Consider the following 72089-nt stretch of genomic DNA (forward strand, 5'->3'; position numbering starts at 1 on the left):
CGACAGAGAGAGAAAGCCTTTACCTAGAGCTGGTGCCCTGAGTTTGGACTTCTTAGCCTCCTAAACTGTGAGACAATAAATGTCTGTTTGTTAAAGCCACCCATTCATAGTATTCCTGTTATAGGAGCACCAGGTAGCTAAGACAGCCTTGACTACGTTACCTTAGAGTTAATCTCTGCACGCTAGGATGTGTAGAGTGCTTTAGCGTTTAGAATGCTGTTCCCTGTGCGCCTTCTTATGGAGTCCCCACTCAGTGCTGCCCGGTAGTCAGCCTTGGCTCCATTTTCCAGTGACATTAAAGCTCAGAATGTGTTGCATGCTAAATATCAGATGCAGAGGTGGCAGTGGACTTGAAAGCGGGTCTTCCGACCCTGCCCTGACCCTGCCCCATTTTCACAGCAAACCTGCAGTCAGGGGGCTGATTATTTCCCACTGAGGGGCGTTTTTTTACAGATAGACCCAACCCACTTGCCCACTGCATGGTGGGGCCAGAACGTGTCTGGAAGCGGCCACTGAGCACCGCTACACCCCTAATGGGATCATCGCTTCTTCTGGTGCAGCTGTGGCCGAACGTGTCCTCAGGGGCAGCCCTAGAGAAATGAAGGTACAAAACAAACACATGAACCCACTGCAATTGAGTGGATCCCGACTCATAGTGACCCTATGAGACCGTAGAGAAATGGCTGCTCGTAAATGCCCCAGTGCTGATTCTATCATATGCCACTGTATCACCTAGGAATCCTGTGTTGTTTCAGTGGACCATCATCCCTCTCCTGCTCACCCATCTCTCCATCTCCTTGTGTTTCTTAGAAATGCATGTGAAGCAGGTGTCACAGCAATGGAAACAGAACACGCAGCCAGACCCAAACCTGTTAAAACAGGCTAAGTAGGTTTAAACAGCCCTAACAAAAGCAATGGGATTTTTGTACAGTTGTCTCTGCCCTAGAGCGTATCTAGACTTCCTCTTTGGAGTGATCCACTTGAATGAAAGTTCTTAAAATGGTACCCAGAGGTTAAGCTGGCACTGACATCAAGATGTGAGAGCTCCCGGGAAGAAAGCGACATGCCTGCTCTGAGTGTCCCTCTGACCCTGGATTTGAAAATGAGCCACATTCCCAATAAATGTAGCCCAGCAAATTCTCTGAATGAATAGTGCTGAGAGCAGGAGCTGGCGTGAGCCAGAGCTTCTGAGAGAGCTTTGCCCACTGCTTCTGCATCCGAGGCCCCTTTCCCTGGAATGACAAGCAAGAGGCAAGTATTGGTGCCCGTGCCCTTGGACAGCCTTGCACCTCCCTGCTGTTTGGGTTCTTTTATCACAGAGAGTTGCCTGTGTTCAACAGTGCCTGAGTGTCCCATCCAGATCCTAAGCACAGTTTGGAAGATTCAGCTGAGGTCTCGGTATTACAGTGGACATCTGGGCCAGTGGTCCTAGGTGAGGGGCAATGGGCTGCTTCTGGCCTCTCCAATGCCGTGGTCAGGGGCCCACTCCTATTTGAGAAAATCCTTTATTTCTCTCAGCACTTACACCAGGACCTATAGTATTATAGGCATTCTAATTGAGACTTGGCAGCCCAAGTGCAGATCTGGGAGTGCAGGCCAGTGGGCACTTAGTGCATCTCTGAGGTAGAACATCTGTCCTCTTCCAGCAGGCCCTGCCAGTGCTGCTACCTCAGCAACCCCACTGGCTGCTGCGTGCAGTGCGCTGCCATCACTCCCAGAAGGAGCCACTTGTGAGATCTTAATGACAGCAATGAACTGCCGAAGCAATGGCTGTGGTTCAGGGAAAGATGGAGGAACCGTCCAGGAAGACGCCTGCACTGCACTGAGGCCGTGCTCAAGAGCCGAGCCAACCAGAGACAGCTGGGCAAGGCCCAGGTGGCACGGGCGAGATGGGGAGAACGGAGAAAGCCTGCAGGGAAAGGACATGGGGACCACCTTTCATAAGTTCACAGGCAAGAGAGCTCAGCCACGTTCTCTGGTGTTTGCTAACCAAAGAATCCTGTTGCCACGGAACAATGAGGAGGGCTGGTTACCAGTCTAGTAGTAAGGGCACAGCCAGTTCATATGAATGCTAAATCGCCAGAAAGTCCTTTAAGTATAAATATTTCAAGTGATTCAGCTTGAGTTCATTTGTTTTCAGGATCTTGAGACCCTTTTATTTACTGAGCAGTGTTAACTGTGCACATGTGTCTGTGTACACCCACCTGGCAAAATAGCAGGGAAAGGTAGTTGTTATGGATTGAACTGTGTCCTCCCAAAATATGTGTTGTAAATCCTGACCTCCATGCCTGTGGTTATAATCCCATTTGGGAACAGGTTTTCTTTGTTATGTTAATGGATGGTATTAGTGTGGGGTGTGTCTTCAGTCAATCTCTTTTGAGATATAAAAGAGATTAAACAAGCAACCTAAAGCAGAGAAAGATGCCAAGCCAAAGATTGCCCAGAAGCAGAAGCTCAAAGAGACAAGGACTGTTCTCAAGCTAGCAGAGAGAAACAAAGTCTTCCTCTAGGGCCAGCACCCTGAATCTGGACGTTAGCCTCCTAAGCTGTGAGAAAATAAATCTCTGTTTGCTAAAGTTATCCACTTGTGGTATTTCCATTATAAAAGCACTAGACAATTAAGATAGGATTAGGTGCTGAGAAGTTGGGATGCTGCTCTAACAAATACCTAAAATGTGGAAGTGGTTTTGGAATTGGGTAAAGGGTGAAGGCTGGAAGTGTTTTAAGGTGCCTAATAGGAAAAGCCTAGATTGCATTGACAAGACTCTTGGTAGAATTACGGACGTCAAGGGAAATTCTGGTGAGGGTTCAGAAGGAAGAGAGTAGAGCTGCAGAGAAAGTCTGTATCGTCTAGAGAATCCATATGGTGCCAGCAAGAGAATATTGCTAGAAATGTGGACATTAAACGTGCTTCTAGTGAGGCTTTAAGAGAAAATGATGAGCATGTGACTGGACAGTGGAGGAAGGGCGATGCTTTTTATGCAGTGGTGAGAACTTTTCTGAATTATGTTCAAATGTTTGGTAGAAGGTAGAACTTGTAAGTGATGAACTTGAATATGGCTGAGGAGATTTCTAAGCAAGATGGTAAAGGGGCTGTGTGGTTTCTCTTTGCTGCTTATGATAAAATGCGAGAGGAAAGAGACAGACTTAAAATAAACCATGCAAAATGAAAACAAAACTTAAATATTTGGAAAATTCTGTTGTACAAACAAAGGGCACATGTCCTAGAATGTTCACCAAGGACATGGCTACACAATCTTTTGTTAAAGAGATTAAGCCTGTGACTGATGGATCTAACCAGCTACCACGGCAGAAAACCCATCTGGCTAGACTGAAGGAGACAGAGAAAGAATGAAAGGAAAGAATGCTGTCTGCCCCTTGGAATTCTATAGGCAGGAAACAGGCAAAAGGAGCTACATCTGTTGTCCTCCAAGAAAAGAAAAGGACAATCTCTGGAGCAGCTCAGAGACCAGGAGAACTTTTGAAAGGAGCACGCAAAGCAGGGCTTTCTCAGTTTCAAAGGGTGTGAGCATGGTTTCCTGGATCTCAAAGGGTGGGGCCACAGCCTCCTAGGTTTTGAAGAGTTGGGTTTTTGCCAATTCAGTTCTGAGAGTGGGGCTGCCGTTAAGGTGTGCAGGGGGATGGGGCTGCTGCCCAAAAATGAGACGGTGGGGCTTCCATGACCAAGGGGAAGAATAATGGGGCCTGCTCGGGTCAAGGGAGTGGGGTTGCCACTCAGATGGACTAGGAGAATGGGACAACCAAAAGTTGAGGGAGCAGAGTTGCCATCCCAGTGGGCCTGGAAGGTGAAGCTGAAGCCCAGGGCTTAGGGGCCTCCACCTAGAATCCAGAGGGCGTGGCCAACACCCAGAGTCTGGAGGGCAGGGCCTAGATGGTCTGAAAACAGAGGATTATTTTCAAGCCTTGAGAGCTAATGTAATGTATTCACCTGGGTTTTGGACTTGCTTGGTTGTTCCTTTTTTGCCTCCAATTTCTTCCATTTGTAATGGAATGTCTACCTTGTGCCTGTTCCACCATCGTACTCAGGAAACATGACTTGTAGTCTAGATTTCACAGGTTCGCAGATGAAGAGGGATTTTGCCCCAGGATGGAATACACTTAAAGTCTCATTCATATTTGATTTGGGTGATTCAGAAGATGAGATTTTTTACTTGGACTGGATTTAAGACTTTTGGGATGATGTGATTGGGTGAATGTGTTTTGCATATGGCAAGGACATGATTTTGGGGGAGGCAAAGGGTGAAGTGTTGTCCCCCAAAAATATGTGTTGTAAATCCTAACCTCTATGCCTGTGGTTATAATCCCATTTGGGAATGGGTTTTGTTATGTTAATGAGACAGGATTAGGGTAGGGTATGTCTTAAATCAGTCTGTTTTGAGATATTAAAAGAGATTAAACAAGCAAATGAAAGAAGCAGAGATGGGGGAAGAGAGATGCCAAGCCACATGAAGATTGTGCAGGAGCAGGTTAGAAGAGACAAGGACCTTCCTCCAGAGCCAGCAGAGAGAGAAAGCCTTCCCCTAGAGCCAACACCCCGAATTTGGACTTCTAGCTTCTGAAACTGTGAGAAAATAAATTTCTGTTTTTTAAAGCCACCCACTTGTGGTATTTCTGTTATAGCAGCTGTAGGTAACTAAGACAATGGTTGTTGTTAGTTGCTGTCATGCCTTATACATAAGGCCACCATGGTGGCCTTATGTATAACTGAACACAGTATTGCCTGGTCCTGTGCCATCTTTATGGTAGTATGTTTGAGTCCATTGTGTGGCCATTGTGTCTGTCCATCTTGCTGAGGCTTTACCCTGTTTTCACTGACCCTTTTACTTTACCAAACATGGTGTCCTTTTCTAGCGATTGGTCTTTTCTGATGATGTGTCCAAGGTGAGTCAAACTCTTGCTGTTTTCACTTCTAAGAAGCATTCTGGCTGTATTTCTTCTAAGGCCGACTTGTTCATTATTTTGGCAGTTCACGGTATATTCGGTATTCTTCACCAACACCACAGTCAGAATGCATCAGTTCTTCTGTCTTCCTTTTTCACTATCCAACTTTCATACGCATATGAGGCAATTGAAGAAACCATGGTATGGGTCAGAATCACCTTAGTCATCAGAGTTACATCTTTACTTTTTAAAGCCTCAAAGTGGTCTTTTGCAGCAGATTTGCCCAGTGCAGTACCTTATTTGATGCCTTGACTGCTGCTTTCGTGGACGGAAACCCTGGTGGTGTAGTGGTTAAGTGCTATGGCTGCTAACCAAAGGGTTGGCAGCTCGAAACCACCAGGTGCTCCTTGGAAACTCTGTGGGGCAGTTCTACTCTGTCTTATAGGGTCGCTATGAGTCGTAATCGACTCGACGGCACTGGGTTTTTTTTGGCTTTCGTGGACGTTGATTATTGATCCAAGTATGCACGAAATTCTTTTTTTAATACAAACACATGCCATTTGTTTATTTATTTAAATTAATTTTTGTTGTGCATTAAGTGAAAGTTTACAAATCAGGTCTGTCTCGCATACAAAAATTTACGTTCACCTTGCCATACACTCCTAATTGCTCTCCCTCCAATGAGAGAGCACAGTTCTTCCCTCCACTCTCTCTCCTCGTGTCCATTTGGGTAGCTTCTGGCCCCCTCTGCCCTCTCATCCCCCCTCCAGACAGGAGATGCCAACATAGCCTCATGTGTCCACTTAATCCAAGAAGCTCGTTCTTCACCAATATCATTTTCCATCCCCTAAAAAAAAAAAAAAAAATTTTTTTTTTTTTTTATTCCAGTCCAATCCCTGTTTGAAGAGTTGGCTTTGGGAATGGTTCCTATCCTGGGTTAACAGAAGGTCTGGGACCACGGCCTCTGGGGTCCCTCCAGTCCCAGTTTGACCATTAAGTCTGGTCTTTTTACGAGAACTAGGGGTCTGCATCCCACTACTCTCCTGCTCCCTCAGGGTTTCTCTGTTGAGTTTCCTGTCAGGGCAGTCATCGGTTGTGGCTGGGCACCATCTAGCTCTTCTGGTCTCAGGCTGACGTAGTCTCTGGTTTATGTGGTCCTTTCTGTCTCTTGGGCTCATAATTACCTTGTGTCTTTGGTGTTCTTCATTCTTCCTTGCTCCGGGTGGGTTGAGACCAATTGATGCATCTTAGATGGCCGCCTGCTAACGTTTAAGACCCCAGACGCCACTCTCCAAAGTGGGATGCAGAATGTTTTCTTAATAGATTTTATTATGCCAGTTGACTTAGATGTCCCCTGATACCATGGTCCCCAGACCCCTGCCCCTGCTACACTGGCCTTTGAAGCGTTCAGTTTATTCAGGAAACTTCTTTGCTTTTGGTTTAGTCCAGTTGTGTTGACCTCTCCTGTATTGTGTATCGCCTTTCCCTTCGCCTAAAATAAAACTTACCGACTATCTAATTAGTGAATACCTTTTTTGTAGGGTAGCGCAATTCATCTGTATGCATCCTGTCCCTAATGGAATCAGCTTTGCTCTTCCCCGAAGCATGGTGGGGATGAATTCAGGATGGACTCGGACTAAGGTACAAGGCCAGGAGTGGCATTACTGGGCCAGCGACCAAGGCTGAAGAATGCCTTAGCAACAACAACGAAAACATCTGGGCCTGGATGTGAAGTCCCTGGGAACACTGACTGTCCAAGGATGTGGGAGAAAAACAATGAGCCTTGGTCCCAGCTGGAATGGTATATAAGCTTGGGTCCCTTGCTAGGTAGTTATGGAAAATACTCCAGCTGGCTGTCACTGGAGAACAGCTGCTTGCCTGTGTCAATAAGTTTCCCTGAACGTATGAATCTGGAAAGGGGTATGTGTGAGTTCTTTGGATTATCTGCCAGGACGCACAGTGAGGGTCTTTCCTTGCTGGGGCTGTCCTCCAGCAATCAAAGAATATTTTCTTCTCTGTTTAAACTGTTTCTCCAGTTCTTGTAATAGTGGTCTTATACAATATTTGTCCTTTTACAGTTGACTAATTTCACTCAGCATAATGTCTTCCAGATTTCTCCATGTTATGAAATGTGTCATGGATTCATCATTCTTTATCGTGCATGAAATTCTTGACAACGATGTTACACGTGTCTGAAACCTTGAGCAAACATAAGCTAGGCTGGTCGGGCGAAACTTCTCAAAAGAGATGGGTTGATGATGAGTGGTTGTTGGCGTAGAAGGGTAGAAATGAGTGGGATGTGAGAAGCATGGGTAGGCTGACCAGGGCAGAAGGTGCTGGTGCAGAGTACCTGGCATAGGTCTGAGAAGAGAGCTGGCAGACTCAGAGGTCAGGAGTCTACAGGTGCCCCAGAAATGCGGGGCAGGTCAGGTGATATTGGGAGTCAGCACGGTGCTCAGTGGCTTGAGGGAAGGGGCCTAATGGGATTTCTCTTCTGCTCAGTGCTGCCATTTGAACTCTTTGGCTGACACTACCAGTTGATGACTCAGTGCTTCAAACCCTGAATACCTCGATGGAGCTACTCATCTCTCCCGTCCTGCTCTCCATGGAAACCAAACGAAAGCAAACTTCTCCCAATACCTTTTTTTATGGGATCTCAGTTCTCCCGGCACCCAGGCTGGGGAATGTGGGGTCATCTTTCCTGCTGCCTTACCCCAGGTAGCCTTCATTTCTCCGTGCTTATTTCTCACTGTTTCCACCATCTGGCTCCCGCCTAAAGTGTTTCTCTCCCAAGTGGAATGAGAGACCCATCTACCATCTGCCCTGTGCATTACAGCCTGTGTTTCCATATAAAACCCCTCCCAGGCCACGTCATTCTTTCCCCAAGAACCTCAGTAGATCCTCCGCCTGGCCTTCAAAGGAAGGTGCAGTGGCTGAGGTGCTGGACCTCAAATGTCACCCGGAGTGGACACTGGTGGCTGCATACCCAACCGCATGCCTTTCTGGCTCTTTCTTAACAGAACATTGTTTTTTTTTTTATGTTTTCGCCCTTTGCCACCCAACCTGTGTGGTACCCACCCAGATCCAGTGTCAAGGATGGCCTTGACTGATGAAGAGTAACCCTGCCCCTCTGGTATCCGACAACTCAGCAATGGTTATGTGACCTAAGACAGGCCAAAGAGGGCTTGCTGGGGACTTTGGGGAAAGGTTTTAAACGCTCTTCTGGAAAACCTTAAAAGTGACCTTCTCTCTATGTGGATTTTTTGGGTTTTTTTTTGGTAACAGCTTTATTAAGGTATATTTTACATACCATAAAATCCACTGGTTTTATGGGTATAATTCAGTGATTTTTAGTAAACTGACAGGGTTGTGGAACCGTCATCGTCATCTAATTTTGGAACATTTCTATCACCCCAAACAGAAGCCTGGTGCCCATCCTAAGTCGCTCGTTGCTTTCACCCCCAGACCCTGGCTATTGCTAACCTGCTCTGTAGATTTGCCTGCTATGGACATTTCATATAAATGGATCATATAATTTGAGGTCTTCTGTGTCATGCTTCCTTCACTTAGCATCTAACGTTTTTGAGGTTCATTCATGTTACAGCACCTATCAGTACTTCACTCCTTTATATCATCGACGTTCCATCGTATGGATATACCGCATTTTGTTTATCCATTCATCTGATGATAGACATTTGGATCATTTCCACTTTTTGGCTCTTGGGAATAGTGCTGTTATGAACATGTGCATACAGGTCTTTCTGTGGACACTTGTTTTCTTTTGCGTCTCCAGTTGAATTATTGGGCCATATAGTAATTTTTTTTTCTAGTAAATCTATGTTTAAGACTTTAAGAAACTGCCAAGCTGTTTTCCAAAGCGGCTGCACCATTTTACGCTGGCAGCAGCCCCGTCTGAGAGCTCCAGTTTCTCCAGATGCTTCCCAACACTTACTGTGGTTTGTTCTTTTGATTGTAGCCGTTCTGATGGGGTTTTAATTTGCATTTCCCTGATGGCTGTTGATGCTTAGCTTCTTTTCATGTGCGTATTGGCCATTCACATATCTTCTTTAGTGAAATGTCTATTCAGATCTTTTGCCAATTTTTTAATTGGGTTATTTGTCTTATAATTAAGTTGTAAGAGCTCTTTCTATATTATGGATACAAGTCCGTTATCTGATATATGATTTAAAGATCTTTGCTCCCATTCCGGGCTTGTCTTTTTACTTTCTTAATGGTCTTTTGAAGCATAAATGCTTCATTTAGGTCCATGAGCTATCCGTTCTGAGTTAGTTTTTCTGTGCAGTGTGAGATGGTCTAGATTTATCATTTTGCATGTGGTTATCCAATTGTCCCAGCCTCATTTCTTGTAAAGACTATTCTTTCCCCATTGAATTACCCTGGCACTTTTGTTAGAAATTCATTGGTTTATTTCTGGACTCTCCATTCTATTCTGTTGGTCTGTATGTCTGTCCTTATGTCAGTATCACACTGTCTTACTTAGTGTAGCTTTGTAGGAGGGTCTTGAAATTGGGAATTGTGAATTCTCCAACTGTGTTCTTTTTCAAGATTGTTTTGTCTGTTTTGGGTCCTTTGCATTTTTACATGAATTTTGGGATCAGCCTCTCAATTTCTGAAAAGAAGACAACGATATTTTGGTAGGGATTGCATTTGATCTACAGATCAGTTTGGGGAGTATTGCCATCTTAACAGTACTGAGTTTTCCAATCTATGAACATGAACTTTTTCTATGTTTATTTAAATCTTCTTTACTTTCTTTCAGCAATATTTTGTAGTTTTCAATGTACAACTCTTACACTTCTTTCGTTAAATTTATTTCCATGTGTTTTATTCTTTTTGATGCTATTATGAATAGAATTATTTTCTTAATTTTAGTTTTGGATTTTTCTTTGCTGGTATATAGAAATATAATTGATTTTTGGAGTAGTTTTCGAAGTTTTTTTTTTAATGGATTCCTTAGGATTTTCTACATATAAGATTATGTTGTCTGTGAGTAAAGATAGCTTGGCTTTTTCCTTTTTTTCTTTCTGCAGGCCTTTTACTTCTTTTTCTTGCCTGATTGTATTGGCTAGAACATCCTTGCCTTTCTCTCAGTCTTAAGGGGAAATATCCAATCTTTCATTGTTACGTGTGACGATAGCTATAGGTCTTTTGTAAATGCTCTTTATCAGGGTGAGGAAGTTCCTTTCCCTTGTTAATTTGTTGAAATTTTTTTTTTTTAAATCATGAATGGATGTACTTTCTTTGGGTTTTGTGCGTGGATGTGAGCCATTTCACCACCAAAAGATGGGGAGGGTAGAACAGAGAGCTAAGGGGACAATGTCAGAGGCCCTGGATCAAGTCAGCTTTGAGACCTACACTACTGTTCAGCTTCCAGTTGTGCGAGCCAGTAGATGTCCTTATTGCTGAAGGCTTGTTGAGTCGTTTTTTTGCTACATTTGGCGGAAAGTGCCCTCACTGATATGCCACCTCCTCTAAGCAACCCTCCCTGGCCCACCATTCTGATGTGCTCCTTCTTGTCAGATTTTCCATAGCTCTTCATAGTTCAATCACTGCACATTTCTTTGACTTCCCTGTCTGACTCTTTGTGTTTTGCTTCCCCTGCCAGGTCCTTTGGGCAGAGACCTTGCTGTATCCACATTTGCCACGCTCACAGTGCTTGGCAAACCATCATACTTGCAAAGAGTAGACTTTCAGGTTTTTAATGGATTAATACAAAAAATACTTGAGTAATTACTATGAAAACTAGATTATGTCCTTTAATTCTTTCTCTAGGAAGACCCAGAGAGAAGACTCTGAGACAAGACCGTTTACTTTTTTTTTTTAGCCCTGTGTTTATTTGTTCAGTGAAGCTAGAGAAGTCAATTGGTTGAAGTGAGGTGGGGGCCCAGAACCTTCCTTCTTTTGGAAGGCTCCTCTCCCATCCCCCAGCACTGCTCTGTGGCACAAGTTTGAGACTCATTGACCCTGTTTTACAGATGAGAAACTCACAGCGGTCAGCAACACCACCAGATGTGTCTGGCCCCACAACGCTAGTTGGAGCAGGACTGGGACTACAACCCACATCTCCCAAATCGCAGACCAGTGCTCATTTGTGTCTGAAAATGGCCCTCTGGTTGTTCTAACTCCATCAGAAACTCATGCTACCCCTGATGTGATTCTTTGACCTGGCATACATCTCTAGCACCTGATGGTGAGTCGTGAAGGCCTCAGAGACGGTCTTGTATGATCTTTAATTTCATTGTTAATGACACTGAAAACAAGAAGGTAGATGTAACTTTTTTTTGGAGGTTGTGTTCTTGGGGAGAATCTTAGCCTTGGTCAGTGAATTGGGTACTCCGTGGCTTAGGGAAATCAGATCCACCTATGAGTAAAGAAGAACTTGGGAAAGGGCAGTCTCCCTTTGAAGACATAAAGGAACCATTTAGCTGTGTCCTTTTGACACTGAAGGGATTTCTGGAGAGCATGAGCCTGTACCCAGTGCTGTGTCCTGCTAACGAACTCCATCTCTACTTAAGCTTTGGAGTGGGATTATCTTTCTGGACCCCACATTTCAGTAACCTGGAAGAATTAATGGATCTCCAGAAACTGAGAAGAAAGAAACATTTGGGGGAGAAAATTTGTCACTGCCTGTAACTGTAGTGATTCTACAGCTAATGTCACCATTTCTCCTAAGGTAGGTGATGTTCCCTAGACACCTCCTCCCCTCAGTCTTCCCTGAGAGTTTCCAGGTCTGGGCCTTCAGGGAGAGCTTGGAACACATTCACTCTGAGAGGAGCAGCTGATCCCGGCCCTGGAGGTTAAGTGTGAATGGAAAACAACTGACAAAGGGGAAGCCAAGTTGAATGGAGGCAAGAAACCTTTGCAGCATCTGGGCCACAATAGGTGCTAACAGTAATGTTTATTGAAAGGGTGTGAGAGTGTCCACGTAGACTGCAGCCTCCTCAAGGAGGGAGCCTATATCCTCCTCTTGCCTAATCCTTTGCAATACCAAGAAGCATAGAATACATGTACTAGGCTCTCAAAGGCTCACTGAATTTTGAACTGACTTGAGTAATCACTGACTGTTTTAATTATCTCTTGCTACATAACAAGCCACCCAGAATTTTGTGGCCTAAAACAAACTATATCATTATCTCTCATGACAACTTGGTTGACTGGGCTCAGCTGTAAGGTTCTTCTGCTGGTCTTGCTTGGAGTCTCTTGCGTAGATGCAGTCAGATCGCAGCTGAGGCTGGGATCATCTGGAGGCTTGACAGGGACACTAGCATGGCTGGACCTCTCTTGCTCTTCTTGTGGTCTTGGGAATCTCATTTCCATGCGTCTTCCCTTGCAGACTCTCCAGCAGAGTAGCTGGATCTCTTTACATGGCGGCTCAGGGCTTCAAGAAGAAGGGCTCCAGGAGAATCCCATTGTGCAAATGTTTTTCAAGCCTCTGCTTATATCACTTCTGCTAATATCCCATTGGCCAAAGGAACTCATGTGGCCAAGCCCAGAGCCCATGTTGGAGGAGACTGTTCAATGGCAAGAATCCTGGGAGGCAGGGTTCATTGGGGGGGCTGCCATGGGACAGTCTACCAGAGAGGCAGGGCGGTGGGGCTTTCCAGGCCACGAGGTGAGACTATTTTACACATCTGCCCTGTGGCTCTCGTTTAAGGTAAATGGGTGCAGGGAGTGGCCGAAGATAAGGCTGGAAAGGGAGGTACAGCCAGATGGAGAAGGCCTTTGAATGCCATGTGGTGAAGTTCGGATGTTGTCCTATGGATTGATGACAGGAAGCCAGCAGAGGTCCCTGGGCAGGGGCATGTAGCCCATGATGTGTGGTTAAGTTGGCTCGGGAGGATGTGGATGGCAGGAGACTTCTGGGGACCAGAGAGTGAGCTGGTAAAGATGGGAGTAAGCAAGGAGAGGAGTCCCTGGGTGGCGCAGATGATTAAGCACTTGACCAATAGCTGCAGGGTTGATGTTTCAAACCTGCCCAGGGGCACTTTGGAAGACAGGCCTGGGAATTTGCTTCCAAAAGGTCACAGCCTTGACAACCCAATGGGGCAGTTCTACTCCGCGCTCTTGGGGTTGCCATGAGTCGGAATCAATTGGATGGCAACTAAGGACAACAGTAACAATCAAGGGAAGTAATGACAGGTGTCCAGAGTAGGGCAGTTATGGGGAACAGGGAGGAGGGGGTGGTTCAAAGAATATTTTGGAGAAAGAGCCCATAGGCCATGCAGCTGGTTGGCTGGAGGGGCACGGGGAGGAGGAGCGTGCTTCCCGGAGGGCTTCCACATGGCGTTGGGGTTTGGGGGACGCGTCTGCTGGCTCCCCTGACCCCACACATTGATGGGCTCAGGTTCTTCTCAGACATAAATGTATTTCAGGGAGGGACCACAGGCATGATGTAACTTAGATCTTGAAAATGAGAAGACATGTCCCAGGTACTTAAAGCTTGAAAGCTTAGTGCAGAAAATATACAAACATCCCTAAAACTGGCCTGGGAATTGGAAGAGGGAAAATGGAAACAACTTTTTCTTTTTTAATAGCAGCACAGCATGCCAGGTGAATGTCAGGTCTCGGGGGACCACCAGGCATAACTGGGGTGGTGAAGATCAGCTGTATTCCTCTTTTTTTCTGGAAGGGGTGCCCCAGAGACAAGCAGCACAGGGTTTGAAATATACAAGTATGTGGCCAGGTGGGAGAGTCCCTGGGCCCAGAGGCCAAGGGTGGCCAGAAGGACAGGGCTGGCTCCTCAGGGCTAGCAGAGACTCTGAGGCCTTTCTTTGGCTCCTGCTTCACTGATGAGGTGAGCTGGAGTTTCTGATTTCAGAGCCTGTGCCCCAGGGAGCCTCTGATTTCACCCTTTGTTTCCCTGCCCCCCAAAGGTGGCTTGCCTGGCTCACGGGTCAGGAGGCGTGGGCTTTAAGCCGCTCATTGCTCACGCTCTCTGGAAGGGTCTTGGGAAAGTGACAGAAGGCATAGCCGTCACGGCTGATGAACAAGCGAGCTCGCTCATTCTTTGTGAGTGCTGTTACTGTTAGCGTAGCAATTACTTGCAGCAGGCAGCCACAGCAAGGCCCCTGAAAGGTTTCACGGGTGTGATATAACCCAGACCTTCGAGTTCCTGAGGTGGGTTGGTTTACACACTTGGAACGTGAACGTCAGGGGGAAGACATTTCCGACAACCTTTATGTCGAAGGCTGAACTGGGAAAAAATAAGGTATATTACAAGAAGGCACTGTCCATGGAGGGCCCGTGGGCTCCTCAGCTGTGTGCCCGCGGGTAATAATGAGGAATGAGTCGGAACCTTCTCGTCCAGTAAACACCGTGCTCACAGGGTCTTCACCCAAATCGGATTTTCTAGAAATAGCCACTTGTCATTTGATCACTTGTGCTTCCGAGACCGAGTTACTACCGATGCTGTAATTTGACAGACATTTTCTAAGCTTTGGAAACTTTCATTCATGAGTCTAAAAATCACTGTTAAGCATGGTATTTTGGGTTGAATAGTGTCCCCCCCAAAAAGCTATGTTGATGTCCTGGCCCCTGTCCCTGTGGGTGTGACCCTGTTTGGAAATAGGAGTTTTCCCTCGCTATGTTAATGAAGCCATACCAGAGTGGGACAGGTCCAAAACCTAGTCACTTCTGAACTGTGACATATTTAAAGAGCATAAAAGACACAAGAGGAAGACAGATGCCAAGGGATGCTGAGGAGCACCAGGCACTGCTGGGCCTACTGATGAGGAGGGACCCTTCCCTAGGATGATGCCCTGATCTGGACTTCAGCCTCCAAAACTGTGAGACAATAAATTCCTGGTCTTTAAAGCCACCCACTTGTGGTGTTTTTTTTTTTTTTTTTTTTTATTATGGCAGCACTAGGTAACTAAGACACCTGGATAATTTTAACCAATACTAAGTTATTTTAATGTCGATTTATTGAGTGCCTACTCTGTGCATCGCATGGGTGGCCCATTGCTTTGTCACACAGCCCTAGGAGGTAGGCGATAGTATTATCCCATTTTACAGATGAGGAAAATGAGACACAGAGGTTAAGGAATTTACCCACGGTGACACAGTAAGGAGGGAGCTGGCATTGAACCAGGAAATCCAGATACAGAGCTCTGGGAATCTTCCAGAAGGCTCTCTCTCCCATTCCCTTGCCCTCTTTATCTAAACTCATAGTTGGTTTGATTTCTGGAATTAAAAAGTTAAAAGTGGAAAAAAAAAAAAAAAGCCTCCTTTGAGGAAATGAAACCACAGTGTGCTGCCCTGTGTCCCTGCTCTGAGTGGGGCAGGTTTGAGGCTGAGGTGCGGGGGCAGGCCAGCTGTGTGAGCTGGAACCAAGGAGGGCAGATGCCTGTCTACAGACCAACAGGCCGGGGTCAGAGGCCTTAGGTCTACTGCTGAGAAAACCATTCATGAGGACCCTCTGGTTTTTATTTTAGGAGTGCTTTGCTTCATTTTTTAATTCTTTTTTAAATTAGGAGTATGGTTTTCCCACCCCACGAGTGTGCAGGTAACCCCAGAGGACCTGAAAAGTCGCTCTGACCCCCCAGAGACCAGGCAGAAGCCGTGTGTGTCAGGGAGTGTTCAGTGCCCTTGACCTTTCCTGGCACTTGGAGTCTCCCCGTCGTGGTCCCTCTATGGGTATCTGAGGGGCACACGGTCCGATTGCGCTGGAAATAGCTAGGGGTTCTAGACTGTGTGAGAGCACAAATATGGATCTCTTCCAGTAGGTTGGCCAGGTAGCTATCTTCCAATTTTCTTGCCATAGATAAGTGAGTTCCTCCAATGCTGCATCCGTTTGTTGAAACATCTCAATTGGTATTTGTCAATTCTGGAGCCTTGTTTTTCACTAGTGCCTTCTGTGCAGCTTGGATTCCTTCCTTCAGTACCACTGGCTCTTGTTCATATGCTACCTCTTGAAGTGGTTGAATGTTGACCAGTTCTTTTTGGTACAGCATTTGGTACTCTCTATTCCTTTCATCATCTTTTGATGCTTCCTACGTCATTCAATATTTTGCCTGTAGAATCCTTCAGTATTGCAACTCGAGGCTTCAATTTTTTCTTCAGTTCTTTCAGTTTGACCAATGCCGAGTGCGTTCTTCCTTTTGGTTTTCTAATTCCAGGTCTTTGCACATTTCATTATAATACTTTGTCTTCTTGAGTTGCCATTCAAAATCTTCTGTTCAGCTCTTTTACTTCATCATTTCATCCATTCGCTTTAGCTACTCTATGTTCAAGAGCAAGTTTCAGAGTCTCTTCTGACATCCATTGTGGTCTTTTCTGTCTTTTTAAGTGACCTTTTGCTTTCTTCATGTATGATATCCTTGATGTCATCCCACAACTCGTCTGGTCTTCTGTCATTAGTGTTCAGTGTGTCAAATCTATTCTTGAGATGGTCTCCAAATCCAGGTAGGGTATACTCAAGTTGTATTTTGGCTCTTGTGGACTTGTTTTAATTTTCATCAGCTTCAGCTTGAGCTTGCATATGAGCAATTGATGGTCTGTTCTGCATTCAGCCCCTGGCCTTGTTGTTACTGATGATATTGAAGTTCTGCATCATCCCTTGCCACAGAAGTAGTCGATTTGATTCCTGTGTTTTCCATCTGGTGAGGTCCACATATTGTTTATGTTGTTGAAAAAAGGCAGTTGCAATGAATAAGTCATTGGTCTTGCAAAATCCTGTTATGTGATCTCCAGTGTCATTTCTGTCACCAAGGCCATTGTAAAAACAGCGTGGTGGAGTTGTCTGACCTTCTCCAACTCCACAAGGGAGAAGAAGAACCAAGATCAACAGCAGAAGGCTGACTCCCATATGATGGAGGCCAGACAAGCCTCCTCTCTCCACCATCTTTGCTAATTCTCATACCAACCATCCCTCTCACAGCACTCTCTCTATTGGGTTCGATAATTCATTGCAGTGGCCACACAGAACTCAGACCATACTCACGATTTTGGGGTGTATTAGGGAAGTAACAGTTACAATTCAGGCTCAGGAACACTCAGGATACAGTTCTTTCATCAGGATAGCCTATTCCCAAATGTGCTCATAGGCACGCCTCTCCCTGGTCCTCAATCTCTGCCCAAAGGCACTCAGTTTTCTCTCTCCCTGGGGCAAGAAGCCCACTGCACCGTCTCCTGCTGCCAGGTCTCTGCTGCTGGTCTCTCCTTCCTTGGTGTTGGTGGGCTTCTCCCCACTCTGGAGCTGGCTCTCTTTTAAGGCAAAACTGACCAATCTCCTTGGATTACCCTATCACACAGTCCCACCCCATCACCTGGGTGGGAGTTACAAGACCATGGCTAGAAAGGCCACGCAAAAGTGATCAATTGGTAATCAGTCATACCACAGCCATATTTTCCAACTACCCATCCTTTTTCTTTGTTTCCAACTTTCGAATTCCAATCACCAGTAATTATCAATGCATCTTGATTGCATGTTTAATCAATTTCAGAACGGAGACATTGGTGAAAATCCTCAGTTTCCTCAGCTTCGGCATTAGTGGTCGATGTGTAAATCTGAATAACAGTTGCACTAACTGGTCTTCCTTGTAGTCATATGGGTATTATCCTATCACTGACAACACTGTACTTAAGCATAGATCTTGAAATGTTCTTCTTGACGGTGAACACAGTGCCATTCCTCTACAATTTGTCGTTCCTGGCATAGCAGACCATTTGGTTATCTGATTGAAAATGACAAATACCAGTCCATTTCAGCTCACTAATACCTAAAATATTTATCTTTATGCATTACATTTCATTTCTCACACACACATACACATGTGTATATACACACAAGCATGTGCACACACAGACATGTGTGTACACACACTCATACACACATACATGCACACATATACACATAAGCACAGACACCACACACACATGCACGCATACCCACACGTGCACGCGCATATACACATAGGCAAACACACATGCACACACGTGTATATATAGTCACATTCACACATCCGCACGTGTGTATACACATACAAGTGCATGCACACACATGTATATATGATCATATACACATACATGTGTATACATACACACACACGCACATGTGTAGCATGATGGGGAAGAGGGAGGATTTCAGGAGATGAAGGGAAGTGAAGCACCCGGGTTGCTGGAACAGAGCAGTGAGGCGCCTGATGGACCGCAGAAGTGCAGGGCCCGCAGGACTTGAGGGGGATGGTGTAGCTTGGAGGCACACTGCTTTGCCTTGAATTTTAAGCTGAAATCTATGTTGTAACTGCTCGTGTACGTGACTGCAATGCTGCTGGCTGGGGATGGCAAACACGTTTCTGTGAAATGCATCGCAGTCCACCACAACGTTGGCCCCAGGCCCCTGGAGCCTGGCACCTTCCACAGGCCTTCTTCATCTTCACTGCAGAATATCGGGGTTGGGGCACGTGTGCACTTCCACGGGCTGAGGATGGGACGTGGTCTCGGCCAGTCAGCTGTATTTGCTCCGGATGCAATGCTTGGCTGGCTCGGCAGCAGCAGCTGGCAGGTGGTCCGAGCTTTGCTAGCCAGTGCGGGAGGCGGCGGGTGTGCGTGCAGGGAGGGTGTCCCCACACTCTGTGCACAATCAGTGTGCTTGTGACAGACAGCCCAGTGACTGAAGAGACTGGACGTGTGGCCATTCAGGACAGTGGTCTGCCCCTCTGTTCCTGTCCCCTGACTCTTGACTCAGAGGCGTATTTTGTGGCCCCTGTTCTGTCTGCTGGGCACCGCAGTACCCTCTGCAGCATGCTCTCCACGCCTGGACCACAGTTAGCACCCTCTAGGCTGGTCCTTCTGCACCCTACACCCAGCTTCTGGAACTTTCCAGGGAGCCTGAGAATCTAGAGGTCCTTAGGAGTGCTGGGATAACAGCACCTATGTGACCTGAGCCTGACCTCTGTGCCTGGCACCCCATTAAGGTACATATGTACCTGCATTATCTCATGAAGTCACCATTACCCCTTAACTTCATTATCTAGTGCAACTGTAACAGAAATACCACAAGTGGATGGCTTCAACAAACAGAAGTTTATTCTGTTACAGTCTAGGAGGCTAGAAGTCCAAATTCAGGGAGCCAACTCCAGGTGAAGGCTTTTTCTCTCTGTCGGCTCTGGAGGAAGGTCCTTGCCATCAATCTTCCCCTGGTCTAGGAGCTTCTCAGGCACAGGGACCCCAGGTCGAAAGGATGCTCCCGGTGCTGCTTTTTTGGTGGTATGAGGTTTCCCATGTCTCTCTGCCACTTCTCTCTTTTATATCTCAAAAGAGATTGGCTTAAAACACAACCTAATCTTGTAGATTGAGTCCTGCATTATTAATATAACTGCTGCTAACCCTGCTTCATTAACATCATAGAAGTGGGATTTACAACAGATAGGAAAGTCACATCAGATGAAGAGATGGTAGACAATCACACAATACTGGGAATCGTGGCCTAGCCAAGTTGACACACATTTTTGGGGGACCTCATACCACCAAGAAAGTAGTGCCAAGAGAAGAGTGCATCCTTTGGACCCTGGGTCCCTGCACTGAGAAGCTCCTAGACCAGGGGATGATTGATGACAAGGACCTTCCTCCAGAGCTGACAGAGAGAGAAAGCCTTCCCCTGGAGCTGACACCCTGAATTTGGACTTGTAGCTACTAGACTGTGAGGGAATAAACTTTTATTTGCTGAAGCCATCCACTTGTGGTATTTCTGTTATAGCAGCACTAGATAACTAAGACACCGCTGTTTTACAGAGGACAACAGGAAGATGGTGAGAGACAGGCACCCTCTCTGAGGCCATACACCCGGTAAGTGCCCAAAGTGGGGCTTGAACCTGTGTCCCTCAGACTCAAGCCCAGGGTCTGTCCTGTTATTCTCCAGCCTCTTGGGTCTCGGATGGGCTCTGCAGATTCCAGCAGGGTCCTGTTCCCATCTTAGAATCTGCCCTGTCAGCCAAAGAGCCTCTGAGGCAAGGAGGATGGCAGGTGGCGCAGTTCTGTGGTTTGTGCTGTGCAGCCTGGGCTCCAGGGGCAGACGAGTCCTCGTCCACGTGGATGGAAGGGAGGCTTGCGGCGATGTTTGTCTCTATGCTGACCCTCCATTCCCCCCCAAGTTTATTTTTTCATGATGGCAGCAATACATGTTCATTGCAGAAAAATTAGAAAATACAGATTTTGCTAAAAAGAGGTAAAACCAGCTCTAATCCCATGGTGACCCCTGTGACGATTTTGGCATCCATTATTCTGGACTTTTTTTCCTGTGTGTGTGTATATTTGAATACATATATGTGTGTGTGCGTATGCAAAATAAAATGGGATTATTCTACTGTATATAATACCTTCTAACCTACCTTTTCACTTAACAATATACTTTGAACACATTTTAGTGCAGTTTTTTTTAATGGACATAATTCATTTGAAAAGATGAGAGATGAGGATAACATTATGCCATACATGTCAATTGATTTAGCTGGTTCAGTTGAGCACAGTTTGAATGTCAGACACTAGGACATAAGGGACGAGAAGACATAGTTCTCTCCTTCAAGGAGTGAAGGGAGAAAAGAGATGTGCAAATTTAGAAGGTAGATCATGTATTCTGCTCTCCATTGTGGCTACAAACCACTTCTAGTTGGAGGCACTTGGAGGGCTTCCTGGAAGAGGTGGCATCTGTGGAGTAGAGGAGCTTTTCTTGCCTGACTTGGCAACTGTTTGCGTTTTCGGTCGTGGGAGACAACCAGGCAGAGAAGTGTCCTAAATGTGGAATAGATGGCACTGGGTGCCGGGTTGTGCTCTGCCACTTTCTAGCTGTGTGACATTGGAGAATTAACAAACTCTCTGAGCCCTGGGTTCCTTCTCTGCCAAATGGGGGTCATCGTGCCTACTTTATGGGGTTGTCATGAGATCTAATTAAATGATACATGCTCAGTACATCATAGCACCTGACTGGAGCACGTGCTGAATAAACTGTCTTGCTATTATTTGAATTTGGTAAAATGGCTGTGCGTATCTAAATCTGGAATAAAATGGACAGAAAATAGATGAGCTTTTCAGAAATGAGGGATAAAAAAAATTCTTAAGTGATTTTCATTGTCTCCCCAAACATGTGTCCAATAAATCCCAGTAACTCTTAAGAATTTTTTTCTGGAAAGTAGAGAAAAACGTAGGTCTGCCTGGTGCTGCTGGTCGGTCTGACGTCATGGAGCGTCTCCTGTGCCTGACTTTTCCTGTGCTGACGTCAGGAATGTTTTGACATTACTCTGGAATAATGGTCGGTCTGACGTCATGGAGCGTCTGCTCTGCCTGACTGTTCCTGTGCTGACGTCAGGAATGTTTGACATTACTCTGGAGTAACACTGTGTTATGGATTGAATTGTCTTCCCCCTCAAAATGTGTTGTAAATCCTAACCTCTATGCCTGTGGTCATAATCCCATTTAGGAATGGATTGTCTTTGTTTTGTTAAGGAGACAGGATTAGTGTAGGGTGTGTCTTGAGTCAATCTCTTTTGGGATACGAAAGAATTAAACAAGCAAGCAAGCAAGCAGAGATGGGGAAAGAGAGATGCCAAGCCGAGAGAGAGAGACCTTTCCTAGAGCCGGCACCCTGAGTTTGGACTTCTAGCCTCCTAAACTAATAAATTTCTGTTTGTTAAAGCCATCCACTGTGGAGTTTCTGTTATAGCAGCACTAGATAGCTAAGACTCGCTGCATGTAACTAATAGACTGTCCCAGTTGGAAATCGTCTGTAAGTCATAAGCATCAGCATCTGAACTTCCAAACTCAACAGATGATTTATTTTCTCAGTGCTGAAGGGACAACATTTAGATTTGACCTGTCCTGGAGGAGAACACATATTATTGAGAACCTCTGTATGGAGCCCTGGTGGCGCAGTGGTTAAGAGCTCAGGGGCTAACCAAAAGGTCAGCAGTTCGAATCCACCAGCTGCTCTTGGAAACCCTGCTGGGCAGTTCTACTCTGCCCTATAGGGTCATTACAGGGTTACTAAGAGTCGGAATCAACTCGACAGCAGAGGGTTTGGTTTGGTTTTTTGACTATGTTGCAAAGAAACTTTGATTTGGCTTTGGAATCAGGCACACAAATTCCAGTGAATATCAGTGAGTCACGGCGTGGCATTATGTGTAATACGGACTAGGTAAGACATATTGCTGGCTAAGTTAGTAACGTGTGGACTGTTCTTAACGTCTGCCCAAATGAAATGCTTCTTTTTGCGCACTTGCAGACCGACACGCTCACGGAGGGCATCATTCTGATTTCTCTTGCCACCTGAAAGTTAGAGCCAAATTAAAGGAATCCATCGGAGACTTGTTTTGTTCAGCTCCTGCAGTAACTGCCTGTTTCTTGAAAGGCCTTTCTTTTCGCTGACTTCCTTATCTGAAAAGGTTCACTGTGTCTCCCTGCTAGTAGTTGTCATGCTTTAGAAAAATCACAAGCAGAAAAAAGTCAGAATTGTCAGCGCAGAAGACGCGGCTTGTTCCACTGGGCACAGCAATGCTGGCAAACGATTTTTAGGAAAAAAAAAAAAGAGAGAGAGAGAGCGTGTGCGGATGGAAGTGGCGGCAGAATGAAGATAAAACGGGTTGCTGGCTCTATTCTCACTGAAGGCTGGCAACAAGAGTGTGTAGGAAGGGAGCTGCCTATCTGATAGGTCATCTGTTGTGTAATGAAGAATAGAAGCCAAAAGACAGGCAGCCAGACAGGTGGTGCACACTCTCCCAGGGCCAGGCCAGCCTGGGAGAGAAACATGAAGGCAGAACCGTTTGGAACTGACCACCTTTAATTTACTGTCAACGCGGCTTGTAAGGCGGAACCCGCAAGGGGAGGGCAGCCTGTTTAGAAGGTTATAGGGAAACCTGGAAACTGGCTTTTCATTTCTCCTTGGCCTCGTTCCTTATGGATTCATTTCTGTCTGTTCAGGGCATTTTATTAAAAATTACTAACATGTCAGAAATTTCCGAGTCCCATGACGTTTATACGACTTTTCTAACATCTTCTGTGCGTGTGTGCGTGCATGCGTGTGTGCACATAGTTTTATTAGGAAGAAGACAAATTACGGTAATACGTAGTTAGAGTTTTAAAGGCATGTCTTTGTCAAAGAATTTCTGCCCCATGTTGCTCTGCTCATATAATGCACAGTGCATTGCTTTCAAGAAAATCATTCAAAAGATGTGTTCTCCATGAAAGTTGCTTTGTAAATATCCAGTTTAAAACCGCAGAGACACTGTTGGACTATGGTGGGTTTTAGTTTCTGTAAGACGGTTCAGTTTGGCATCTTCATCTTGCAGAAAGCAATCTCTTGATTTGAGAGCTGCTGGCAGGCAGTCATCTGGGGCCATTGCCGGGCTGGGCGGCGGGCCGCTGCAGCCTGGGGGGCCCCAACACTTGTGTGAGCTGAGGGAAAGCAAGGCGGAACGTGAAGTGAGTTTGGCCCTTCTCACAGAAAGGAGAACTGAGAGCCCTTCTACCCAGCACGGAAGGTCCCTGTGTGGTGCAGACTGTTTGTACGTGACTATTAACCAGAAGGCTGGTGGTTTGAGCCTACCCAGGAGCACTGCAGAAGAAAGGTCTGGTGATCTGCTTCCATGAAGACTGCAGCCAAGAAAACTCTATGGAGCTCAGTTCTGCTCTAACACAAGGAGTCACTGTGTCAGAGTTGACTCCATTGTGATGGCGTTTGGTTTTTTCTTCCTTCAATTTTTAATGGCCCCATAGTTTGCATTTATCAAGCTTAATCAAACCAGTCCCCCACTGATGGACATTTAAATTGTTTCCACCTGTTCACACTTACAAACAGTGCTGCGACCATCATCTTTGAACATACATCATTGGACAGTTTTTGGTTTGTTTCCTTAGGAAATAGTCCAAGCAGTAGAATTGCCAGATCAAAGGATGTACGTACATTTTAGGTGGTGAGGGTACTGTCACACTGCCCCCCAGGAAAAAGGGCTCACGTGCTCGAATTCCCATGGCAGCGGGCAGCGCATTCAGGGCCACCGCCGGCCGCCCTCCAGGCGAGCTGACTCCAGCTCGTGGTGACCCCACGTGTGTCAGAGTACAGTCGCTCCGCGGGTTTTCAACGGCAGAATTTTCCGAGTAGATCACCGCCGGGCCTTTCTTCTGAGGCCTCTCTGGGCGGACTCGGAACTCCGACCTCTTGGTTAGGGTTAAGCATTTGTACCACCCGGGGATTCCATATTCAGGGCCAAAACCAAAATAAACCCGTGGCCATCAGGTTGATTCTGATTCAGCAGCCCTACAGGACAGAGTAGAACTTCCCCATCTGGTTTCCAAGGCTGTAATCATTACGGAAGCAGACCGCCACATCTTTCTCACACGGAGTGGCTGATGGCTGCAAAACACCAGCCATTATTATGCTTCCTGGTGGAACTTGGTGTCTGGTCTGTGGACCTTGCGTGGGAGCAGTTCCCATGAGTTGGATGTGGGAGAGAGGCATTTGCCAGGTCCTGAGGTCACCATAGCTAGGTGTCACAGGAAGGACAACGGAGGGCCCAGCTGCCACCCTGTCTGGAGGGTATAGACAGGACATCCCTGAGGATGACTCAGCAAGGTGACCCATACTTCACTGCTACATGGCTTTCTGTGGGAGAGTAAGAAACACTCTAGGGTGTGACGCTGCACCCGAGGGCCTGCAGCGACCAGCACGTCCTTGTATTCAGGGAAGACCCATCTTGCAGCCTTCCGTGCTCCTTGTTCGTAGCCCCGTACCCCAGAGTGGGCATGTGAGTGTGCACGGTCGCTTCGTTCTCCTGTCTCCCGACTAGGCTCTACCACCCAGGAGGGAGGGCCGCCCTACTCGGCTCATCACTGCACCTTCCAGCTCCTAGCACATGCCTGGCACCTAGTAGGTGTGCAACAGACACTGGGGAACACTCAGCTGACTTGGCAGTCCTGGGATGTTTCCTGGAACGTGCTCCAACCTCAGTATGCTGCCCTCCCGGGAAGTGCCTTGGGGGTTTTAGCCAAGTGCTTTTTTTTTTTTTTTAATTTTGTTGTTGTTGAGAGTATACACAGTGGAACATACACCGATTGAACAGTTTCTACCTGTACAATTCAGCGACGGTGATTACGTTATTCAAGTTGTGCGACCGTCCTCACCCTCCTTTTCTGAATTGCTCCTCTCCCGTTAACATAAACTCACTGCCCCTGAAGTTCCCTGTCTTATTTTTCGAGCTGCTATTGTCAGTCTGATCCCATATAGATAGATCTTAAAAGAGCACGATGCTCAAGGCAGACATTGTTTACTAGTTAAGCTAAACTGTTGTTTAGTTTTAAGAAGACTTCCGGAGATGCTTGTGGCTTAAGGTGTGTTTTTTTTTTCAACCTAACATGAGGGATATGGGAGATGTGGATGGGTTTTCAGCCAAGTGCATGCCTTTGGCAAAATGTCTTCCCACAAGAAGTTCTTAAATGAGATCTCTTAAGAAACACCCTGGGATTGCATGGGCTGGGGTGCGACTCCCAGGGAATCCTGCCTCCTCTGGTCCACCTCCGGGATCAACAGTGACCATAGGGCTGAGTGAGAGCAGGTACACTCCTTCTGTCCTTGTCGGCTAGCTGGGGCGTGAGCCTTCCCTGCAGTGAGGCTGGTGTTGAACCCACCCCAGTCTGCTGGGAGCCCTGTCATCCCTCAGCGCCGTGGCCTTGGCCCCCACCGATCCCCATGCATCACTCTTTGAGCCCACCTCCTTCACAAGCCATCTAATGGGGTATGATTCTTCCTTTTCTGCTTCTGGCAGGTGGGCTTGGCCACAGGACATGGCAGTAAATATCTGTCTTAAACAAATTGCTGTCAGTGCCAGGTCACCAGGGACGCTTAAGAGGGAATTAAGAATTTGTGGCGGTGGGGAGTAAGAGATGGATTGGCTTATTTGTGTCGCTCTGCAAATGTGCACATTAAAATAGGTGGAAAGGGCTGCGTAAGATGACATACGCCTCTGGATGCTCATACTCAATTATCTGGTAATTAATTTGCTAGTTATTCTGTTAAAATGGTGAGTTAATCTATCTCTGTCCGTCTAGCCATCTATCCATCCACCCGTTCTTCTATCATTCGGTCTATCCATCCATCCATCCATTCATCATGTATCATATCCTTATCCATCTACCGATCCATCCATCCATCCATCCACTCACCCACCCACCCACCCATCCATCCACTCATTTAACCACCCACCCACCCACCGACCCATCCACCCATCCGCTCACTCAACCACACGCCCACCCATCCACCCATCCACTCACTCAACCACCCACCCACCCATCTGTCCGTCCATCCTTCTATTCCTCTATCATTCTATCTACCTACTTCCTATCACAGAATGGGGAGTTAAAACAACTAGACCCTAACTGTATGTTTTCGTGGCCATTGTATGGTTATGCAGTAGTCATGCTGTACAAGAGTGGCACATTTAATGCCTGCTTTTGAATATGCAGGGTGGTAGCTTTTGTTTGAATGATTTAAAATTCAAATTGAAAAATTCTCCATGCTCACATTTGAGGATTTTAATCTTTTTGGCAATCTAAGAGAAAAAAAAGTTAAGTGAGGTTAAACAGTTTGGTTATCCAGCTGTATGTATTTTCTATGCTTTCAGTGCTCCGAAATAAGAAGATTATGATGTTTAAAATCAGGCTTACATAAGTATTTTCTACTTCTTAAGCCAGAAAAAAACCCAAATTGGAAGCCCTAAATTCTTTAATCTCTCTGCTTAGGCCAAAAGGTTAGCTCAGGAAAAAATAATCCACCATTTCCAGCCATGAAGAGGAGCTTAGCGATGCTTCAGGAAGTGGTGGCCTGGTTCCACCGCTCCTATCGTAGAAGTTGGGCATTTCTTCTTCTTTTTTTGAATTTTCATTTTTTATTGTACTTTAGGTGAAGGTTTATAGAGCAAATTAGTTTCTCATTAGACAATTAATACACATATTGTTTTGTGACATTGGCCATCAACCCCATGATGTGTCAACACTCTCTCCTTTCTAACATTGGGTTCCCCGTTATCAGCTTTCCTGTCCCCTCCTGCCTTCTCGTCCTTGCCCCTGGGTGGTGTGCCCATGTAGTCTCATTTTGTTTTATGGATGGGCCTGTCTAATCTTTGGCTGACGGGTGAACCTCAGGGGTGACTTAAGTACTGAGTTAAAAGGGTGTCCAGGGCTCATAGTCTTGGGGTTTCTCCAGTCTTTTTTTTTTTTTGTGTGAGTTAGAATTTTACGTTGGACATTTCTGAACGAACTTGAGATCTCGGGCAAGTCAGGAAGCAAGTCTGGTTCTGTCAGAGGTGAGTCTGTGTACATCTAAGACTGTGTGCCTGCTTCTCAGCCACAGCAGGGCAGATGTGACAAAACTGGGGAGCAGCCCCCGAGGAACTCCCAGCGACTCACTGCTCATGTTCAGGCTCTTGGCCTCTTCTTGGCCCTGGGTACCTGCCTTCACCTCCAGGTGATTGACACCTGATCTGTTAAAGGTATTTAAAACTACTTGTTTTCAAGACTGCTCACTTCCTCTGTTACTTTACTTGCAGTTTAAGAGAAAGCCTTTGATGTTTTGGCCACATGGGTTAAAGCAAGGTGGGAATTTCAGGCCCATGGCAGGGGGCGGGGGGGGGGCAGGGGGGACGGGGGGGAGGTGGGCAATTAGCAAAACACTTTGTGGCTCATGATGGCCTTGGTGTACTTTGAGCTTGGAGATGCCTGCCCTGGGGAAGGGGGCCCGAGGCTGTTGGTGCCTGGACCTTGGTCCTGACCGGCAAACAGGCCGTGCAAAAGGGATGCTGACGGGTGTCTTGGGGGTGCTGCTCATCTCAAGGCCCCGAGGAGTGGACCCCTGTCCCCAAAGTGGCTCCCCCTTACCCGCAAGAGCAGGTGGGGGCGTGGTCCTAAGCCTTGTGACACCAGGAAGCTGGGGTGTGGACCCGGGCTCCTCAGCATCCTGAAGAAGGTATTTTAGAGCTTCAGTCTTCCTAAACACAGCCTCACCTGGAGCGAGCAGCAGCCACACGGCCACCTTGGGCTTGCGGTCACTGTCCCTCCGAGTGCGCCGAGTGCGCCAGGCCGCTCTCTGCACCTCTCTCTGCCCCGCAGGTGCTTGTGCCCCAGGCTCCCTGGGGGAGGCCAGGGAAGGGCCTTGGAAACTAAGCAGAGCCCATTCCGCCGCTTCTCTTCTGTGAGCTTTTACATGCTTCATTAGCGCGTGCTCCCAATGATGATGAACTGTGTGAGCTTTTCTGGCAATTAGGACTGAGAGAGCCAAACGATAGCCTCGGTTGGTACTCAAGGGCTCAGTCCTGGAAGCAGCCCCCATCTGAAGGACAGTACCCTCGCCAGGTGTCCGCTGAAAGCCACATGGAAATGCAAACACCGCTGGGTCTCGGTTCCCGTGTTTCACGTGACTTAAAATAGCGCCAACTTCAAAAGTTCTTTTGATGAAGTCTTCCCTTTCGCTGCATGGGTGAGCTCATTCTCCTCGCTGTGGCCAACCTCACTGTGGGCACCACGCCTTGTGTCCCCACCAGGCCAGCTTTCCCCTGTCCGCCCCTGGGGCCTCGCTCTGCCTTTCACCCTAGGCGTGCCCTCTCTCCCAGTCACTCCAGACTCTCCCTCTTTCCCAGCTACTCCCCACTAACAACTTAACATGTTCTAGTGTTTCCTGTTTCCTGGAGCCCTCGTGGCACAGTGGTTAAGAGCTCGTCTGCTAAACAAAATGTTGGCAGTTCGAATCTGTCAGCCGCTACTTGGAAACCATATAGGGCAATTCTACTCTGTCCTATAGGGTTGCCATGAGTCAGAATTGATTCAACAGCAAAAGGTTTTTTTTTTAGTGTCTTCCTAGTCAACATCGAGTCAAAATCTTGCCATCCTCACTTACTTTGGACACGTCATTATGAAAGACCAATCGCTAGAAAAGGACCTCATGTTTGGCAAAGTGGAGGGCCAGAGAAAATGAAAGAAAACCTCAGTAAGATGGATTGACACAATGACCATAGCAATGGACTCAAACACACCAGTGATCACGAAGGTGGAGCAAGGCCGGGCCATGTTTTCTTCTGCTGTGCGTAAGGTCACTACGAACGGGAGCAGACTCAACGGCAGCTGACAACGACAGCCTCTCCTGTAGTATAGATGAGGAAACCGAGGCTTGAGCAGCTTGCTTACCTGCCCACATTTCCACAGGGAGAAGGGGAGCGCCGAAGGTCTAATCCAGGTATGGCTGACTCCAGAGCCCCCAGCCGTCACCAGGACCCTCTGTCACCTCTCCTGTCTCTCTGGGTTTGTGCAAGGGTTGTTTCTGAAAGGATGCGCCCCGTCTGTCAATCCTTTAGTGTCTGTGGCTCGAGCACCGGCATCATGAGTCAGGCACGGTGCCCGGGGCTGGGGATACAAAGAGGAATGGATGTTCCGTTGAACAACTGCAGTTAGGGGAGGCAAGGGAGGGTGCGGAGACAGCCCTGGGGTTCGGTGGGAGGCTCACGTAAGACACCAGGGAAGGCATCATGGGTGGGTGGAAGGACACTGGGCTGAGGATGGAAAGATGAGTAAACTTCGGTCAGGTGGGCCATGGGGAGGTGTTGTAGGCAAAGGCATTGGGCCAGGAGACTTGAGATGCTGAGGCTGCTGAGAAAACGGGGGGCTGGGAACCTAGAGCAGGGGCACCGTCTGGGCCACATCCTTCTAAGGGCTTGGACGCTGAGATGGGAGCCAGCCCCTCTGACCACCCGTTCTTGGAGGGGAGTAGCCCTGACCATCTTTAGCTTGGGGTCAGTCCTAGGTGACCATCACACTTAGGCAGAGAAGTGGTTGTCTGTGATGCAGGGATGGCAAACCCTGTGTACAGTAGAATCACCTGGGAGCTTGCTCAAAATGCAGAGTCCTTGGCCTCACTCTGTAGCTGCTGGTCCAGGAGGCCTTCGGTGGGGCCTAGGAACTGCCCTTGAGCAGCGTCCCAGGTGTAGTGGTCTGTAGGTAGTCTGTGGTCCTCACTCAGGCCCGGCAGTTGTTGCATCCACCCTGTTAGACATTGACCCCATTTTAACAGCATCAGCATTTGTTTGTTTGTTTAAAAGTGCCCCCCACCCCTTTCTATTGCCTGGAAAGGATAACATTTAAATCTTTGTTACAGAATAATGCTATTGATACAGTATAATATCAATCAGTGTATATGTTAATAAACTCACACCAATTGTAAATAATTTTATGAATGATGACAATATTTTGGGGACTGAGGAGCTGGAGAAAGCTGGTTCTCAGTCCCTCACCACGTGAAGGCAGAGTCGGAAAAGGGCCGGCAGGGTGGAGGACTGCCCATGAGGGGAAAGGGTGTGTTTGGGCTCATGGGTAGAAACAGCCCCCGTCCCCCGCCCCAAGGTGGAAGAAGGAGGAGGCTGGGGCCCCAGAAGCCCCCTCCTCCTGGGCTGTCAATGCTGGTGGCTCAGAGGGGCTGGGCTGAGGCATAGGTGGGCTGTGCCGGCTTCCTGAGCAGGTAGCTAACCACATCCCTGTCCCCACCAGCCCACCACGGGTGGAAAAGCCACATGCCCAGGGTGGGGGCTTCTTCAGTGGCCACTTCGGCCCAGTGCTTCTGACTCGTACCTGTCCAGGAGACCAGGCTGGGTCTTTCTCCACGCCCAGAGATGCAGAGCAAGGCCCCGTCACCCCCACCTTTGAAGGCACTGCTGGTCTCTCTACCTCAGCTTTGAATTGCCGACCTCATGTCCCTGTGCCCTGCCCTTGCTGGCTCCTCTGTGCCCCATTATGCGGGTGTTGCACATCTGTACGCAGCAGGCCTCTCTGCAGACCAGTGAGTCGTTAGTGGAGCCAAGATGAGTCCCAGATGTTAGGGAACATGGCAGCACCGCACGGCCACCACTGGGACAGATAAACGCAGGCGAAGCTTGCATGTCGATTGGGTAGCAGAAGTCTACAAGTTGGCTCCGATATGGAGAGAGGTGCTGGCAATGCTTAGAGGGGGTGGCAGCGGGGAGAAGGGGAGTATGTTTTCCTCCATGGTTTCCAATCATTGCTGACCTCTCCAAGGCAGGGAGTCCTAAATACTACAGCCCCTCTGGCCGTGTCAGTGAAACCTCCCACCTCCAAAATGCTCAGCTTGGTGCATCCCCAGCCTTGCTGTGCAGAGTAGGGGTTAGAAGGGCGGACAAGTCATTTAACACCCTAAGCCTCAGTTTCCCTTATCTCTAAAATGGGATAATAGGAATTCCACCCATAGGACTGAGAATTAAGGAAAGTAACCCATGTTAAACAGCACAGGGCTCAGAAAGGCTGGAGGTTTGAGTCCACCCAGAAAAAACCTGTTGCCGTCGAGTCCATTCTGACTCATAGGGACCCTATAGGACAGAGTAGAACTGCCCCGTAGAGTTTCCAAGGAGCACCTGGTGGTTTCGAACTGCCGACCTTTTGGTGAGCAGCTGTAGCACTTAACGGAGCACCTGGTGGTTTCGAACTGCCGACCTTTTGGTGAGCAGCTGTAGCACTTAACCACTACGCCACCAGCGCTTCACACCCAGAGGCACCTTGGACGAAAGGTCTGACGGTCTACTGAAAAATCAGCCGTGGAGCACCCTGCGGAGCACAGTTCTACTCTGGCATACGTGGGGTCACTACGAGTTGGAATCAACTCGATGGCAACTGCTTTTTTTTTTTAATTGCTATCACCACCATCAGTTTTAGTCCCACTCGCTTGAATGGTCATCTCTGGCTATCTGTGCGTTAGAGCGCAGTCTGAGCTTGGTGACCCAGGAGCAGGATTTCAGTTCAAACATGGGTGTTTCCAATAAAATCCTGAAATGCCAGCACTGGTTTTTGTTTTTGCTTTTAATGCCATTTGTTTGCCTTTCGCCCCAGATCATCAGTAGCTTTGAGGAAACCAGTGGGAAAGTGGCAATAAGTTATTCAGACTTTGGACTGTGAGAAAAGAAGAAATGTTTTAGTAAAAATTAATGAAATGTTTATCCTAGTGATTTATTCAAAATCACCATTGGCATTGCATTGTACATCAATCTTATGATTCGTTGCTTACTGAAATGTTTCAAAAGTTTGATGGTACAAAGCTAAAGCCATTTCCAAAACCAAAGTAGAGAAGATGCCATGGTCTGTCCCTCACGGCCATGTTAAGGATTTAGTTACTAGGAACTGACCCGGGCTGGTGATAGTGGCATTGAGTAAACCAAGATGCATACGGTGTGGGATATACTGCAGGCAAACGGCTTCATGGCTCCATGTTGTATTATCAGAATAAAAACAAGCAACGCATTTCCTCTCCTGACTTGCAGGAATGGTCTCCTCCTCCTCTACCGCTGAGAATGGCGTCCAGTTCACCTTGGCTGTGGGCATGACTAAGACAGACTAAGTCAGTGCACGCTGCTGCAGCGCTCACAGGCCTGCCTGTAGCTCAAGGCTCTGCGAAAAGGAAACGTCTCAAGATTGGGACCTCTAAAAGTAACGACACCGGTACCACGGTTTCTGTTACAGCTCTGTTGTCCTTCACACCAGGGGTTATTTTAGCTCAATACTTGTTGAGTGGAAACGTCTTGAAAAAACTTTGTTCATTCAATTATGCGTCATTCGTTTGTGTAGTATTTATCCATCTAAACATTCAAGAAGGGCTAGTCAGCAACTAACCACAAAGATTTGGGGAAAGAGAGCCATTGCTAGTTTTTTTTTGTGTATCCATTCCTCATCAACAGCCTTTTCCTGATGAATGAGAGGCGGATCCTGTTTTTGCAGTGCTCGTGGCCTATCGGGGACACAGACGCTTAAAGAAATACATAGTGTGTGGTCACCCTGTGTCGTCTGAGATCCACAGTAACCCAGGGGTGGAAGTGATTAACTCTAGGGGTGGGGATGCAGGTGCCAGAAAGAGGGGATGCGGATTTGGGAGACATCTTTGGGGTGACGAGAGATGAAACTGGATGCGCTCATCCTGGGGCCTGAGGGTTCAGAAATCAAAGAAAAAGTTGCCTGAAGCCTCACCAGTCATCCTCACGTTCTTCAGCTTGAAAGAACAGGAATGTTTAAGGAGCATCTCTCTCTTTTCTGATGATAAGATTTTTCTCTGTGGAGAAATATCATATTTGGCCCTAACAGTACCCCAGCCTCCCCATCACCTAGTGGAGTTTAACCAACCGGAAGAGTGGAAACACATTGGCAAGCTCCGCCAGCAACATCCCCGAGAGAGTCTGATTTTAGCTGAGGCTTCATGGAATTTTCAGCCATGACTTGAGAGCTCCATGGGGTATTTGCATGACACAAGTGTTTGCCTTCATCTTCCCAACCCCTCCTTACTTCCTGCCTGCCCACCTTCCCTTCTTTCCTTCTCTCTCCCCTTTCTCCCTCCTTCCCTGTGTACTTTTTTCTTTCTGGCTTACTGTTTTTCTCATTTAAAGGTATGTGCTCATTGTAGAAAAATTTAAAACTATGGAAAAGTAGAGAGAAGGAAAAAAAAAAAAAACCAAAACGTACTTCCCTCCCCCCGCAGTAATAACTACCGTTAACATTTTTTGGTGTATTTTTTTCAAATCTTCTCTTGAGTAATTTTCCTTTACGCACCTATGATCATATGCTAGGTTTCTGTAGTTTTGTATCCTGTTATTTTATTTAATCACATAAACATTTTAACAGACTCACTTGTATTTCATGAAGTGAAGTTACCATAATTTGCTTAGGTATCCCCTTGTTTTATTGGATACAAATTAATTGCAATGTTACCTAATGTAAATAACACTATGATGGACATCTTCATGTGGAAAATTCGTTCCATGTTTAAGGATGTTCTTTAGGAGTGAAGAGCAGAAATGCATTTGCTGGGTCAGAGAACATAAACATTGTTAATAATTTTGGTAGCGGCTGCCATGTACATTTCTAGTTTCTATCCCCACTAGCAAGAAGCATATGTGTTTGATAGAGCCCCGGTGAACAATGAGTGCTTCAGTTAACATCCAACCAACAAAAAATCCTTTATGGGTATGACAGACACTCATTAGAATTTAAGACCTATGAGGACAGGGATATTTGTCTTTTTCAGTTTGTTTTGTTTATTGATGTATCTATCCCAGTCACCTGGAACTAGCATAGAGTAAAAATAATAATTTTTTTTTTTTTTTTTTAGCATAGAGTAGGTACCCAATAAATACTGGTAGAGCCAAATATGTTTTCCCAAGTGCCCCTGTCTAGGCCAGGAGGTGCAAGTGTCCCTTACCTGAAAAACCTGGATCCTGATCGAGGTTACCCTCCGCAGGTCTTTCTTCAGATGTACATTGGTTGATGCTTCATTGGGAAACCTCTCTGTGAGCTCCCCAGACAGGTATTTCTGAAGCAGAGACTCTTACTTTCCTCCTCTGAACTCATCTTGTTAGCAGGTTCATCAGAGATGCTGGAGGGGTAAACCCAGGGGGGCGGGAGATTGCATTGTAATCTTGTTGCCTCACAGGGAGAAGCAGAGCACTGGAGACAGTGTATTTTCAGCATCTTAGGACCCAGGCATTGACCCATATTTTCGGTGCCTTAGCGTGCAGGAACAAAATTTGCTCATTGACTGTCTGGAGACCTGGGAGTGGGGTTTTTCCCAGGAGCTCAATGGCCACCTGTGTTAGAATCTGCACCTGTGTTAGAATCTGGGAGGAAGCGCTGCCAGCTTCCTCCCAGGCTCTCAGTCACCCCCACGCGCACGACTTATGGGTGGCTTCACATGCTGCTGGCTGACACTTCCCTCCCTGGTCCACCTGACAAGCTCCGCTGGCCCTTCCAGCCTCAGCCCATATGTCCCCATCCTGGTAAAAAACATCTCTGACTCCTTTGATGGTGTTATAGATCATATTGTGTCCCCCCAAAAGATATATGAAAGTTTTAACCTCCAGTATCTGTGAGTGTGACCTTGTTTGGAAACAGGGTCTTTTTGATGATGTCATCAGTTAGCATGAGGTCATGCCTGAGCAGGGTGGGTCCTCATCCCATCCAAGTTGTTGTTAGGTGCCGTCGAATTGGTTCCGACTCATAGTGACCCTGTGTACAACAGAGTGAAACACAGCCTGGTCCCATGCCATCCTCACAATCATTGTTATGCTTGAGCCCATTGTTGCAGCCACTGTCAGTCCATCTTGTTGAGAATTCTTCCTCTTTTTTTGCTGACCCTGTACTTTACCAAGCATAATGTCCTTCTCCAGGGAAAATTCCCTCTTGATAACATGTCCAGAGTGAGACGTAGTGTCACCATCTTCGCTCCTAAGGAGCAGTCTGGTTGTACTTCTTCCAAGACAGATTTGGTCATTCTTTTGGCAGTCCATGAGATATTCAATATTCTTCGCCAACACCACAATTCAAAAGTGTCAATTCTTTGGTCTCCCTTATTCATCGTCCAGCTTTCGCATGCATATGAGGCAATTAAAAACACCGTGACTTGAATCAGGTGCACCTTAGTCTTCAAGATGACATCTTTGCTTTTCAACACTTTGAAGCGGCCTTTTGCAGATTTGCCCAATGCAATGCGTCTTTTTTTTTCATGATTCAACAAATTTTAATTCATACAGACTTGCAGATTTTTTATAGTGCATTTGGACTTCTCACTACTCTGAAAAGGAACCACTTTCTCCCCACCCCAGTGCACATTTCCCGAAAGCATTTATTGAGCACCTGCTGAAGGCAGGGCTGCGTGTAAGTCCTAGGGTATAAATCCGGACAGCGAGGTTCAAAGCCCTGACATGAGAATCAGTGTTGCCTTTGTTCTAGGAGACTAGAGGTCTTGGTGAAACTCTTTATATGGCTTGGATCTCGGTTTGCTTAAGAATAAAATGCTGGTGTTTGCAAGCCTCTAAGGTGTATTGAACCTGGATAAGAACTCAGGTTCCATAGAGGAAAACTGTGCTATCTGGTTTCTTATCTCCCAGGGAGGACCCCATAGCCCATTCAGAGACTCTAGAAAAGTCAAGAAAACGTATCCCTATCTCCAGTTCTTCCAAGCACCGGGGTAGAAGCATTAAAGGGAAAGGGTGCAGCAGGAGCACATAAAAGTATCTAACATTCACTGGGCATTTTCTGCAAGCGTCTTTTGATATAAAAGAGAAGAGGAGACACAGAGAGAAAGAGGAAGGACGGCACTTTGAAGATACATCTACAGGCTAAGGAACACTTGGGGCCACCAGAAACTGGGAGAGACAAGAGAGGATCTTCTCCTAGAGCTTTGGGAGAAAACCTAGCCCTGCCAACACCCTGAATTCAGACTTCTGGCCTCCGAACTGTGAGACAGTAAATTTCTGTTCTTATAAGCCACCTACTTTGTGGTGCTTTTTTACAGCAGCCCAGGGACACTAGTATAAGATCTCCTCCTGCCCCATCTAACCAGGTAGCCTTCTCCACAGTATTGGCCAGCATCTTAGTGTCTTGCCATCATCTGGCTGCAGGTCTGTCTGTCTGCTTGAGTATAAGCTCCAAGGACCGACCCCATTCACCTTTGTATCTGCACTTTGACAAGCTCCCCAGGTAATCCTTAAACTCACTGACATTTGAGACCCCTTGGCCTCTTTTTGGGCTTGGAAAGCCACCTGAAGTCTCTGTGGAGGAGGTACCTCCAAGAAGCATGGAAGATTTCAGAGAAAGATAGCACCGAGCTCCAGGCACATCTGCCTGGCAGCGGGTCCACAGCAAGATTGCAGTTTCTCTCTGAGGATTCCCCTTAGGGAAGGCTGTCTCAGGGCAGAACTTTTTTTTTAACTTACATGAACTGTGGAAGTTTTTTCTTCAACAAAATGAGACTAAAGTGTGAGTTATAAATGCCACATCTTAATGGGACAGCAGTTAAATTGGACCCGTACATCACTGCCCACCATGAGGAACTACTTTCATAATTGTTTTAATTTTCTCTCTTCGTATTATGAAGACCTTTATTACACACAGCTCTGTATTAGCACCTTTGTTTGTAATGAAATAAAGGTTAGAAGAAAATTGAGGTTAAAACATGGCCCAGCTTCTGATGGCAACAACAAACACAATGAGACTCTGGACTGAAGGGCTTAAACCCCAGCTCGTTGCTCTAAAATGCAAGGACCATCATATTCCAGTTCCTTCCTTTTGAGCCTCTCTTCTCCCTCACAGATGTTTCTTGGACACGGAATTTATGCACGGCCTTCTGTTAAACACACAGAAAGATGTTACTAAAAGCTTCATTTGTTGATGTTTCAATTTTCAGGGTGTTTGCTAATGAAAACCTCCTCATGGATTTTTTCTGGTTATCGTGAAGAAAACTTGTTCTTTGCCAAAATCCGAAAGAATGTTTGTCCTTTGAAAAAGTTAATTTTCTAAGATTTTTCCCCCCTTTAAAATTGGCAGATTATTGGATTTCATAGAGTTTTTAAATCTTTGTTTCCTTCAATTACACTAGGAAAAATGTTATGTTGCCCCACATTTTCCTTTGAAATTCATTTGCAGTTGGGACAGTAGCAGGATGTATACTGTGTGTGTGTTGAGGGGGGGCATATCTAGTCATTCATTTTCAAAGCAAGTCTCTTTTGGGATAAAAACCAAGGGAGGTATTATTAAGGAAGCATTTCCTACTAGCCAGGCATTAGGTGGTGGTCGTCATTCATAGGCTGTTTTGTCACTGCCTTAGAGAACTCGCTTGTATGTTGCAACAAATCTTCTATGAGTTATGTTTCTGAAGGCAGCTCAGCAAAAGGCCAGACCCAGCTTTGGCGAGTGGCAAAGGTTTCAAACAGCAGAACCACCTCTGTGTCCCCCAAGTGGAGTGGGTGAATATTGGAGTCACAGAGAAGCTAAGACACTCGAGATCATTAATTGAGGTCAGGAGGCTTCCTGCTAAAAATCTCCCATTTAAACCCAAGGGGATTGGACTCAAAGCATTTTTATCAGAAGGCCCTGGAGTCAGGGATATGCCTTGACCGCTAGTGTAAGGCTTTTGACCTGTAAAATTCCAGAGTGAGCTTTTGAACTGAGGCTTTGAGGAAGAGGGAGACTGACGATGAGCTGGTGTCGGTGAATTTAAGAGTCTCTTGTGTGTTCCAGCGCATAGTAGGAGGAAGTGTCTGTGGGCACTTAGAAACCACGTTACGTCTTCAAAGGGGTTGGCATCATTACCCTGTCTTCTACCAAATTTTGAGTTAAAGGGGCACTGTTAGTTTTGTTAACCAGCCAACTAGCAGCCAAATTGAAGTCGGGCAATGACTTGAAATGGTTTATGAATTAAAAAATGAGGTGTGACCAGGTAGTCTTGGGACTCGTAAATGAATTCATGACACAGTTCCAAAGGAGGAGTCGGAAGACAGGTTTGAGCCATGGTAGCCCTGTTGGAGCAAAGGGCTAGCAAAGAGGCAGCTTGCAAAAGGGAAAACAATTAGATGTTTAAGCTTTAGTAAATATTTTGAAAAATCAAAATCTGACTTCAAGTCATGCCTGGTACAGATCTGTTTGTCCCATTGGTGGCTGCATTCACAACACTGATAATCACCAATGGAGACTCATTGACTTGTTTCCAGTTGTGAATTAGACAGGTTTGCTGCTCCCTTACAATTGATTAGACTACTGGTCAAAGTCCAGGCCAATTACTCCTTCGTTCCCTATTGACCTGGCTGGCAGTAGAGGTTGGGTGTGGGTTCAGTTTTGATGGCTGCTTTGTAACAAGTAATGCTTTAGCTGGGAGAGGCGTCACCCCTCGCCATGCCTTGGTTCCAGTCCCTATTGTCCTTTCAATCATATTTAACATCATAATGGCAGTTCTTGTTGTGGGCGAAAAAAACAACAAACCCATTACCATCGAGTCAATTCCGACTCATAGATCATAGACTCCAGGGGACCCTGTAGGAGAGAGTAGAACTGCCCCATAGGGTTTCCACGGCTGAAATCTTTACAAAAGCGGACTGCCACATCTCTCTCCTGCTGGTGGGTCTGGACCTCAGACCTTCTGGTCAGCAGCTGAGCACTTAACCAACTTTGCCACCAAACTGTATGCAAATTCACGAAGTGGGACTCTGGCTTGTAGGGAACAAGGCCAGACCTGATCCTATACAACTTTCACTCAACGTTTTCCACACGGAGAATGATGCTGGGTAGAACGTGTTATTTAAAACTGAGCTTAGGGTTGAGGCTGGCTTCAGGACTGCCTGTGAACACTCGTGTGCAGTTGCCTGGAGGCCGTCCCACCTGGTGCCATTTTTAGCTACTGGGTGCCTATTTTGGATTGCTCAATAATACCTTTCTTTCATTTTATCTTTTAGTCCAAAGAAGTTTCTCAATTCAAATGACTTGTTTGTAATACGTGTGTGGTATTCTGACACTTTTATTTTTTTATTTTATTTTTGTTTTGAAAGTTTCCTCGGTACATTTAAAATCTTTTTCACTATTTTAGCAGATCCATATGGTGGCACAGAAAGGTGGGCTTCGCCTTGAATTCTGATCCCTCGGTAGCTCTGAGGCTGCAGGTAAATGCTTCCATTAGGACCTGGGACTACATGAGCAACCTTCCCATGGTCCCTGTGTTCAAGGAGGCTGGCTAGATTTGGTTCAAATGAAGTAGTAGGCAGAGCAGCAAGGTTGTGAACCTACAGAAGTAGGTTTTGTGACAACCTCACAGGCATTTGAGGCCAGCTGGTCTATTTTAACTCTGTATTCTGAGAAGGAGTGCTGGTGGCCCACTGGTTAAGGCACTCAATTGCTAACCTTGAAAGGTCAGTGGTTCGAACCCACCAGCTGCTCCTAGGGAGAAAGATGTGGCAGTCTGCTTCCATAAAGACTTACAGCCTTGGAAACCCTATGGGGCAGCTCTACTCTGTCCTATAGGGTGACTTTGAGTCGGAACGCACTGGACAGCAGTGGGCTTTGCTGTATTCTGAGGAACTGTTCACTTTAGGAAAAGTTCCATGGTCTCATATGAGGTATGAACAGTTTGGCTTCTAGAACTTTCTTTCTGACTTGCTTTTGCCCCTGCTGTGTACATCCTCCTGCTACGAACGATGACGTCCCTGGTTTCCAGGATTTCACCTTTTTTGTTCTCAACAGTTTGATCCACAGAATTATGACAGTTTGTGGGCATTTGTCTGTTTACTATAATGAAGACAACTGGCTTTGTAATTGCCTCGTAAATGGTCTATTAAATAGTGTCATAGCTAGAGGTACCTCAGCGAAAATCATTCTGCCTTTCAGTGCTTGGCAGGCTCCCCCTCTCACGCTGTTTGTGGCACTTTTTGGGAAGATAGCTTAAAGCGTTCTTCTTTCTCTTTTTTTAAATCTCTTAACCTAGACTCATTTTGGTGATTTTTTTCTCAGAATCCAATCTCAGTTTCCACAGGAACGAGAGGTCTTTATTGCCCTCTGTCTTTCCCCAGAAGCATGTTCCGGCCCCTCCAGTCTGTTGACAGCGATGGTTTTTCCTCCTGGCTGATTCCTGTTCTCGTAAGCTGGACTCCCACCACCCCAGCTTCTCACAGGTTCCTCCCTGCGCCCTGGGCTCCCTATCCGCGCACAGCCAGCTGCCCCCGCTCCGCCTCCTTTTCTGGTTGCCTCCTTGCCCCTTTAACTCCACCCACCCTATTTAGATGGACATTGGTTGTCTTAGTTATCTAGTGCTGCTATAACAGAAATACCTCAAGTGAATGGCTTTAACAAAGAGAAATTTATTCTCTCACAGTCTAGTAGGTTACAAGTCCAAAGTCAGGGTGTCAGCTCCAGAGGAAGGCTTTCTCTCTTTGTTGGCTCTGGAGGAAGGTCCTTGTCCTCAATCTTCCCCTGGTCAAGGAGCTTCTCAGGCCTAGGGATCCCAGGCCCAAAGGATGCACTCTGCTCCCAGTGCTCCTTTCTTGGTGGCACAAGGTCCCCTGTCTCTCTGCTTGCTTCTCTCTTTTATATCTGGAGAGATTGCCTCAAAACACAATCCAACCTTATAGGTTGAGTCCTGCCTCACTAACACAACTGCGGCCCATCCTCCCTCATTAACATCACAGAGGCGGGATTTACAACATACAGGAAAATCACAGGATACCAGGAATCATGGCCCAGCCCAATAGATATACACATTTTTGGAGGGACATAATTCAATCCATGGAAACCCTGGTGGTGTAGTGGTTACATGCTACGGCTGCTAACCAAAGGGTCAGCAGTTCAAATCCACCAGGCGCTCCTTAGAAACTCTATGGGGCAGTTCTACTCTGTCTATAAGGTTGCTATGAGTCGGAATCAAGTCTACAACACTGGGTTTGTTTTTTTTTTTTTTAATTCAATCCATGACAGACGTTCTTAATGTTGTTATTTCATGGGTTCAGTTCCAACTCTCCCATACATATCACTGTCCTAGGCTCCCAGGTGCAAACAGAAAATTTACTTGGATGCTTGGAGTCCCTAAATGTTGGGGCTAGAAGGGATCTTGGCGAGCATCTAGCCTGGTCATCCCCCAAATGTGCCATGTGAGCCGCCACGTGGCACAATCGCTTGCAGGTGATACCTGGATGAACACTTGAAAAGGTTAGTAATGAGGAATTTGCTTCATTGTATATAAATAAAAGTTGTTCACCATGTACATGATTCCATAGGATAAAATAGAGAATGAGGCCAAGATAGATTTTGAGTTAAAAAAAAAAGGGGGGATGCCAAATTAGGGGAAAATACTTAGATTTAGCAAATAACATGAAGTTAGTGGATTGACCAACAAAAGGAGCCCTGGTGGCGCAGTGGTTAAGTGCTCGGCTGCCAACTGAAAGGTCAGCAGTTCGAGCCCACCAGCCCTCCTCAGGAGAAAGGTGTGGCAGTCTGCTTCCATAAATGTTACAGTCTAGGAAACCCTAAGGGGCAGTTCTGCTTTGTCCTATAGGACCTCTGTGAGTACAAGGTGATGGTTTATAGGAGGGTGGCAGAGGGATGAGGAAGCGTGTGGAACGTTGACGGACTTGAACCAGCCTCCTATGTTACAGTCAAGGAAGCTGGAGCCTGGGAGGAAATGGGGAAATTGATTTAGTGAATTCCTTAGAAGTCAGGAGTGCTGTGCTGTGGAAGGAGCCCTGGTGGCACAGTGGTTAAAGCATTCCACTGCCAACCATAAAGGTCAGCAGTTTAAATCCACCAGCTGCTTGTTGTAAGCCCCGTGGGGGCAGTTCTACTCTGTCCTGTATGGTCACTGTGAATGGGAATCCACTTGATGGCAATGGTTTTTTTGTTTGTTTGCTTGATTGCTCTGTGGAAGCCCAGGGTCCCTGCTGAAGCTGCTTTCTACCGGAGAGGTGCTGCCCAGAGTTGTGTGATGCAGGGGCCTCTGGAGGACACTTGTCGCATCGTGGTGGACTCAAGGGGCTGACTGGTGAGTCGCTAGACCCAGGTCTTCCGTTTGTGTCCCTTTCTGAGAAAACGTCCTGGCACCCACTTGCCCTGGAGTGTGAATGCCCTGAATAAGGAGCAGGTTCCAGATCTCACCCTCTTTCCTTATTGTTCCATTACTTTAATGGCAGCCCTCTGTGACACCATTGTTCTTCCTCTTTTTTTTACAAGTATCCCTTCTGTCTTAGTTATCTAGTGCTCCTGTAAAAGAAATACCACAAGTGAGTGGCTTTAACAAACAAAAGTTTGTTTTCCCACAGTTTAGGAGGCTATTGTTGCTAGGTGCCATCGAGTCAGTTCTAGCTCATAGCGACCCTATGTACAACAGGACAAAACACTGCCCAGTCCTGCGCCATCCTCACAGTCTTTGTTACGCTTGAGCCCATTGTTGTAGCCACTGTGTCAGTCCATCTCATTGAGGGTCTTCCTCTTTTTCGAGGACCCTCTACTTTACCTAGCATGATGTCCTTTTCCAGGACGGTTCCATCCTGGTAATATGGCCGAAGTACATAAGATGAAGTCTCACCATCCTTGCCTCTAAGGAGAATTCTGGCTATACTTCTTTCAAGACAGAATTATCTGTTCTTCTGGCAGTACATGGCACATTCAATATTCTTCACCAACCCTATAATTCAAATGCATCAGTTCTCCTTTAGTCTTACTTATTCATTGTCCAGCTTTCATATACATGTGAGGCAACTGAAAACACCATGGCTTGGGTCAGTTGCACCTTAGTCCTCAAAGTGATATCTTTGCTTTCCAACACTTAAAAAAGGCCTTATGCAGCATATTTGCCCAATGTAATACATCGTTTGATTTCTTGAATACTGCTTCCATGGGCATTGACTGTAGAGCCAAGTAAAATGAAATCCTTGACAGCTTCAGTCTTTTCTCCATTTATCATGATGTTGCTTATTGGTCCAGTTGTGAGAATTTTTGTTTTCTTTATGTTGAGGCATAATCCATACTGAAGGTTATTTTTTATAGTCTTTAATTTTTATCAGTAAGTGCTTCAAGTCCTTTTCACTTTCAGCAAGCAAGGTTGTGTCATCGGCATATCACAGTTTGTTAATGATTGAATAAGTATGGTGAAAGGATACAACCTTGACGCACACCTTTCCTGACTTTAAACCACTCAGTATCCCCTTGTTCTGTTGGAACAACTGCCTCTTCATCTATGTAGAGAATCCACATGAGCACAATTAAGTGTTGTGGAATTCCTATTCTTCACAATGTTATCCATAATTTGTTATGATCTACATAGTCAAATGCCTTTGTGTAGTCAATAAAACACAGATAAACATCTTTCTGGTATTCTCTGCTTTCAGCCAAGATCCATTTGACATCACCAATGATATCTCTCATTCATCGTCCTCTCCTGAATCTGGCTTCAATTTCTGGCAGTTTCCTGTCAATATACTGCTGCAATTGTTTTTGAAAGCTCTTCAGCAGAATTTTACTTGGGTGTGATATTAATGATATTGTTCAATAGTTTCTGCATTCTGTTGTATCAGCTTTCTTTGAAATGGGCACAAATATGGATCTCTTCCAGTCGGTTGGCCAGGTAGCTGTCTTGCAAATTTCTTGGCATAGACAAGTGAACACTTCCAGCTCTGCATCCGTTTGTTGAAACATTTCAATTGGTATTCCGTCAATTCCTGGAGCCTTGTTTTTTGCCAGTGCCTTCAGTGCAGCTTGGACTTCTTCCTTCAGCACCCTTGGTTCTTGATCATATGCTACCTCCTGAAATGGTTGACTATCTACCAATTATTCTTGGGACAATGACTCTGTGTATTCTTTCTATCTTCTTCTGATGCTTCCTACATCATTCGATATTTTGCCCATAGAATCTTTTAGTACTGCAACTTGAGGCTTGAATTTTTTTCTTCAGTTCTTTTGACTTGAGAGATGCCGAGCATTCCTTCCCTTTTGGTTTTATAACTTCAGGTCTTTGCACATATCATTATAATACTTTATTTGTCTTCTTGAGCCACCCTTTGAAGTCTTCTGGTCAGCTCTTTTACTTCATTTCTTCCTTTTGCTTTAGCTATTTTATGTTCAACAGCAAGTTTGAGGGTCTCTTCTGATGTTTATTTTGGTCTTTTCTTTCTTTCCTGCCTTTTTAATGACTCTTTACTTTCTTCATGTATGATGTCCTTGATGTCATCCCATAACTCACCTAGTCTTTGGTCATTGGTGTTCAATGCATCAAATCTATTCTTGAGGTGATTTCTAAATTCAGGTGGGATATACTCAAGGTCGTACTTTGGCTCTCATGGACTCGTTTTAGTTTCCTTCAGCTTCAGCTTGTATTTGCATACAAACAACTGACGGCCTGTTCTGCAGTCGGCCCTTGGCCTTGTTGTGATGGACGATATTGAACTTCTCCATCGTCCCTTTCCACAGATGTAGTCCATTTGATTCCTGTGTATTCCATCAGGTGAGGTCTACATGTATAGTTGCCATTTATGTTATTGAAAAAGGGTATTAGCAGTGCATAAGTGATTGGTCTTGCAAAATTCTATCATGCGATCTCTGGTGTCGTTTCTGTCACCAGGGCCATAGTTTTCAACTACTGATCCTTCTTCTTTGTTTCCAACTTTCTCATTCCAATCACCAGTGATTATCAATGCATCTTGGTTGCATGTTTGATCAATTTCAAACTGCAGAAACTGATAAAAATCTTCAGTTTTTTCATCTTTGGCTTTAGTGGTTGGTGTATAAATTTGAATAATAGTTTTATTAACTGGTTTTAACTGGTTGTGTTAACTGGTTTTCCTTGTAAGTGTATGAATATTATCCTGTCACTGACAGTGTTATACTTCATGATAGATCTTGAAATGTTCTCTTTGAGGAATTTGACACTGTTCCTCTTCAATTTATCATTCTTGGCATAGTAGACCATGTGATTATCTGATTCAAAATGGCCAATACTGGTTCATTTCAGCTCACTAAGGCCTAGGATATCAATCTTCTTGCGTTCCATTTCATTTTTGACACCTTCCACTTTTTCTTGATTCATACTTTGTACATTCCATGTTCTAATTATTAATGGATGTTTGCAGCTATTCTCATTTTGAGTCATGCCACATCAGCAAATGAAGGTCCCGAGAGTTCTACTCCATCCATGTCATTAAGGTCAACTCCTCTTTGAGAAGGCACCTCTTTCCCAGTCATATTTTGAGTGCCTTCCAATCTGAGGGGCTCATGTTCTAGCACTATACTAGACAATGTTATTGAGGAAGGCTTTCTCTCCCCCTTGGCTTTAGGAGAGGGTCCTTGTTCCTTGGTTCCTGGGTGATTTTCATGTGGCATATATCTTCCCTCATCTCTGATTTTTGCTTGCCTGTTTAATCTTTTTTATATCTCAAAGGAGAGTGACTTAGGATACATCCTACACTAATACCGTCTCATTAACATAATAAAGAAAACCCATTCTGAAATGGGATTATAACCACAGGTATAGGAGTTAGGATTTACAACACATATTGATCCAACATACAATCAGGATGCATCGATAATTACTGGTGATTGGAATGTGAAAGTCGGAAACAAAGAAGGATCAGTAGTTGGAAAATAAAGCCTTGGTGGGTAGAAACAATGCCAGAGATTGAATGATAGAATTTTGCAAGGCCAACGACTTTTTCATTGTAAATACCTTTTTCACCAACATAAATGGCAGCTACACAAGTGGACCTTGCCAGATAGAATACACAGGAATCAAATCGATTACATCTGTGGAAAGAGACAGTGGAAAAGTTCAATATCATCAGACAGAACAAGGCCAGGAGCCAACTGTGGAACACACCATCAATTACTCATATGCAAGTTCAAGCTGAAACTGAAGAAAATCAGAGCAAATCCACAAGAACCAAAATACAATCTTCAATATATCCCACCTGAATTTAGAGACGATCTCAAGAATAGATTTGATCTGTTGAACAGTAATGACTGAAGACCAGATGAGTTGTGGAATGACATCAAGGACATTATACATGAAGAAAGGAAGAGGTCATTGAAAAGACAGGAAAGAAAGAAAAGACCAAGATGGATGTCAGAGGAGACTCTGAAACTTGCTCTTGAAAGTCAAGCAGCTAAAGCAAATGATGAAGTAAAAGAGCCGAACAGAAGATGTCAAAGGGCAGATAGAAAAGACAAAGTAAATTATTATAATGACATGTACAAAGAGCTGGAGATAGAAAAACCAAAAGGGAAGAACACACTCAGCATTTCTCAAGCTGAAAGAACTGAAGAAAAAATTCAAGCCTCGAATTGTAATAGCGAAGGTTTCTATGGGGAAAATATTAAACGACGCAGGAAGCATTAAAGAAGATGGAAGGAATACAGAGAGTCATATACTAAAAAGAATTAGTCTACATTCAGCCATTTCAAGAGGTAGCATATGATCAGGAACCAATGGTACTGAAGGAAGAAGTCCAAGCTGCACTGAAGGCAGTGGCGAAAAACAGGGTTCCAGGAATTGATGGACTATCCATTGAGATGTTTCAACAGATGCAGTGGTGGAAGTGCTCACTTGTCTATACCAAGAAATATGGAAGACAGCTACCCAGCCAACCAACTGGAAGAGATCCATATTTATGCCTATTCCCAAGAAAGAGAATGCAGAAATTATCTAACAATATCATTAATATCACATGTGAGCAAAATTTTGCTGAAGATCATTCAAAAGTGTCTGCAGCAGTATATCAAAAAGGAGCTGCCAGAAATTCAGTCCGGATTCAGAAAAGGATGTGGAACCAGGGATATCATGGCTGATGTCAGCTGGATCCTGGCTGAAAGCAGAGAATACCAGAAATATGTTTACCTATGTTTTATTGATTATTGCTAAGGCATTTGACTGTGTGAATCATAACAAATTATGGATAACATTGCAGGGAATGGGAATTCTGGAACACTTAATTGTGCTCATGAGGAACCCTGTACATGGATCAAGAGGCAGTCATTTGAACAGAACAAGGGGATACTGCATGGTTTAAAGTCAGGAAAGGTGTGCGTCAGGGCTGTATCCTTTTGCCATACCTATTCAGTCTATATGCTGAACAAATAATCCGAGAAGCTGGACTATATGAAGGAGAATGGGGCATCAGCATTGGAGGAAGGCTCATTAACTATCTGCATTATGCAGATGACAGAACCTTGCTTGCTGAAAGTGAAGAGGACTTCAAGCACTTACTAATGAAGATCAAAGACCACAGCCTTCAGTATGGATTGCACCTCAACATAAAGAAAACAGAAATCCTCACAACTGGACCAATAAGCAACATCATGATAAAAGGAGAAAAGATTGAGGTTGTCAAGGATTTCGTTTTACTTGGATCCACCATCACCACCCATGGAAGCAGCAGTCAAGAAATCAAACGATGCATTGCATCGGGCATATCGGCTACAAGAGATCTCTTTAAAGTGTTAAAAAGCAGAGAAGTCACCTTGAGGACTAAGGTATGCCTGACCCATGCCATGATATTGTCAGTTGCATCATAGGCATGTGAAAGCTGGACAATGAATAAGGAAGGCTGAAGAAGAATTGATGCCTTTGAATTGTGGTGTTGGTGAAGAATATTGAATATACCATGGAATGCCAAAAGAATGAACAAATCTGTCTTGGAAGAAGTGCAACCAGAATGCTCCTTAGAAGCAAGGATGGTGAGACTATGTCTCACATACTTTGGACATGTTACCGGGGGGGTCAGTCCCTGGAGAAGGACATCATGCTTGGTAAAGTAGAAGGTCAGTGAAAAAGAGGAAGACCCTCAATAAGATGGATTGGCACAGTGGCTGCAACAACGTGCTGAAGCATAGATAGCAACAATTGTGAGGATGGCACAGGACCAGGCAGTTTTTCGTTCTGTTGTGCATATGGTTATTATGAGTTGGAATCGGTTTTAGGGCACCTAACAACAAGAACAACAGCTGGAATCCCCCAGTTCTTCTATGTGAACTGAAGCAGGATAGGAGCTTGCAAGTAATGACTGAGATGGAATTCCTGCTAGCTGTGTTAAAGTTAGTTTGATTTTATGGAAATTTGAGTGTGTGGTCAAGATCAATTCCTACTGTATCATGTTGTCTATCTTCCCACACCTCCTGCCCCACCCTTATGTGGCCTTGAAGCTTAATTCTCCCCAGAGCACACTTAAATGGGGAGGACAGCAGAAGCATCTTTGCCAACTTAGAGTCCAGGTAGTTGCCCCACATTTTGTGATGGCCAACCAACCTTGTTTTTCTTCTGATAGAATTGCCATCAGGTTTGACCAAGTCACCCAACACTATTTACTCTAGAAAACCCAGTGGGGCAGTTCTACTCTGTCACATGGGGTCGCTATGAGTAAAAAAATGGACTCAATGGCACCCAACAACAACAATAGCGAGAGCATCAAGGATAATGCCTTCACTGGTCTTTGGTTTTGTATTGTGGTACCTTTATGGCTACCATATTTTTATGCAAATAATGGGTGCCTTCTACCTTTGTCTGCCAACCACACCCTCCCCCCTCCCGTATTTTTATAAGTGTGCTATGCTGATTTTTTTTTACAGCAATGTTTTTTATACTTTCCTGATTCGTCATGTCTTTCTCTTTTTTTTTTTTTGGATGCATTTCCCCAAATGACAAGATTTTTCTTGATGAAAGTTGCCAGAACTATAACTGCGTTTCCTTTCCTTAGTCATATTTTTATAAAAATGAATGCTTTATTTTGGAGTAATTTTGGATTTACAGAAAAGTTGCCATGATAGTAGAGAGTTTCCATACACCCTTCGCCCAGTCTCCCTAATGTTAATATCTTACATAACCACAGTCCATTTGTCAGAACCCAGAAGTTAACATTGGGGTGTTACTGTTTGCTAGACTACAGACTTCATTTGGACCTCCTCAGTTTTTTTTCGCTAATGACCTTTTCCTCTTCCAGGATCCAGTCCAGGACCCTGCAGTGCTTTTAGACCGTGGTCACGTTTAATTTTATTTTTGAGATAGCTGTCTCTCTTTTTCCATTCTGTTTTTAGCACATAGCTTTCAGTCAAGTATCATGTTCATCTTGTGGCCTTCTAGCCTCCAAAATGTCATTCCTGTCATTGAATATAGAAGTCATTCCAGATAATGTCTCTTTAATAAAGTTCCCAACTCGAGATACAATATGCGTTGCTGGTAAAACTTTGACAAAATTTAAAGACAGTCTGGGCCATGTGCCAAAGCTTCATTGCAGCTTCAAAATAAAATTTAGTGAAAAATATTCCCCAGAGAGCAGTAGGGGAAGGAACATGCATAGCTTTCATGAGTTAAAATATTTTTCATTGCATGCAAATCTGGATCGTTCCATATTCCTTCTTGGTTATGGACCGAAAGGTTACAAGGCAACTGTGTTTGTGTTTTTATCCTTTCTTTGGAAAGGTTAGCATATGCTGCCTTTAAAATGCTCTTAATAGTTCATAACATCATAGACGTTCATATACGGTTGGTTAGCTAATCCAGCTGGGAAGTTAATTGCCTGTTGTTGTAAGTTTCCGAGTACAGACAAGTGAGGGCTATCAGAACGTAATTTTGTTGGATAGTGTCTTTGAGGTGGACTCACGCTTTGGGACTGATTTTTGGATCCGTATGCACCAGTCATGATATCACGTGCAGTTGGTAGAGGCCGACCTTGGAGTTGGATGCTGTATACGCGCCTTAATGCTATGTCTATGTTCAGCTGTGTAAAATCATAGGCCAAAACTGCAAAGTGAAAAAAGAGGTCCCTAATGAATTACTCTGCCTTTGTGACACCAGGTCCGACCTGGAAGGTCCCTTTTTCACCAACTGGCCTGCCCTTTCTTCCTGGCAGGTGTGAATTATTCCTACTCTGGCATCTTACGGGAACCTGCTGAGATTAACACTTGATCATGGGCATCCAGGTCAGTCTCAACCTGATTGATCCCATTGCCCTATTTGAGCATTACTGTGCTACGTAAAAAGTGTGTGTGTGTGTGTGTGTGTGTACACACCTTCCCCTGGCTTTGTGGATCTTTCTCTTAACTTTCCATTTCCGTAAGACCTGGGTACAGTCTTCAAGCACTGGTTATTGGACTGTGGGACAGATTGGCTTCTGTCTTCATGCTTTTGGAGACCTGGTTCAAAACCTACCTCCTTCTTTGAACTTTCTTGACCACCACGGTGGGACATAACTTCTCTGCCATCAAGCTCCCCGAAGCATCTAGGATCTGACCCACCCATACTTCATATCACTAACTGCTTTCCTCTCCTCCATTCCCCTTTGCTTAGATTGCGAGCGTGTGGCAGAAGGCAGTTGGTGTTCTCTGCATGCCCCAGAGCGGGTGGAGAATCCCATTTATGGAACGTTTACTGTGTGTCCATCTGACACGCTCTTCCCTGCATTGATCATGTGGATCCTCCCACAACCTCATGTGAGGAAACTGAGGCTTACAAGGCTTAGTGAGAACTCCAATAGCTGCCCTGGGTCACAGAGCTGCTGAGTGCCAGCTAGAGCTGGGACTCGTGTCTGGGAGGACTCCAGAGCCCCAACTGCACTTCCTCTCCCAGGCCAGGCTCTTGACCATTGCGCAGCTCATCAATCCATTGCTCTTTCTTCAGTGAGGAAGACTTCAGTCCCTGAAAGTGCACTGTGATGCATAGTGGAGGCTCCCAGTATATTGTCTAACTGCCCTGCCGTCCTTGAATGACTTTCATTACCTACAGACATTCTGGCTTTCTGACATTGACTTTGGAATGGTTACATCTCTCCTTCAGATAGAATAGTGTCATGCCCCCACATTGCAGTGATCTCTCCATCTCGCACAGCACGGAGGAAACTTTCAAAGCTCTTGGAAGTGTTTTGATCACTATAGACGTCAGGGAACATGGACCACTTTTCCTGGCTCCTCTCCCAGGGTTGTGGCTCCATCAGCTGAAGTGGAGCTGCTGTAGCTGCCTGTGAGTGTTTGGGTTTCCCAGAGAGCTGGAGACCGGACCCAAATCTGACTGTGGTATGGATGGTTGTTGTGTGACATGGGGTCAATTCTGACTGCTGCTGACCCTATAGGACACAGAAGAACTGCCCCATAGGGTTTAGCAGGCTGTAATCTTTAAGCAAGCAGATCACCAAGTCTTTCTCCCACAGAGCCACTGATGAGTTGGAATTGCTGACCTTTTGGTCAGCAGCAAACCACTTAACCATTGCACCACTGGAGCTCCTTTCCCAGACTTAATGTGGGTGTTTCCACAGGGAATGGGAGGAGGAGAAAGAGTGGCCAGCTGGGCCGGAGGCCAGTTGCTCTCCAGGGTCTGTGTCTCATTTGGATCTCTAGGTGGGTAAACCTGAGCTTGGGGCCTTCTGGACTTGACTGTTCTGGTCTGTCTTCATTTGGACTAAGCTGTGCCTCAGTGGTGTGGGGTGCTTGGTGACTCTTAGCAGGCCTTGGCTTCTTAGCACCTGGAGGAAAAGGATTAGATGCCTTGGATGCATGCGATAGGGGTTAAGCAGGGCCACGGGTGGGACCCAGGAAGCACTGGGTATCAGAGGATTGAACCAAGTATCTAAATAATCCTAGCGCCTTCCTCTGTCCCAGTATTCTGGCCAAATGTGTCTTGATAGTAGAGTTAACAGTGGCTCATTGGCAGAATTCTCACCCTCCATGTGGGAGACCCAAGCTCGATTCCTGGCCAAGGCACCTCATGAGCAGCTGCCATCCATCTGTCAATGGAGGCTTGCATATTGCCATTATGGAGCCCTGGTGGCACAGTGGTTAAGTGTTAGGTTGCTAACCAAAAGAAGGTCAGCAATTCACATCCAGCAGCTGCTCCTTGGTAACCCTATGGGGAGTCCTACTCTGTCCTGTATGGTTGCTACGAGTTAGAATCCACTCCACACAATGGGTTTGGTTTTTTTGGTTTTTTTGCAGGCCTCCCTGTCTCCCTCACTCGCATAGGCTAGTAGGCCTAATGGTCATTTTGGAGCAAGCCTGTGTGGTGTACTGGAGTATGGCCTGTGGAATATGGACAAGCACATCTGGGACTCACTGAGACGGTTTCTGTCCTCATTGCCGTTGCAGCCAGTGCTACCCAAAGCCAGGGAACAGGGCTGGCTCCATTTGGGTCAGTACCCGTGTTCCCGTGGAACATGACACGGAGGACCCACAGCACACCCTCATTTCGTGGTCTGCATAGGTTTACAGAGGGGGTGGCAGGGTGCCCTGGGCTGGTCCTTGAGGCCTGCACTGTGACCAGAAGATGTCTGCCATCCAGGGGGCCACACTGTGACCAGAAGATGTCTGCCATCCAGGGGGCCACACTGTAACCAGAAGGTGTCTGCCATCCAGCGGGTATTACCCAGGCCTTCCTTCCCCCATCGACCTCCCCTGCACTTGCCTGCCTGTACCCAGACACGCCTTTCCCTCCTGGAGACGTTGCAGTCTTTCCTCCCTACGGTTTGCTCCAGTGGAGGAGGCTTTGTGGTCCAGGTCTGGGGCTCCTGACTGTGGGGAGTGGGGGGTGGGGGGTGGGGGGTGGGGTGCTGAGCAAGGTGGAGAGGAGCTGGGCTGAGGGCAGGGAACCTTCTCTCACCCCAGACCTCGCAGGAAGCAACACTGGCTGTGGGCCATACTCCATTGTGGAGAGTTGGGAATCATGAGTAAAATACCAACACAGAAAAGACAAAGGGGCAATTTTCCAGGACGCTTTTGCCTAGTATCACAGTAAAGCCGCAAGACGGCCAGCTCCAGGCAATCAGAAGTGTGCTCCCAATGTCAGGTCGGGTGGAGATCCAGAGTGTGGTCCAGGGCGTGGGAAGGGGGGCCCCAGAACACCATCGCCAAACTCTTCTCTGGCTCAAGCAGGAGCTTGGATACAGGGCAAGAAGGCAGGCTGGGAAGAGAAAACGGTTCCACCAGTTGCCACGTGGGGGCAGCAGCTCTGAGCATTTCCAAATGTGAGCTGCTCTGTAGCTGAGACGCCAGCCAGCTGAGCTTGCAGGTTGACATCTCAAATTTTAAACAATTTAGGGCCCAAATCCTATTTTGATATGAGTCTGAAGTTTCCATTTATATTCCCATTCAAATCTATCTCTAGAAGATAATCCATATAATTAAGACTTGGGTGAGAGGAATTAATGAAGAAGAGAAATCACAGCCAGGGTAGCATACCCCTCAGAAAATCACAGTATGTGGCCGATTTTCTGAGTGGATGAAACTGGGCTGATAGTTTATGCTGGGAGTATTTGAGCTAAATTAAGTCGTGAAAGAAGGTAATACAATGCACCATCATTTTTAAGTAATTTAATCACAAAAACTAAAAATTTGGAAGAAAACAGATATTTTACTTAATAGAAACCATCTGTACCGTACAGTAGGCAAATTGTATAAAAATGAATAAAGCTCTCTGGAGGAGACTGGCTCAGGCGGCCGCTTATATAATGAAGATGTATATGGGCCTTTTAGCATTTGCACTGTCAGAAGAGGCAAATCGCACTCCCAGTATGAGAGAAACAGTTACAAATTTTATCACCATCCTTTGACTAATGGCAAGTGCAGCAGTGGAAACAACGCCTGTGAGATGGGATCTGTCTCCAGCTCCAAATGGCTCTTTGCTTTGGACCAGTCTTCATGGCGAAATCATTGCTGAGTGTCGGGTCACCAGGACATTTTTGTCTAGTCACTGTTGCTCAGTGACTCCAGCCCACAAGGCCCATCCGTGAACTTGTTTAGGCTCCGAGCGTGCCATTTGATTGGATTTGGTTCCACCAGGGAGGTGGCTAATTTAAGCACGTCTGGAGTGGCTTTTGCGCTGGACTTTTGGCTCCAAGGATCCAGGCAGATGATCCGCAAAGTGTTCCTTTACTCCTGTTGACCTCCAGATGCATCTATCTGACAGGACACTTTTGTTCTTGGGGAAGCGGGGCTGGCTGGCTCCTCTCTGTAGGTCGAGTGGCTGCATTTGTCAAAACAGGCACTTGTTCCTAATCTGCAAATTAACTGAATAATCACAGCTGCTAATTAGACAGTATCAGGCCTGGAATACGCAGGGCTTGAGTAATAACCAGCTTTTTAAATTAAGGTGCTGACAACCACTATTAGCTGCTGTGATTTAATAATCCCAATAAATGTGCACATTTTAAAAAGGGGCTCTTTGTAATTTTTCCCCCAGCATTTGCAACTGAATCTGTTAATGAAAAGAGAACACAACAGTTTTATGTTACAAATGATGCCATAATAGGTAAATAAACGCCCCTCTCCACGCTATTAATGATCGGATGCCACCGATATGACTGGGAGAGTTGGAGAGGTGAGGCAAGCGAAATTTGAAATCAAGTTTCTATTTCTGTTTGTTCTGATGTATTAAGGCTGGGAAGAGAATCTGATTTCTTTTGTATATTAAGCATTTTTGGGGCAATAAGAAACAGATCCCATTAAAAAATCTGTAAAGTAAAAATATACCTCCCTGAAGAGTTAGACTTTGGCAAATTTAGAACAAATGAGATGCAATTTTCTACCTCATATACTCGCCCTGTTTTACCTAATATTATTATAATGTATTGGCTCCAACAGCGGACCAGCGCTGGCGCGGAAGTGGGCGGTGCGCAATTCCCGGGCGGGGAACCCAAGGCGGGGACTGGGCCCCTTTTCCCCACCCCCACCGCGGAGGACTCCAGAATGTCGGTAGGGGCTTGGGGGGCGCGGGGAGTCGCCCCACGGAGCAGGCGCTGGGGGTGCAGGACACAGTGCGCGCAGGGCGCGCAGGGCTGCCGCCGAGGACGCGGGGTCGCTGGGGACTCCCATCAGAGGCTGGCAGGGACCCTCGCCCTGCTGCGGACGCGCCCCCCCCCCACCTCTTTTCCCCCACCGCAGATAGCACTTTTCTTTAGTGGTCAATTGAAATTTTATGGCTAAGTTATTTAAAAGAGACTATAGAAGAACTAAATGAGGGAAGGATGATGGAAACGCTGCCTTTCTTTTACAATAATTACTCTTGATAGCAATTTCAACTAATTTGCATTAAAAACACCAATTTAACCAATCTGCTGAAAATGGCGACTTACTGTATACTGTATACTCATTTTGTAAGATCTCAGGGCTCCCCCTCCCCAGTATAAATTTAGCTTAAATTATACAAGTAATATAGGACATTATTAATAAACACCTCGAACAAGCGGGAACTGGGCTTGTTTTAACCTACAGCCTCAATGATACAGTACTGTATTTCACTGCAAAATAGGCTCCTTTATTTTTTCTCTATGCGACAACTTTCAAAGGCTGGAACTCAGGGCAGAAGAAGAGCCAGGACTCCAGGCTGAATCCCCTCTTCGGGTGACCACAGTCACCGTCTCCTATCTCTGTGTCCCGGGGTTGCTTCTCATCAAAGCAAGAAAGTTACTGACAAAATACTTTAATCTCTTTACTCTCCAAGGCCTTGAACATATGCGAGTATCCAGAGTGTCTGAACCAAACCAGCTGTGTGCCATGGAGTCGATTGCGACTCCTAGCGACCCTATAGGGCGGGCATTATTATGAGTCAGACTTTTGACAAATAATCATAAACAACAATAATGACTGTTTCCATGCATTGCCCCAAACCAATTGTTAAATTTGTATTCCATCCAAATCACGCCTGGGCTCTTTGGCTGGGGATGGATCTGCGTGTGTCCTTTAGATGACCCAGGCAAGCCCAACCTCTCCACTACCGGGTTTCTCTAGGCTGTAACTGATGTTTTCCTTACCTCTTTTTTTTTTTTTTTCAAAAACAGAAATGACAACCCTAGTCTGGTCAGACCGGTGGTGACCATTTAGGCCCTCCTTGCATCATCTTCTTTTGTTCCTCCTCTCTCTCTTTTTTTCTACTTGAAAAATTTTAACCAAAATTTGGAGGAAAAGAGTTGAAGTTCAAAGCAGGCATGTTCAGGAACCTGGCAGCTAAGTCTGCAGGCTTGGGGGGAGGCTCAAAGGCGTCGGGCAGTGCGGTGCCTCAAGGTCCCAGAGTTAGAATGATAGGAGCCCCGGAGTCTCTCATTTTATAGATGGGAAAACCAAGGCCTGTGAGTGAAGGTGCCCAGCTGAAGGGAGAGTCGGGGCAGAGCTTGGACCTTTCTCTGTGTTTTTCTGTATTTGTGCAAATCCCCACAGCAACCATGTTTTCTGAGCCCATAATTCAAACACTGAATGTGGAACAGAATTTTTGGAATTAAAGCGATGGCTAAAACCAGTTGAAAGCCAAGCAGACTGTTTTCCCCTTTTCTCTTGCTTTGTTTCCTTCCCTCCTGCACCCCCCGCCCCCCGCCCTTGTCCTTCTCTTTCCTTCCTTTCTTTTAAGCCACACTTCGGATTGGTGGCAGGCTCCCATCTAGTTCACCCCTCAGGCCTTCCCAGGCCCCAGGGGCTGTGGACTGGCAGGTTGGACACAAAGCAGAGCCAGGCTGGGAGGGACGTGTGGGGATGCAGGGCTGTGTGTTGGGGACCTATGTAGGGAGAAAGGGGGCCCCACTGGTATGGGAGGGACAGGGCGCTCCCAGGACTGCATCTCTGTGCCCTCTTCTGAGGCCAGAGAACCTTCTGGCTGTAAGCGAATTCCGAGAGGCCAAGCCAGCTCCTTGGGCCCCAGAAAGAAAGGAGAAGCAGGAAGCTTCCTTCCTCTTAGGCGGCTGGGAAACCCTGCGTCTCCTTGCTCCTCTCGTGCACAAGATGGCGCTCTTAAGCTTTCTGTGCTCCAGCAGAGAATGTGGGGTTCCCTTCCAGCTGGCCCCAAAGGCTGCAGAGAGGCGGGAAGAGGGTGGGAAGTTGGCGGCCTCCTGGTTGCATTTCCTGGCGCCCACCCCGTGGAGGTCCGCCCTCCCCAGGGCCATTGGGCCCCCCAGAACCGACTGAGCTGCTGTCAAGCCCAGGAATGCTGGCTTGGCCCTCACGGAGGCCCAGCACAGCCGGACTCCTGGGCTTTGTTTCCTGAAGGAGAAGAAAGCAGAGCAGCAAAAAAGAGGAGGTCCGGTGGGCGTGCAAGACAGTCTGTTCAGGACAAAGGCACCGAGTCCTTGTTGTCAGATGCCTCCTCTGGCCCTGAATCCATGGACGAACCTACACTTGCTAACCTGGGGTCTGCAGAGCTGGGTTGGCCACTGATGGGCTAGAGTGGCCTTGGGTGTCTAGAAAGCTGCCCAGGCTGCCCCAGTGGGCTGCGACCACCACGTACCTGCTGGACCCCTTCCCCAGGCCGAGGGAAGGAGGCGAGGTAGCTGCTGTATGCAGGGTCTCCCTCTGCTGTGATTAGCCACCTGTCTGGCCTGTGAGCCCCTGATGCTGGGGACAACCAGGGCAGATGTGGAGTCAGCACTGGGCAAGAGCTGGGTGATTGAAAAGACACAAGCATCAGATCAGCCCCTGGTGGCAGATGTTGTGACTCCAGAGCCAGATGGGAAGGGGAGGCAGGGGCTCAGGAAGTAGTGGAGAATTGGGGGATGGAAGCCTGGCATCAGGGAGCTGGGTGTTCATCCCAGTCAGCTGCCACCTAGGGGCAATCCATGTAACCCCCTGTGCCCCACCACCCCACCCCCCCGCCCCGGGCCTCGGCTAGACCACCTGTACCAGGAGAATCAGGATCACATAAAATTGTGGGTTGGGTTTCAAAGTGTGGGTTGTGCAATGGAAGGAACCAGACCAGCTGAGAAAATACCAGAGTTCACGGCATGTGGTAAGGAGGAATGCCATTTCATGACACTTTTATCTTAGAACACATATTTATGAATGTTAGAGCCCATTGACTCAAACATACCAACAATTGTGAGGATGGCGCAGGACTGGGCAACGTTTCACTCTGTTATATGTAAGATCGCCGGGAGTGGGAGATTACTCAGAGACAACCCACGACAACATCTGTGAATGTGGAGTCCCTGGGTGGTGCAAACAGTTAAAGTGCGTGGCTAACTGAAAGGCTGGCGGTTCGAGTCCACCCAGTGGCACCTCAGAAGAAGGGCCTAGAGATCTACCTCCAAAAAAGCAGCCACTGAAAACCCGGTGGAGCACAGTTCTACTCGGGCACACACTGGGTTGCAGTGTGTTGGAAATGACTTGATGGCAACTGGTTAAACTGGTAAAGTGAAGTAATGGAGATTGAGGCCCGTGGTGAACAAGCTCATGTGGGCCATGCTTTCGTCAAGAGCATAGCCGCACCCTGTAATTTATTTCTGTGGAAAGCCCTAATTCGCTGGGTGTTCCTCAATAGCAGTCCATCTCCACGCGGTCTCCTGGAGCTGGGGTAGTGTCATCTTGATTGAAGACTTTCCTGTGGCCACTGGTGGGGCATACAGGGGAGCATCCTGTCAGATCGGAAGATCCATAAGGACAGGGTGTAACAAGAAGACTCCGGGGATGTTCACAGACCAGTCAGTTGTTGAAAGGAGGAAGGACAGTGCCTGGAAGCTGGGTTGGATCAGGTCCTGTCTTCCTCCTGCTCTGGAAGGTGAACTTGGCCCTTTCCATCATCACTCATTGATCGTCTCTTGCAAAGGCGTGTACTGGTTTGGATAGAAGGGTGGCTGCTGTCTTCATTTTCCATAACTTGCTGTCACAGTGTGAGGCTGGAGAGAAGGCAGAGTCACCTGTGAGGTGAGGGAAGTGGGGAGGTTACGGCAATAAAGAGAATCTAGACTGAGACTCTGGAGATTTGTGTTCTGGTGGGGGTCCTGCTATCTGGTTGACCTTTGGGAGAACCCTGTACCCTAGGCTCAGTTTCCTTATCTGAAAGCAAAGGAGCCAAGGGAATCACTTCACCTGCCCTTGGGGCTCCAGCAGTCAGCTCTGGGTTGGCTTTGGGCAGAGGCATTCTTCCACTTTCCCCTCCCCTGGATCTGAATGATTTAATCCTAACATTGTTCCTCACCTTGTTTTTCATGTTGACTCTGCTTCTCCCAGATCCAAGTGTCCTAGTTCCAGGACTTCCCTGGAGTCTGACTCAGATTCCTAGCAGTTCACTTCACGATAGCTTTATGATTAGAATCTGGCTTATACCCACTTCAGCCCCTTTCCTGATCCAGTGGAAGCTTCTTAACCTTAAAAATGAAAAAAAAATGCCATGCAGTTATTTCTCCAGAGCTTACTTATGAGCTGTTATGATCAACTTCACTGGGCCAACCAAGAATCGATATTCAGCCCGAATACATTTCTTGTCGAACTGCGTGATTTTACCTCCTGGTTCTATTGTTTTGTTCAATGTTGTTATAGATAACATCCAACTAGCATTTCCTTACTGTGTTTGCAGAACGTCACCTTTACAGGATATTAGAAGGTGTTCTGCTGAGGAGCGGGAGGAGTGGTCCATAATCCAGTATATCTGGGAAGCACAAGTCAAATACATTCAAACTTACCTGTGCAAAGAGCATTGGGCAGGAGTTTGGAGATGGAGATGTGGACAGCTGTGCCCCTGCCTTCTATGGGATTGCAAATCCACCGTCATGGGGTTAAAATGCAGCATGTTTTCAAGCTCTGGAGTTCCATATTTTTGCTTCTGATTCCCACCTTCTCTTAATCAATCAATAAAGAGGAATTTCTCTCGATTATTTATAATATCTGAAGATACTGAGCCATGTACTATGGTAGTCCAGAGAGAGCAGCACAATGGTCTGAGACAATCTGGGGTCTAGCGGATGAAGCTGGACCTTGGGTGGATATGCTAAGTAGGCAATGTTGAGACAGATAGAAAAAACGGGAGCGAGGACTGCAAGTGGAGGAGGCGGAGACAGCGAGGGTGGTCCTTGTTCTTCCCCATCCTGCATTTGACTGCATCTCATAATGGAAGGTTGGGGACATTTCACCTCGACACTGCAGGGGGCAGCACAGTAGACTTCCTCTCCCTGTTCAAAGGTCTTCCTGTCTGTTGAACATCACTGCTCAGGCTCCTTCCTCCCTCCTCAGTTGATTCATCTGATCTTTTCCAAAACCACCACGAACAAAACATCTGTTTGTCAAGTCGGCTGTGACTCGTGGTGACCCTGTGTGTGTCAGAGCAGCACTGTGCTCCACAGGGTTTTCCATGGCTGGTTTTTGGGAAGTAGATCGCCAGGCCTTTCTGAGGCCCCTCTGGGTGGACTGCAGTTGCCAGTCTTTCCATTAGCAGCTGAGAGCGTTAACCATTTGTACCACCCAGGGACTCCCCCAAAACAAAGGCCACCCCTATTCTACTCACACACTTGTCTGGTCACTGGTGTTTGCCTTTGTGCTCAGGGATGAGAGGTTTGAGGGGCCTAAGGAGGGCACAAGACATCTCACAGCAGCTGATCTTGCCTCCTTTCCACCTTGTCCTAAGAGGAACTCATGGGGACACCAGAGGCAGATGCATTGGTGTCCCCGGGTAGCTCAGGGAATGGATCTCAGTCCCGATGTTTACATGGCTGTGCCTGCTAAGGATGGAGTACTTGCTTTGGAGCTATAGGAGCCAAAGGAAAATAAAGAGAGTCTGTGACAACTGTGGTCTTTGGGGGTGTAGATTTATATTATGCAGTTGTATTAAGAAGTTCTTGAAATTAACTCATTAATTTGTTCAACAAATACATTTATTTGAGTGCTAGCAATATAGAGGTGAAAAGGCACAGTACTTGATTTTGGGGTACTTGGGATCCACTAGGAAAGACAACTTTGTAAACAAATAAATGCAAACACCGTGCATGGATGTTAGAGTGCATTTAGTCCCTGTTTATTGCATGGTGACCTCATTCCAGGTGCTGTGTGGAGAGCTTTACATTCCTCGTTATTTCACTAAATGCTCACGAAAGCCCTTTGTGAGCTGGTGTAACCAGTCTGAGGTGTGTATTGTTATGTGTTTTAAAGCTGCAGAAACTGAGTGGCAAAGCAGAGTGAAGACCCCAGTCTGTGTGATTCCACAGTGTCCTCTCTCAGGCACTAGGGTCACCATAGATCTGGGAACGAGGGTTCTGGGACCACAGGCAGAGTGGAGGGTGTGAGGGATGGAGGGTGGACTAACTATGCCTGGGGGACTCAGGGAAGGCTTTATGAAAGAGGGAACATCTGAGCTGGGTCTTGAAGGATGAGTAGGAGTTTTCAAAGTATGAGTTTGGGACAGAGAAGGGAAAAGCATGTCTGAGAAAGGAAACAACATGAGCAAAGGCCTCAGAGCAGGGAATAGGAGGTTAGGGGTCTGTGAGCAGTTTAATCCAGTGTGTGCGTGTGTGTGTCTGCACGTGCATGTGTATGGGGTGGGGGTAGGATCCTCGGGGTGGGTAGGGCCCGTTGTGAAGGACCTTATATGTCAGGAGGAGGAGTTTGTATTTTGTTTGACTTCATAAGGTCAACAAAAAAGAAAACTCTCAAGAAGATGAGCTGATGTAGTGGCTGCAACAATGGTCTCAAACACGTCAACAATTATGAGGACGGAGCAGGACCAGGCAAGGCCTCATTCTGTTGTCTGTAGGGCTGCTATGAGTCAGAACCAACTTGACAGCACCTACCAACAACACAAAGATTTTTAAACCTGCAGAGTTGCATGAATTTCTTTTGTCCCAAGCTATCCTTAAATTCACAAGGCTTGTGGTTGAAGGTGACATATTTATCTTGAGGTAGAAGCGTGGAGCAAGCCATTATCCGTTCCTTGAAGAGAATCACCTGTGAACCTCGGAATGGTGGCAAGGCTGCACAGAACCCACTGCTTCCCTCACTCTACCCATGACAGGGGCTGCCTGTTCACAGTGGAGCGTTTTTATCGAGCAGACCTATCTCAAAAGCCCTCTCCACGCCTCAGAAAGTGAAACATCGAACTACCATATGACTCAGCAGTTCCACTCCTAGGAATCTACCCAAGAGGACTGAATACAGGGACGCAAACAAATACATGTATACGAATGTTCATTGCAGCACCATTCACTATAGTCAAAAGATGGATGCGACCCACGTGTCCATCAACGGATGATGGACAGAGTGTGGCCCATCCACACGATGGAACATTACCCAGCCATAAAAAAGGAATGATGGACTGATACATCCTACGACCTGGGCGAACCTCGAGAACACTATGCTGCGGACATAAGTCAGCTGCAAAAGCTCACATGCTGTGTGGTTCCGTATATATGAAATATCCTGAAGAAGCAAGTCCATAGAGACAGAGAGCAGACTGGTGGTGGCCAGGGGCTGGAGCGGGGGGATGGGGAGTGACTGCCTAGTGGGCACGGGGCTCTATTTTGGGGTCACGGGCAAGTTTAGAAGCAGGCAGAGGTGGTGGCTATACAACGTGGCAAGTGCACTAAATGTCACTGAGCTCTTCACTTTAAAATGTTTAATTCTATGTTGTGTGAATTTCACCTCAATTAAAAAAAATTTAAATGCCCCTCCTCACTGTGCCCCTGGTGGGGACTGCCTGTCAGCTGGAGAAGGGTGCCTTGTGCAATAACCTCAGGAGGGGCAGAGAGTCTTCGGGGGTCTGTGAGGGCTCCGTTCCTGTCCTCCTTGCCTTGGAGATGGTCCCATAGGCCTCCAGGAGGAAACGATTCTGCCCGTGTAAAGTGGTTATTTCCAAGTTGACCCATTTGCCTCTTTCAATCACTTTCTTGAGTGCAAGGCAGTAAAGGGCAAAAGTCACTTGTTTCCTGTTCTTATAATTGTCGGGATCAATAGGCACCATTGATCTGAATTGAGAAGTGGTCTCCAGGTAACATTTAGGGAGAACCGTGGAGATTGGCATGTTGAGAGTGGCTGTCCACCATCCTCCAAAGCCACTGCCTCTGGGTTCTGGCTCTCTGCTGGCCAGGTGGTCAGGGTGAGCCAGGCTGGAGGCACAGGCAGCCACTGGGTGCCCCCTCTGACAGGCCTGGCAGCACCTACTGGCAGAAGGTCCCAGGTGAAGGGCCCTGCCTCCAAGCAGGCAGATGAGCTCCTGTGCCCTCAAACTACAGTGTGTCCAGATGAAGCTCTCTACCTTTTTGGTGGCCCTGGCTGAAGAAAAGCCCCTGAACGGTAGCCAGCTGCTGGGGAATGCCCAGGCTGATCTGTGCCTCCCAGTTGGTCCACCAGAAGCTCAGATATGAGGCGGAGCTGAGGCTGGTGGTGCCGTCTGTAGAGCGAGCTTCTTGCGGCTGCACCGGGGGATGTGCCTCGCCATGAGGGTGAATCGTGTGTGTCCACTTGGCTGGGCTACGGTGTCCAGTTGTTTGGTCAAATACAAGTCTAGATGTTACTGTGAAGGCGTTTTCCAGATGGGATTGGCATCTACAATCAGCCGACTCTAAGTGGAAGAGCTGACCCTCCGTCATGTGGGGGGTCTCATCAATCAGTTGAAGGCTTAGGAGCAAAATCTGAAGTTCCCTGAGGAAGAAGGATTCTGCTTCAAGACATAACAGAAACCTTGCTGGAATTTCTAGCCCATTGCCTCGCCTAGAGATTTTAGACTTACCAGTCTCCACAATTTCATCAGCCAATTTCTAAAAATAAATCAAAATATCTATTTCTAAATATACCATCTCTATACTATCTCAACGGGAAACCTTGGTGGCATAGTGGTTGAGAGCTCGGCTGCTAACCAAAAGGTCAGGAGTTTGAATCCACCAGCTGTCCCATAGGGTCGCTATGTGTCAGAATCAGTTCAATGGCAACGGGTTTACACAGATGTAGCTCCTATCGGTTCTGTTCCTCTGGAGAACCCTGCCTAAAATGCTTGCCTTTGAAAGGATGGCGACCCCGTCCTCCGGGTTTTTGATTCAGGCATCAGTCTGGGTGGTGTGAGGCAGGGACTTCCCATGTGCACGGCAGTTCTTGTTGGTGACCCCCCCCTGCAAGCACCTTTTGTAACCAGTGAGAGGAATGGCGGTCTCAGAAGAGAACCCGCTTTCAGCCTGATTCTTGGGGAATGACACCGAAGGGAGAGGAACATTCCATTGACTCCTAATATCCTGCTTTGCTTGGACAGCTCATCGACAGGACTGTGGACAGGATTGATCTTTCACTTACAATGCAGAGCATTCAATGGATGGCAAGAGGGCTTTTAGAAGGGGCCCCCTGAATGCTTTGAAAATATTCATTAGCATGTTGACGCATTCTGCACGGCTTATCACCGTGAAACTGCTCCAGGGGGTTGATGAGATGAATTATTAATGATAATCCCACTCTCCCCTGTTCTTCTCACCCTGATTTTATGGGAGTTGGCTTGGCTCGGGGTGTCTGCTAGATTCATTTACTGCTCATTTCATGCAAGTAGGGAGTGGGTTGTACCATTGGGGTCACCCATGTTTTGGAGCCCATGTGCCTGGGGAAGACATGCCCCCAGACACCAATGACACACAGGGAAGCAAACAGAGGCAAAATAAAGGCATTGCTGTTCACGGCTGTGTTGGGTTTGGTATTTCTATCCCAGCTGGCAGCCACGTGGAGGGAAGAGTACAGGCATGGATCTTAGGTGTGCGTTTACAGGAACCCAAGGATGCAAGTAAGCCTCCTTCCAAGTCAGGAGGAGGGTGACAAGGTGACATCAGAATGATCAGACAAAATCCTGGAAGCTCCTTTCTGCAGTCCTCTGACCCCTGCTCTGGCTGCGTCACCTGTGAAGGTCACCTTTCCCTATCCTACAGAGCTCAAATGTGTTCACTGAACGACCCACAGCTAAAATGTAATGTCTCCAAAAACTAGCCTGTGGTAGGATCCCAACATGAGAGCAGAGTCAGCTTGGTCCTGTCTTGCTAAACATGGATTTGTGGAAATATAAACATGTTAGTGAAGGCATTTTGCTTTGAATTTTTAGATCAATTCAATCAAGGGCTATAGAAATATTTATAGTCCTGCAAAATTGAGCAGTGAGGATTGGGGGGTTAATCTGGTTATTATGAGCACTCCTAAAACTGGAAATTAGCCAGAGCGTGTGTTCACATGAGTGCCTTAGGCAGCTTCTCTTGTTTTCTGCTTTTGTTCACCCCCGCCCCCGACTTTCCTTTCTCACTTTGAATTTATGGACACGGTATCTTTTTCTTTAAAAAAAAAAAAAAAAAAAAAAATGTGCAGATGTCTTAGATTGCTGGAAAAAAGTCAAAAACCATTTTTGTAATGATTGCACTTTCTAACATTTGGAAATGCAGACAATCAGATGAAATGGTAAATTTCCCAATTTCATGTGACTGGTGTTTAGGGTTTTCATTATATAAATTAAATGGCCTTTTCAGTTTAAAAATAATAGTTAATAGACTGGAGTTCTTTGTTTAGCAGGTTTTACAAGGATAACTCTGGTCTACTGGGCCATGCAAACGTGTGTTTCCTTCCCCAAAAGTTTGAAGCGTCATATTGGACTCCTTTGTTTTAAGCTCCAGGGAAAGCCACAGACCATAAGCTTTGCTGGAATTTTCTTGTTGACAACTTCCTGCAATTAGGAGAGGAGCATTCATTAGCAGTCGCTCGTCTTGGCAGGGTGGGAAGTGAAGAGCCCTGTGAGTTTTCTGTACTGGCACCAACCACGCCTCTGCTTTTCATGAAGTGAGGAGCAGGACAAATTTTTCCTGAGGACACCATCCTCCAACACCTGTGAACACTATTGGCTCCGTGTCCTTTCGAGCAGGCTCTGTAGCCAACTGTTTAGTATTTTAAGCATGTAGACAACCTCCAGACCTTCTGAGGCAAATTTCTCTCTCTCTCCGTCTTTCTTGTTCTCTTGCCACATCTTTCCCTCTTGGGGACAAAAAAAAAAAAAAAAACTTCCCAGCTGAAGGTCTCTATAAAATTTCACATCCCTGATGCAATACTTTTTATTCACCTCATTTCATCAGAATTCAGCCCAGGTTTGTGAGAAAAATTACCTCTGCAAACAGTTAAAGCCATGTCTGCCCTCCTCTGGTGGTGGTGGGGGGAAGCCTCTCTCTTTGGAGGGGGTGAGATGACCATAGAGGGAGGGAACAAGCACCAGTCTCCAGTTCAAACTGGGCACAGAGCGAGAGTATTGAGGAGACCAGCCTGTGGCTTCGTGGCCACATCCTCTTCTCACACATGGACAAAGGAATCTGCAGCAAGCTGCGTGTCAGGAGGGGCCTGCTCGAAATTCAGAAGTTTTATTTTTATTTATTATTTGGTGAGGATTTCAATATCTCACTTTGCCAAATCGTAAGCAGAGAAAGCCCATGGTTGGCTTTTGTTATCAGCTCAAAGAATTAAGGTTATTTTTTTTTTCTCGACTCTTTTTTTTTTTTGACAGCCCCAGTACCTTGGCCAGATTCCAGTTCAGGTAATTACATTCTGTCTTCCTAAATTCCCTTGTAACTCCAGTTGGGCAAGCTGCTCTTCCCCTCCCTCCCAAGAGCTGATGTGCGAGGTGCTTGGCATTGGCGGGGTGGCACTCCAATAGTGGGTGCTAAGGCCTTCCTCTGGAGGTGCATCCCGAGCGGCAGCGTGGGGAGGCCTGTGTGAGAATGCAAATGGTATTATTTATTGCTCCCCTTAGTCAGCAGCTGCCAACCCACAGCTACCTCTGAGTGACATTTTAAATATGAAGGCCAGGGTCATTAGGATGATTAGGTACAAGGGTCCATTTTGTTCACCTTTAGAATCACTGGGTGACGGGAAATGGAGTGGAGAGGGGAAGGAAGGAAAACTCATCCCATCAGGGAAATGTTCCCCTTCCACTGCTTTATTTCCAAAAATGGCTTCTCTCTCTCTTTTGGCTGTTTGCTATCTCCTGATGAAAGTTTACTTGTTTTTTGCTTGTTTATTTTTTAAAAAGTGAATGGAAGCTGGAGTGTTTTCCATTTGTGAAACTATATGGGATCACACTGACAGCAGCAACTCCAAAGCTTAGACAGGAATCTTAGGAGGCAGTGAGTTTATGTCAGTGGGGGAGGAACAGCTCAGAAAAGGGGGGTGAGAATGGCTGCCCAGCTGGAAGAATGTGATCAATGCCACATACATGGAGAAGCGTGCAAATCAACCCATTGCACGTGTACATGTAGAAAATACTGAATTGCCTTATGTTTTGCTGTGTATAGTCTCAACAACAACCACAAAATGAATACAATTTAAAACAAAACAAAACAAAAATTACATCCCTTTTCTTCTTTAAAAGTTGGAGGTTCAGTTCACTTAAAATCAATTTTTCAAATCTTTACTGAGCCCCTGCCATCTACCAGACCTTGTAAGAGGGCCATTTTGTCTACGTACACGCCTTTTGTTCTTATCTATTTGATTGATATTTCTTCTAATTATGGCCATCAGTGTGTTTTTCAAAAACAACGGGAGTCACTCCTACGAAAGAACCTCTATGTTGATAACCAGAGCCTGAGGGAACAGCCCATGTTCACGCAACATATAATAATACCCACTTCCATAGCTAATTGTAGTGGAAAATCCGTTTCCAAAGATTGAATCCAGTATCCACCCTAGAATAGAATTTAGGATGTATACTAGAGAGACAAGAAAGAAAATCCCATCTATGGACATCACTTTCATTTTAAAGATAAGCCCAAGAGGAAAGTGATCCTTTTACTCGTTGCCATTGGAGACTCAGGAAAATGCCGTCCGGGTCTGTCTGTTCCATCATTTCTACAAAACAAGGATGCGAAGGTTTAACCTTCGGCATTTGTGAGTTTCATCCCTTCAAAAGGTAGAGTTTGATGCTCTGGGCGTGCACCCCAGTTCCTGTCCTGCCCTGAGTTCTCGCCACATCCCTGAATGCAGGACAGGTCTTCCCAGCGCTCTCCTGTTTTATTCTGCTAGCTGTAATTTTCCAACTCTGCATCCTTCTACCAGTGGGCGCCACGCATAGAAGGTGCCATTCGTTGATCAGAAACGATCAAAGCCACTCCGAGGAGCTGCACCAGCCACGTCTGTCATTAGGTCTCAGCGTCCTGCATTCAGACAATAATTTCTTTTCACCCTTTTACCCCCCAGTAGACTTAGGCTTTGTAAGTATCGAGTCCAGGCAGGCATTAAACAACTCAGCTCAATCCAGTGCTCTCGTTTGGGCTTGTAACTTTAGTGAATTGCATTTTTTCCTAATTAGAGGAAAAGTAGCAAACTGGCAAGCATCAGGAAGTGGGCACCCCCACTGATTTACAGGGAAGAGTGTCGGGTGACTTTATAGCTCAGGAATTCAGGGAAATAAATTTATGGTTGAAAGAATTCATGTTCTTAATGTGATGAAGGTCCTTTAACTTTTAACACGCTTCTCCAGTTAAGCTGCTCGGGACACGCTCAGAAGTGGCTGTCCACAGCTGCTGCAGGCCGATTTATCCCCAGATGGCAGAGCCGCAGACCACATTGTCGGAAAGAAAGAGTTCTCTCATTTCGGTCTTTGGGGCTGTCTGTGGGCTGCGTTTGCATGTTTCAGTTGTGTGTTCTCTGTGTGGAGATTTGTAGTGGCCTGGTTCTTCCGGGCAGTCAGGGTAATTTTTGTCATGCTTCGAGCACCTGTGTGAACGCTAATCCCGCTGACACGGTCATCTCCTGGGGGGGTTGGGGGGACAGATCCTTGTACACCCACCTATGTGGGGATCTGAATCCGCACCAACTGCTTCCTTGGCATCTGTGGAATTGTCCAGATAGTCAAGTGATCTATGTGAGAAATTATGGAATCAATGTCGGTGGCCACACTGGTTTGTGGTTTGAAAATTGTATTTGCAGGATCTGCTGGAATTGTTCCCACTGCTAAAGCGATCAATTGGCTCCATCTGAGCGGCTGGCCTGGGACAGCAGAGGCCTTGCCCACCTGGATGCTGTCTTTGGTGCTCTGTGGCTCCCAGCTGCCCTTGCTGTAGGGGGCTGAGCCAGGTGCCATCTGACGTGGAGACACGCAGTCACTCATTCTGTCAGAGTTCCTCAGCACCTACTACAGACAGCAGTGCCTGAGGCCCTGGACGCAGGCTGGACAAGCCAGACACAGCCTCCACTCTCCTGGGATTTCCAGGCTACTGAGAGAGAGAAAAAACCAAATAACTGCACAAATAATTACCAATCGTGGTAGGCACACTGGAAGGAAAAAATATAAGGACTTGGGAGAGAGAGTACGGGGCCACCTGATGTAGGGGGAGCCGTTTAAACCCACCCTGTCTGCCAAGTTTGCTGGCATCCTCTGCTTTACCCCAGTAGAAGGAGCCTTGGGGGGTGCAGTTGAACGGGGAAGGATCGCAGGCTTCTCACAGCACCAGGCTCCATGGGGTCTACGCAACACTGGAGCCTGCCCCCTCCACACGCAGTGGCCAGCTGGGCTTGCTCCTGTGCCTGGTGAGAACTGGTCATCTCCGAGTGCATAGTCTGGGGAAATAGGCTTCGTGCTGAATTGTCCCTGCTCTCAGAACCCTTGGTGCCATGATGCTGCTGTCCATCTCCTCTGGTTCCCCGCTCAGGGTCAAGACTCCCCTCTGTCCTCAGGCTGTGCCCCTGGGCCTGCCCACACTGTCTCCTGCAGCCCCTGGTCTACCTGGATAACATATACAGACAGTGGCAAGCCTAGGTGCTGGAGCTGACCTTTCCGAGGGCAGTTGGGGTGGGGGCGGGGGCGGAAAGTCTACGATATTTTCCTCTCTTATTTAGCTTTCTCCTAGAGAAAATACTCACTGTATTCTCATTTACTTTGAAAATAACTGAATTTCATGACATCTTTTTTTTGTTCCCTCTAAAAAAATTGAAACAAAAAAATTAGATAAAAAATTCGGAGACAAGATTTACATACAACTGAGGCACAAGGAGAATTTTTCAAAAGTGACTCATTTTGTCTTTTATCCCCCAAATGTTTACTGCATATATACTATGAGACCAAAAACAAAAACAAAAAAACTCAAACCCGCTTTTGTCTAGTTGATTCTGAATCATGGCAACCCCACGTGTGACAGAGTAGAACTGAGCCGCATAGCGTTTTCTTGGCTGTAATCATTATGGAAGCAGATCACCAGGCCTTCCTTTTGCTGTGCCACTGGGTGGATTTGAACCACCAACTTTGAAATTAGTAGCTGATTGCAAGCCACTTGTGCCACCAGGGACCTTGTACTGAGACAGGCATTCTTCAGTCTCTTTCCCTCCCTCCTCTCTCACCAAACATTTGTTCCGTACTTGCTGTGGGTGTGACACTGCCAGGAGCAGGTGACCCCATGATGAAGGAGATGTGGTCTCTCCATCTTTGTGAAGTTCAACAACCCAGGTCATGGCCTCTGGGATGAAGCCTCGCCGACACACACCTGGGCACAGGTGAGGCACCTGTGAAACGTTCTGTGGGGTACAGAGGAAGGAGCCTCCACAGCAGCAGGGTATCTGAGTTAGGCCTTGAAGATGGAGTGGGACTTTACTAGAAGAAAACCAGGGCAAGAGCACTCCAGCATGGGAGCCTCAACGACCAAATGCACAAAGGAGGGAAAGTACCTGCTATACATGGGGGATGGTCCACCAGCCGCTCAGGGCCTGCTGTATGTGGGGAATGGTCCACCAGCTGCCCAGGGCCTGCTATACCTGGGCAATGGTCAACCACCCGCCCAGGGCCTGCTATACCTGGGGAATGGTCAACCATCCGCCCAGGGCCTGCTATACCCGGGGAATGGTCCACTACCCTTCCAGGGCCTGCTGTACCTGGGGTACAGTCCACCACCCGCCCAGGGTCTGCTGTACCTGGGGAATGGTCCACCACCTTCTCAGGGCCTCCCAGTGTGGTTCCCTGAGCAGCCCTCACCATCGAACATTCCTGGAACCTTCTCAGACCCTTTAACACCTACCGGTCCTGTGCATCATTCCTCTGGGCCCTGCTTCTGCTATGCGTTTGTAGGTGATGATTCTGTAAATAAACAGTAACATACTTAGGGATCTTCAGGGCCTTGATCACAAAATGCCCATGATCCTGTGGTAGGCGAAACTCCTTAGAGCAGATAAACCTGGTGGCAGTGCCAGCCCGGCATGTACGGGTGGGCGCCCCTGCCCTCGTGGCCTTGAGCAGTGCTGTGGCAGGAAGGAGCCATGGTGGAACTCAGCCGTTCATTCAACACAGGCTTGTGGGGCCCCTTGCACGTGGGCAAATTTGTGTCTAAAAGAGAAAACGCTGAAACCTCCACTGCTGTTTGCTGCGCTGTTTATTATTTAGTGCATTTGTATGAGACTTTTCAAGGAGATCTCTGGCAAAATTTGCTTGACATCCAAGAAAAAATCATGTTCACCTTAGTTCACATGTAAAAAATCACCTTAGTTCACCTTGATACCAAAACTCGTGCAAGGTGCTCTTTCTGGAACACATTGAAGTGTGTCTCTTCCTGCCTCCGTTCGCCATCATCTGCTGTCTGCAGGGTCATCCTGTGACCAAGCCCAGCCTGCCTCACGGACGCTTTCAGCAATGCCCGCCTGAGAGTTTCACCTATTGGACGCATTCGTTTATTTGTCCAGCAATTCTTGATTGGGGCCTGGGGTGTGCTAAGGAAAGAGGGCACCTGGTCCCATCTTCAGGGAGCCCTGGCGGCGCAGTGGTTAAGTACTGGGCTGCTAACTGAAAGGTTGACATTTGAACTCAACAGCTGCTCTGTGGGAGAAAAAAAGTGGCAGCCTGCTTCGGTAAAGATTACAGTCTTGGAAACCCCATGGGGCAGTTCTACTCTGTCCTGTAAGCTCTCCGTGGGTCGGAATCAACTTGACGGCAGTGGGTCTGGTTTGGTTTTTGGTCCTGTCTTCGAGAAGGTGACAATCTCATGGAGCAGCTGGAAAGTTGCACAAGGAATTCCAGGAAGAGACGATGGGATGGGAGCCCTGAGCACGGCCAGAGAGCTCACAGAATGGTGGACAGCGGGGAGACGGGGCTGTGGGGGTCTTGGGAGCCCTCCTGGAGGAGTGGCATTTTCAGGATGTGTGCGACATTGAGAGGCAGAGAGGAGAGAAGCTATGTTGCTGGCAGAGTAAGCTCGGGCAGGGGAGGGGTCAGGCTGGAG

General features: G+C 46.6%; 1 long non-coding RNA gene across 1 annotated transcript; it reads left to right on the top strand.

Annotated features, from left to right (window-relative positions):
• The first annotated feature begins 9891 nt into the window (after nt 1-9891).
• On the top strand, nt 9892-52726 carry LOC126059350 (uncharacterized). The gene is made up of 5 exons (XR_007513431.1): nt 9892-11113; nt 19657-19710; nt 39293-40335; nt 41234-42229; nt 50079-52726. It is a non-coding gene; the product is annotated as an uncharacterized LOC126059350 (long non-coding RNA).
• The last annotated feature ends 19363 nt before the right edge of the window (nt 52727-72089 follow it).

This window comes from Elephas maximus, chromosome 16 (assembly GCF_024166365.1).
Source record: "Elephas maximus indicus isolate mEleMax1 chromosome 16, mEleMax1 primary haplotype, whole genome shotgun sequence".
NCBI classification, from domain to species: Eukaryota; Metazoa; Chordata; class Mammalia; order Proboscidea; family Elephantidae; genus Elephas; species Elephas maximus.